The 71,623-nt window shown below is 47.0% G+C and overlaps 3 protein-coding genes, 1 long non-coding RNA gene and 1 pseudogene across 7 annotated transcripts; 1 reads left to right on the plus strand and 4 right to left on the minus strand.

Annotated features, from left to right (window-relative positions):
- Positions 1 to 20,401: 20,401 nt before the first annotated feature.
- On the minus strand, positions 20,402 to 22,087 carry LOC109787074 (uncharacterized; annotated as a pseudogene).
- A 4,483-nt stretch (positions 22,088 to 26,570) lies between these two features.
- Positions 26,571 to 27,503, minus strand: LOC109787075 (putative FBD-associated F-box protein At5g50270). The gene has a single exon (XM_020345632.1). It carries the CDS (start codon positions 27,501 to 27,503, stop codon positions 26,571 to 26,573), a length of 933 nt encoding a protein of 310 aa, XP_020201221.1.
- An 11,557-nt stretch (positions 27,504 to 39,060) lies between these two features.
- On the plus strand, positions 39,061 to 39,730 carry LOC141026486 (uncharacterized). The gene is made up of 2 exons (XR_012188688.1): positions 39,061 to 39,194; positions 39,407 to 39,730. It is a non-coding gene; the product is annotated as an uncharacterized lncRNA (long non-coding RNA).
- Positions 39,731 to 42,893: 3,163 nt separating this feature from the next.
- Positions 42,894 to 49,469, minus strand: LOC109787079 (protein S-acyltransferase 24). 3 transcript variants are annotated; one of them, XM_020345638.4, is made up of 14 exons: positions 48,948 to 49,468; positions 48,259 to 48,399; positions 47,859 to 47,971; positions 47,622 to 47,701; positions 47,359 to 47,522; positions 46,458 to 46,596; positions 46,280 to 46,379; positions 45,788 to 45,845; positions 45,584 to 45,661; positions 45,386 to 45,484; positions 44,872 to 44,950; positions 44,639 to 44,787; positions 43,682 to 43,928; positions 42,894 to 43,607 (listed from the first exon to the last, which is right to left on the minus strand). In XM_020345638.4, exons 1-14 carry the CDS (start codon positions 49,212 to 49,214, stop codon positions 43,582 to 43,584), a joined length of 1,740 nt encoding a protein of 579 aa, XP_020201227.1. In that variant the 5' UTR covers positions 49,215 to 49,468; the 3' UTR covers positions 42,894 to 43,581. The 3 variants fall into 3 exon arrangements, 2 of the variants coding, with proteins under 2 accessions (XP_020201227.1, XP_020201226.1); XR_012189880.1 differs by lacking the exon at positions 44,872 to 44,950; XM_020345637.4 differs by having other exon boundaries at positions 42,894 to 43,928; positions 48,948 to 49,469.
- Positions 49,470 to 51,306: 1,837 nt separating this feature from the next.
- Positions 51,307 to 56,309, minus strand: LOC109787080 (pyrophosphate-energized vacuolar membrane proton pump 1). 2 transcript variants are annotated; one of them, XM_020345639.4, is made up of 8 exons: positions 55,740 to 56,309; positions 53,706 to 54,280; positions 53,231 to 53,610; positions 53,054 to 53,140; positions 52,639 to 52,969; positions 52,105 to 52,515; positions 51,932 to 51,991; positions 51,307 to 51,845 (listed from the first exon to the last, which is right to left on the minus strand). In XM_020345639.4, the coding sequence occupies exons 1-8, from the start codon at positions 56,017 to 56,019 to the stop codon at positions 51,639 to 51,641; spliced, it is 2,331 nt and encodes a 776-aa protein (XP_020201228.1). In that variant the 5' UTR covers positions 56,020 to 56,309; the 3' UTR covers positions 51,307 to 51,638. The 2 variants fall into 2 exon arrangements, with proteins under 2 accessions (XP_020201228.1, XP_073361544.1); XM_073505443.1 differs by having other exon boundaries at positions 53,706 to 55,030; positions 55,079 to 56,120.
- Positions 56,310 to 71,623: the final 15,314 nt, after the last annotated feature.

The following is a 71,623-nucleotide window of genomic DNA, read 5'->3' on the forward strand; positions in this document are numbered from 1 at the left end:
TACTTGTAGAGGACACCTCAAAGTACAGGAAGAAATGGGAACCACGGTTCAGTTCGAAGCCATATATACATCAGGGTTTAATGGGGTCGTCGCCAGCAGACAAAAGACCTGAAGAGCAACCAAGGGTATCAGATAAAGTGGACAATCTCAGGGCTCAGCGCAGAGCAAGAGTAGAATGCTTCAAGTGTGGAGAAAAATATGGACCAGGTCACAAATGTCCCAGTAAAGTGCAGTTACATGTAATGGAAGAGCTATGGGTGTGACGCCCGAATAATTAAGCTACAGTGATCCCCTGCTAATGATGCCATGTCACCGCGGTTACTGTTGATAAACTCTCGATAGTTCAGAACTGAAACAAATTCAAAATTTAAATAAAAGAAAACAATAAAAGTTTTCAAATATTAAAACTAAAATGTTCGGAGTGAACCAAATATTGCATAGGTAATTATGGTGGAGAAACCACACTTTTATAAAATGTTTAAATACTCTAAAATGAATAAAACAGTAGCTAATACAATTATTTAAATGCTTTAAAAATAATAAACATCTTCAAAACTAAATTGTTATAAGTATTAAACTATTGTGGCAGTGGCATAATTTGTAAAATCTATTTAGGTGTCACTTTGGTAATTTACTAAAACAAAATAAAAGAGAAACTAGAAATAAAACAGAAAAGAAAAATAAATAAAAAGTAAAAAGAAAGCAAAAGAAAAGAAACCCCCGGGCTCCCCAAGGGCCTTGGCCCACTGGCCCAGCTGGCCAGCTAGCCAGCCCAACCCAGCCAGCCCAACTCCCCCTCCCCGGTCGTCTTCCCTGTTCCAGCGACCGCATCGCTACAGGGGCGAGACCCCGCCGGATCACCTCGCCGGCATCGCCGCGAGAGGATAAGGCCTCCACCTCCCGCGACGCCTCGGGCACCTCCACTCCCCCCTCTCTCTCTCCTCTCGGCCTCTGCGCCTCTCTCTTCCCCCCCAGGTCCGCGCCGCTCCTCCCTTCCCCACGCCCGACGCGGTCGCCGCTGTTCACCGTCGTTCACACGGCCACCGTGCCCGCCTCGCCGCCCCAAGGTGTCTCCAAGGACCGCCGTCGCCCGCTGCTGCGTCTGGTGCAGCCCGTTGGAGACCGGAGCCCCTACAACGAGCACACCGAGCTCGTCTTCAGCTTCGGACGCCGGCGACCCCCTTCTTCCCCGGCGCCGACCTGCTGCTCCTAAGCCTCTCACCGGCCTCCGTGTGCCGCGCGGTGAGCCTCTCCCCCCTCCTCCCCTGTCCTTTCTCTCTCGCGCGCCCCCTAGCAGCTTCCCCACGCGCGCCCGAACGCCGCGCCGCGGAGCTCGTCGCCGGCGGGTCTCCGGTGACCATTTGGTCATGGGCGTAGGCCCGTTAGCTCGACCGCATCGTGCCGCACCCGCCTAGCTAGTTAGTTCGGCCGCTCGCGCGCTCTAACGCCGCACCCGCCCCAGCCCGAAGCACCTCGCCGCCGGCGAGCTCGAAGCGCTCGCCCCCGCCCGTTCCAGCCACTCCGGCCACCACCGTTGGACGCGCGGCGCCGAGCCGCGTCGAACGCGCCCAGCCACAACCCCGCAGACCCCCTGTGCGCGAAACCCGCGCCCCTCCCAAGCCGCGCCGCCGCGTTTGGCTCGTCGGAGTCGCTCCGGCGCCGGCCGCCGACGTGGCTGGCCTGGGGCCACCCCCAGTGCCACTGCCAGTGGGCCCCGTGGGCCCAGTTGACTGGGTTGACCCAGTCAACTGCTGACTGGGCAGGCCCAGCCACTGACATGCGGGCCCCGCCGCAAAAATTAAAAAAAAAGGAAAAAGAAAAATGTTTTATAAATAAAAATAATTAGATTAACTAATCACTCACTGACATATGGGGCCCACCCCTCTAATTAGACTGTTAGTTTAGTTTAAATTAATATTAGACTAACAGAGGCTGACATGTGGGTCCCACTGGACCCACCTGTCTGGGTTGACTGGTCAGCCGACCTGTTGACCTGCTGACGTCAGCATTACCTCATGCTGACGTCATAATTCATTTTTGCTAAATTCAAATAATTTCAGAAATTCAAATAAACTTTGAAAATTCATATCTTTTAAACCGTAACTCGGATGAAAATGTTTTCTATATGAAAGTTGCTCAGAACGACGAGACGAATCCAAATACGCAGTCCGTTCGTCCACCACACCTCCCTAACCTATCAAACTAGCAACCTTCCCCCTCCGGTCATCTGTCTGGCATAGGTCCGGAATCGGGAAAACATTCCCGGTTGAATTTCCCCCTTCACCTATTCGTGTAGACATACGTTAGGTCACACCCGACACGTCGTATTACCACGTTATGCTTTGTGATGCTATGTTTGCTCTATATTTACTGTTTCTTCCCCCTCTTCTCTCCGGTAGACCCCGAGACCGATGCTGCCCCTGTGATCGACTACGTCGACGACAACCCCCTCCTTGCCAGAGCAACCAGGCAAGCCCCCCCCCCCTTGATCACCAGATATCGCCTACTCTACTCTCTACTACTTGCATTAGAGTAGTGTAGCATGTTACTGCTTTCGATTAATCCTATTCTGTTGCATAGCCTGTCATTGTTGCTACAGTTGTTTCCCCTACCTGCTATCCTACTGCTTAGTATAGGATGCTAGTTTTCCATCAGTGGCCCTACATTCTTGTCCGTCTGCTGTGCTATACTATCGGGCCATGATCACCTGGGCGGTGATCACGGGTATATACTACATACATTATATACATGACACATGTGATGACTAAAGTCGGGTCGGCTCGTAGGAGTACCCGCAAGTGATTCTGATGAGGGGGCTGAAAGGACAGGTGGCTCCATCCCGGTAGAGGTGGGCCTGGGTTCCTGACGGCCCCCGACTGTTACTTTGTGGCGGAGCGACAGGGCAGGTTGAGACCACCCAGGAGAGAGGTGGGCCTGGCCCTGGTCGGCGTTCGCGGATACTTAACACGCTGAACGAGATCTTGGTATTTGATCTGAGTCTGGCCATTTGGTCTATACGCACTAACCATCTACGTGGGAGTAGTTATGGGTATCCCGACGTCGTGGTATCAGCCGAAGCTCTTTTGACGTCAGCAACTGAGTGGCGCGCGCCGCATTGGGCCGTAAGCTCGCGCTTGTATTAAGGGGGCTAGGTCTGCTTCCGGCCGCGTACGCAACGTGCAGGTGTGCATAGGGCGATGGGCCCAGACCCCTGCGCGCATAGGGTTAGACCGGCGTGCTGACCTCTCTGTTGAGCCTAGGTGGGGCTGCGACGTGTTGATCTTACGAGGCCGGGCATGACCCAGAAAAGTGTGTCCGGCCAAATGGGATCGAGCGTGTTGGGTTATGTGGTGCACCCCTGCAGGGAAGTTTATCTATTCGAATAGCCGTGTCCCTCGGTAAAAGGACGACCCGGAGTTGTACCTTGACCTTATGACAACTAGAACTGGATTCTGAATAAAATACACCCTTCCAAGTGCCAGATACAACCCGGTGATCGCTCTCTAACAGGGCGACGAGGAGGGGATCGCCGTGTAGGATTATGCTATGCGATGCTACTTGGAGGACTTCAATCTACTCTCTTCTACATGCTGCAAGATGGAGATGACCAGAAGCGTAGTCTTCGACAGGACTAGCTATCCCCCTTTTATTCTGGCATTCTGCAGTTCAGTCCACTGATATGCCCCTTTACACATATACCCATGCATATGTAGTATAGCTCCTTGCTTGCGAGTACTTTGGATGAGTACTCACGGTTGCTTCTCTCCCTCTTTCCCCCTTTCCTATCTATCTGGTTGTCGCAACCAGATGTTGGAGTCCAGGAGCCAGACGCCACCGTCGACGACGACACCTACGACACTGGAGGTGCCTACTACTACGTGCAGGCCGCTGACGACGATCAGGAGTAGTTAGGAGGATCCCAGGCAGGAGGCCTGCGCCTCGTTCGATCTGTATCCCAGTTTGTGCTAGCCTTCTTAAGGCAAACTTGTTTAACTTATGTCTGTACTCAGATATTGTTGCTTCCGCTAACTCGTCTATGATCGAGCACTTGTATTCGAGCCCTCGAGGCCCCTGGCTTGTATTATGATGCTTGTATGACTTATTTATGTTTTAGAGTTGTGTTGTGATATCTTCCCGTGAGTCCCTGATCTTGATCGTACACATTTGCGTGCATGATTAGTGTACAGTCAAATCGGGGGCGTCACAATGGGATGCCCTGCGGTCACAAGATTCTGTTGTTAGTGACTCTGACAGTGAACATCAACCAACTGAACCGACTGACAAGGAGAGTGATGATTGTATGAAACTATCTGTGCAAGCAGCTACTGGAACATCTTCTAAGGAAAGTATCAAATTGCAGGGCATGGTGGGGAAACGCCAACTGCTGATCCTGGTAGATTCTGGGAGTTCCACTAATTTTATTAAAGCAGATTTGGCCAAGGAACTAAAATGTTCAACAGAAGATATTCCTGCAGCAACTGTTACTGTTGCCAATGGGGGCACTTTGCCCTACACTACCCAAGTGCCCAATTTACAGTGGTTCTGTCAGGGTCAAACGTTCAACACTCAGCTTAAGGTTTTACCACCGGGCACTTATGACATGATACTGGGCATGCAGTGGCTTGAAACTATGAGCTCCATGTGGGTGGATTGGAGGAAAAAAAATCATGAGGTTCAAATATCAAGGAACAAGAATAACACTTCGAGGTGTTAGAGATCAACTCAATGCATGTAAGGCCATCTCTGGGAAACACTTGCAAGGGCTACTGAACACTGGAGCAGTTGAGCAAGTTATTCATCTCTGCCATATGGCAGAAAGACCTATGTCAGAAACTGACATACCACCGACAGTGCAACCTCTGATCAACAGACACAAACAACTGTTCAATACCCCTACTACCCTGCCTCCTCACAGAGAATTTGACCACCAGATACCTCTCATACCTGGAACAAAACCTGTGAATGTAAAACCTTACAGATACAATCCAATGCAGAAACAAGAGATTGAACAGCAAGTAGCTACTATGCTTCAACAAGGAGTGGTTCAGCACAGCTGCAGCTCTTTTGCCTCCCCTGTTCTGTTGGTCAGAAAGAAGGATGGCACCTGGAGGTTCTGTGTGGACTATAGGATGTTAAATTCTGTCACAGTCCAGCACAAATATCCCATGCCTATAGTAGAAGAACTATTGGATGAATTAGCAGGAGCCAAATACTTTACAAAGTTTGATTTGAGATCAGGATACCACCAGATCAGAATAGTAGCAGGTGAGGAGCACAAGACAGCATTTAAAACTCACCATGGCCTATATGAGTTCAAGGTTATGCCCTTTGGGCTAACTAATGCACCTGCAACATTCCAAGCGGCCATGAACATCCTGTTTGCAGGGTTACTAAGGAAGTGTGTGTTAGTCTTTATGGATGACATACTCATTTACAGTAAAACCCCAGAGGAGCACCTCCAACATCTGGAGCAAGTCTTTACAATTCTGCAAGAAAATCAACTGTATGTGAAGCTCAGCAAGTGTTCTTTTGCCCAACAAGAACTAGAGTACTTGGGACATGTCATAAGTGGAGCTGGAGTGCAAACTGACCCAGCTAAAATTGCAGCAGTCCAGAACTGGCCTATACCAACCAATGTCAAGCAAGTGAGAGGATTTTTGGGACTCACAAGTTATTACAGGAAGTTCATAAAAAACTATGGAATTATCAGCAGAACTCTTTCCGACTTATTGAAAAAGGATGTGATATTCCAGTGGACACCTACTGCAGAAGCTGCATTTCAAAGCCTTAAAACTGCTCTAGCTCAAGCCCCTGTTCTAGCTCTACTTGATTTCAAGAAAACATTTGTGATCGAGACAGATGCTAGTAACAATGGCATTGGAGCAGTCCTCATGCAGGAAGGACACCCTATCTCCTCTTGAGCAAGGCATTGGGTCTTAAAGCTCAGGCTCTTTCCACATATGAGAAGGAGTGCTTGGCTGTCATCCTTGCAGTGGACAAGTGGAGAAGCTACTTACAGCATGCCCCCTTTATACTGTCAACCGATCACAGGAGTCTGACACACTTACAAGATCAAAAAATCACTAGTCCTATGCAGCAGAAAGCTCTATTAAAACTGCTTGGACTAATATACACCATCACATATAAAAAAGGTCAGGATAACACAGCTGCAGATGCACTGTCCAGATCACCTGCTCCTGTTGAACTGCACACCATATCATTCTGCACACCTAAATGGTTGAGTGTGGTAGCTGAAGGGTACCATCAACATCAAGAAGATAAGCAATTGTTACAGGAATTGGCCCTGACTGGCTCCAATGAGAAAGGTTATGTGCTACACCAAGGGATCATCAGATATAAAGACAGAGTATGGCTTGGTCACAATACTGAAGCTCATCAAGCTATTCTGTTGTCTCTCCACTCTAGTGGAGTGGGGGGTCATTCTGGATTTCAAGGAACATATCAGAGAATTAAGGCACTGTTTGCTTGGCCAGCTATGAAACAAGATATTCAGAAGTATGTTAAGGATTGCACTTATTGTCAACAAGCCAAAGCTGAGCATGTAAATAAACCTGGACTGCTCAGCCCTTTGCCAGTCCCTAAAGAAGCTTGGAACATGGTCACCATGGACTTCATTGGTGGTCTTCCCAAGAGCAAAAACTTTGACACTGTATTAGTTGTCATTGATAAATTCAGCAAGTATGCTCACTTCATTCCATTGTCCCATCCATTCACTGCTCTCCAAGTAGCTCAACTCTATATGGATCATGTGTATAAACTGTACGACCTTCCTCAAGTAATGGTAATGGACAGAGATCCTATCTTCACAAGCACGCCGTGGCAAGAGTTATGCAAGCTTTCTGATACGAAGATGAACATGAGTTCTGCTAGTCACCCAGAAACTGATGGACAATCTGAGAAGCTCAATCAGTGCCTGGAAACATTCCTGAGATGTATGGTGCACTCGGCCCCCAAGAAATGGGCGTACTGGCTGCCTCAAGCCGAGTACTGGTATAACACAAACTACCACTCAGCTCTGGGACATACACCATTCCAGGTGTTATATGGATATGAACCTCGACATTTGGGCATTTCCAATCTGCAGAGCTCTCTATCTTCAGATCTCTCCAGCTGGCTGGCTGAACGTACATTGATGCAAGGGTTGATTCGGGAACACCTCCTTCGAGCACAACATTGGATGAAAGCGCAAGAGGATAAGCACAGGTCTGACCGGCAGTTTGCAGCGGGAGATTGGGTTTATCTGAAACTGCAACCTTATGTCCAACAATCAGTGGTGAGACGCTCCAACCAAAAGCTCGGGTTCAAATACTTTGGACCCTACCGGATCGTGGAGAAGATTGGAACTGTGGCCTACCGACTGGATCTTCCAGCATCAAGCAAAATCCATCCTGTAGTTCATGTGTCACTGCTGAAGCCGGCCAAGCCTTCAGACCAAACTGCAGTACAGACAGAGACACTTGATACACTGCTCCTGTCAACATCTCTGACGCTGGCGCAGGTATTGCAATCTCGTTTGGTGCAGGTCGGTGGACACACGCGACAGCAACTGAAGATTACATGGAGAGGCCTTCCTGTGTCCATGGCAACCTGGGAATGGGCGTCGGATGTGGCAAGAACGACACCAGCGTGATGGTGAACAGTCCGAGGGCGTCCTGTTGCTTAAGGGGAGGGGTATGCAACGACCTGGGCCTTGCCGTGCCCTGAGTGTGTGAGTGGCCGTTGGGCCGGCCCGGTGTGGCTTGTAATAGATCCGTTATATAGCTAGCGTGTGGAGGGGGGAAAGACAACTGGCAATTGTAAACATTATTCTCTCGAATACAATCCTTCCTCTGTTCTTCTTCTTCCTCCCCACGCAATTCTCTTCTGCCTCTCGTTACCACATCCTGGCGTGACGCGAGGAGTTGCTGCGATCCCGTAGCACAATTACGTAAGCTGCAGCCAATTACGTACACGTGGACAGAGGAATTAGAGTGAGCAATCACTCGCCTTGGGTGAATCACTTGCTATTTGCTGATGATAGTTTAATTTTCATGAATGCAAAAGAAGAAAGCGCCCAAAGGTTGAATCAAGTTCTAATGATATATGGTGAGTGTTCGGGACGCCCTTCTAGGGAAACATGGTTGGAGACTCGTCACTAGCCCTCACTCGCTATGTGCACGGGTGCTCAAAGGGAAGTATTTCCCGAATACTGACTTCTGGGAGGCCTCAGCGCATCCACATGCTTCGTCCACTTGGCGTGCCATCTTGGCAGGGAGAGAGGCTCTAGGTGTTGGTATGATCAAAAGGATTGGAGATGGCACTACGGTTTCGATTTGGGGCGACCCTTGGATTCCAGGGCTGCTCTCCATGAGGCCGTCGGTGCAGATAGCGGGTGCTATTTTGGCCAGGGTCTCAGACTTGATCGATGCGGAAACCGGGAGATGGAAGATCAATGTAGTGAGAGAAAATTTTAATTCCTCCTGAAGCCGATGCAATACTCAATATTCCCTTAAGGCGTTTGGGAGGGGAGGATTTTTGGGCATGGTCAGCAGAGAAGGATGGAGTCTAAACTGTAAAATCAGCGTACCGAACTCTAATGATTCGTAACGAGCATCGTGCTCTAGAAGAAGGGTCGGCTACGGAAGCTTCGGAGACAAATAAGCAGTTATGGACAAGACTTTGGAAGTTGAACGTGGTACCAAAAGTACGTGTGTTCTGGTGGCGAGTGCTTCGAGGAATTCTTCCTGTCGAAAGTGCTCTCAAACATAGACATATTACAACTCTAGCCAGATGCAAAGTATGTCTGACAGCTGATGAGGACATGTATCATGCATTGATAAAGTGTAACCTTGCTAGGAGGTTCTGGAGAGAAGCAGGCGAGTGGCTCAATATCAAGCTCCCAGAATTGCATGAATTGACATGGTCTAGAGATATTCTCTGTGATGCTAGGTTTGATGCGGCAGACAGGGCAAAAATCATTACGGTGATGTGGGCTATCTGAACCTCGCGCAACAATATTACCCATGACAAGGCCAGTATGGAACCAGTTCAGTCACTTAAAGATGATCAGAGATGCTCTTATGGTGTTGGAGCTCCCGAGCAAGCACGCAAGTATATTGCCAGGCCATGGGTGGAGACCACCAGAGGGAGAGTTGATTAAGATCAATACCGACGCTGGTATTTCTATGCAGGAGCATAGAGGAGGGATTGGGGGTGTGGCTCGTTCATCTTCAGATTTTCTTGCTGCTTGGTGCAAACCATGCACAAGCACTACAGATCCTCTCGCTGCGGAGGCGACAACTATACGTGAAGGTGTGATTGTGGCAACACTCCGTGGCTTTGCGCGTGTGGAGATTGAGACAGATAGCTTGGAGGTAGTGAACCTCTGGAAATCGCGCCGGACTTCGCGCTCTGTTATAGCGCCGTTACTTTTAGATATAGAGGAGCTAGCTGCTACTTTAGTTTATTTTGATGTAGTTCATGTAAGGAGACATGCAAACGTTCCAGCCCACCTCTGTGCGCAACAAGCATGCACAAAGGAGGCAACGGAGTGTCCCCCCCCGGGTTTTCTGGTCACCAGCCTTATGGCTGACATGGCCGGTGCCTCTTCATATGAATAAAGCTCTTCGTTATCGCGCAAAAAAAGCCAATTACGTACAGTAAGACCAATTGACATGATGGGCCTTCCCAGGAAAAAACATTGCCATCAATGGTTCGGTCAGGTTGGGATACTGAAGCAACGGATCATCGCTAAAAGCAACTCTAGTCGGTTCCCCAAAACCAGGAGTAAAAAATCGGTTTACTCCTCTAAACTGGAACTAGCCGATCATCCCCTATAACCGTTAGGTGAGTATAGATTTTACTCCGAGAGGCCGCTGAGGAGTAAAAATACTCAACCTCTGGGCCCCCTAGTAAAATTTTCTGACACACCTACCATCGTCAACAAAGCTGCACGTTACGCCTACTCCGTCTCCTGTGCGCTGGCGACAATGGTTGGATCAGGCCGCTGCTGCTCCCCACCACCCAACTGCAGCGCTGGGCCGGCAGATGCACGCCGCCGTGACGCCTCCTCCTCCTGCAGTGGCGGCGCCGCACCCGCCTTCCTCGACCTCCCGCCGCCACTGTTGGTGCCGAAATACATCGGTGTGCGGTAGCGCAAGTGGGGGACGTGGATCGCCGAAATTTACAACCCCGACACCGGCAAGACCTACTGGTTGGGCTCCTTCCGCTCGGCGCACAGGCGGGGCATGCATAGGACATCAAGTCAGTGCACCTGTACGGTGCTGCCAGCCGCCGTAACTTTCCCTTCGGCTGCCTGCCGCCATCGGAGCTGGTGGACCCTCGGGTGGCCACCCGATGCGAGAGATGGGAGGACTGGGAGGGCCACGAGCGTCTCGAGGCGGAGCGTGCCGGAGGCGTACATGGCGGAGCTCCGCCAACGCTACCCTCAGGACACGTCTAGGCGGAGTGCCGACTGTACACGGAGTACGCGGCGAGGAAGACCGATGCCATCAACCTCTCGAACGATGAAGGAGGCGACGACCCCGACCCAATGATCGACGGTTTGAGTAGAAGAGAGTGGAAGGAGCTCGCGAAAGAGTCAGACTACGTTATAGTTCGAAATTCTGGCCTAAATTTGAAATGTAATTTAAGTAACTTTTATGTACGAACCTAATTTAGCACCGAATTTGTGTTCATGTGTCTTTTGATTTTTTTTACTCCATTAAGTCTTGGGGTTCGCATAGAAATGGCATTTGTTTAGAGGAGCACTTGTTGCTCTAAAGTTTACTCGCTCGTTTACATCTCTAATATTTAGGAGATCGGCTAGAGTTGCTCTAACATCGCACGTCAGCAAATAGTACTCATGTTAGCAATAAACCTCACCAGGGCTCGTACCGTCCTTTAGAGCATCTTCAATAGCAGCCCTATTTTTGGACACGAAACAGGGTGTTGTAAAATTGCTTGGGCATGAAAACTCGTTTTTTGGCACGAGCAAGCCTCGTCTCCAACAACCGCCCTATAACAGTGCACACCTACTCCAATAGCTTCCCTAAAATAGGACATCCACACAGTAGTTGTAGGACAATTTGCATATGTTGTTGAACCACAACTATTCGTATTTAACATATGCATTTTTTTACCACAACTATGCAATATCACTACACAGGCCCGCGCGATGGGCTATTAGCTCAGTGATAGAGCACATGAATGAAGCAACAACATAAAAATTTCAACTTCAAATTCGCATATCAAGTTCAAATGCAAATCTCAAGCATAATGCAACCAACACAAACAAAAGTGCATGACCAACATAAAGAAAGGATACATAGTCTCTCAACCCTCCTTGCCACTCGTGGTTTCTTTCTCCTCGCCATTGGCTTCATTATGATCAGCATCTTTTACTTACTCGACTTTCTTTGTGCCATTCATGTCGCCACACATACATCCCGTGCCTCCATCCATACATCCAAAGCCACCTCCCACGGCATTCATCGTAACTCCAAAGCCACCTCCCATCATGCTAATAAAACCACCCATGTAGCCACCCATGTTCCCATGCCGCCCATGCCGCCACACATTCCTCCTTTCATGCCACCACCTATCAAGCTCATCTGACTCATGGACTTTTCTGCCAACATTTGATCTTTGCACATATCAACAAATTCCTTTACCATGTAGCCACACATGCCTCCCATGATGCCCATGCAACTTATGCCTCCTCCCATGCCACCCATGCCACCACTCATTCCTCCTCCCATGCCACCACCCATCAAGCTCATTAAACTCATGGTCGATGGTATATGCCTCTTCTCATGCCTTCATATTGGGTTTCATCAAATTCTTGAGAAGCATATTCTTGAGAGACAAATTCTTCGTTTGGAACATTTGTATATCTAAAAAATGCTTCATCATCAACACTACATGCACACAATTGAACATAGAAACACATCACTACACGCTCCTTATCATTGCATTCATCAACTACAAGCACAATCAAAACAAAAAACAAAGCAATTTTTTAACCTTCCGGACATATCGTCAAGCATGTTGTGGGCACCGGTGACCGTGGCCGAGGGCGTCAACGGCTCATCCTCCACGGACACTGATGGGGAAGGAGGAGGAGGAGGCAGTGTTGGTGGTGGTGGCAGGACAGCCGCGCGCAGCCACAATAGCCACCTCCTTGGGAGCTGCCTTGGTCTTCTTCGCCGTGGCCGCGACCATCGGGTCGCTTGGCGGCCGCTTCACTCCTCCTCCTCGAGGCTTGGGGGCAGCGGTGGCATTCTTCGGCCGCTGGCTGCCATCCTTTCCGGCAGCGGCAGGCGGTCACCAAGAGGAGAGCGGGAGCGGCGTCAGGGCGTTCGCCGTCCATCGAGAGGACGGCGGGAGTGACGGCAAGCGTATTAGGGTCAGCGGCAGGGTCAGAGGAGCTGACCATGGCACGCGGCTACCAGTGGGGGATCCGAGGGTTTCCGGCTACGGGCAGGAAAGAAACGGCTACTCTCAGGCATTCGAATGTAGCCTCGTTTTTTTGCGGCAGCAACCGGAGTACTGAATATTTGCAACACATCGCGCTGTATTTTAGGTCTGCCCAATTTATTTTTGCAAAAAAATTATGGTTGGGCAGCTGTTGGAGCATGATTTTTGCCCCCTCATGCCCTAAAAATGCCCCATGCCCAAAAATGGAGCTGCTATTGGAGATGCTCTTAGGCTCAGTCGTGCACTTCATCTATTTCGCAAAAAAGAGGTTTACTTCAGCTAGCTTAGGTCATCTCCAAAGCAGACCCGCAAACTGCCCAAAACCGTCTGGACCGCTTCCAATGTGCGTGTCCGTCCGTCAAAAAGTCTGGACTTCCATTTTAGCGCAAACCGGAAGCAAACTCGGGGGGCTTTCCAGGAGTCCGGACAACAGCCACGTTGGACTTCGACACACTCGGCCCACCCAACACACCTCCCAAAACCATTTTCGGACCCCACGCTTCCATCCTTCCATCTTTTCTCCATTCCTTTTCTCTCTTGCCGATGCTGCCACTCCACCACTCAGGCAGCCCCGTGAAACCCTTCCCAGAACTCTGCGACGCCATCGCCTCCACTGCTACAACCGGGCTCCACGCCGCTTATCCTCCTCCGCCGGTGCACACCTCTCCTCCATTCGCCGCGTAAGTACCATCCGCCCCTACGGTAATCACCACATTCGACAATTATTCGGTGAAATGCCCGTGCTAAATCTTTTTGTCCCTTCTTCTTTGAAGCAATGGATTGTATATGGAGTACATATACAGGCAGTATGTTGAGTCGTCCGATGACTCGTTTGAAAGGAGGACTACACGGATGAGACGGTGATGATGTAGGTCGTCCTTCTAGACGTGAAGCGTGCGGAAGAGCATGTTCGCAATTTCAAGGGATCGATCATGGCTCATTTGAGTGTCGTCAAGTTCTGAATCGCAACAGGGCATGTGGCCATTGATGCTGATGGACGATTACTTTGCCTCCGGTGCCCTATTTGCTAACAATTTTCCCTGGCGCTTTCGGATGCGAAGAAATGTCTTTGATCATCTCTACCATGGCGTGCGGTCCTTTGATGACTACTTCATCTTGAAGAAGGATGTTGTAGGAAGGATTGGATTCTCTGGTTACCAGAAGTTCACGGCTGTATGGTGGATGCTTGCATATGGCATGCCCGCTGATTCATGGGACGAATACCAACGAATGCCTGAGAGCACATGCAAAGATGCAATCGCCAGATTTGTTAATGGTGTGGTCTCGGTGTTTGGACCTCGGTACCTGAGAGAACCAACTGCCGCAGACACCGAGAGGATCTTGGCAATGTCAGAAGCAAGTGGGTGGCCTGGTTTGCTCGGATATCTTGATTGCATGCATTGGAGATGGAAGAACTGCCAGAAGCTCTACAAGGGCAACATTAGGGGCATGTTAAGAAGCCCACCATCATTCTTGAAGCAGTTGCATTGCAGGTTTTCTAGATTTGGCATGGTTTCTTTGGCATGCCTTGGTGTCACAATGACATCAATGTGCTACAATGATCACCATTGTTTGCTAGGCTGAGTGAAGGGCAAGCTCCTCCTTGCAACTATACTGTAATTGGGCATGAAAACAACATGGGCTACTATCTGGTTGGCGGTGTCTATCCTCCGTGGACTACATTTATCAAGACCATCTCTGAGCCACTTGGTCAGAAAAGGTCTCACTCGCCCAAAGACAAGAAGTAGCTAGAAAGGATGTTGAGAGGGCATTTAGAGTTCTCTAGGCTGGTTTTGCAATTGCTTGTGGATCTGCTAAACAATAGGATCCGGAGACCTTGCGGGAGGTGGTGACAAGTTGTGTGATCATGCACAACATGATCGTGGAAGATAAAGGTGATGATGCTGCTGCAACTCTTGAATTTGAGAACATGGGTGATCCTATCAAACTTTCAGAGTAGAATCCGGCCACGTTTGCTTAGTTTATTCAAATGCATCAACAAATTTGGCATCGAGCAACTCAAGGAAGATTTGATTGAGCATCTGTGGGCGGCTAAAGGATATGCGCAAGTTGAATTGAAGTTTGGACTACTATAATTTGAATACTTTGTTAAATAATAGTATTTAAATTGGAATTACTCTGAGCTTATTAATATACAGATTTGTGATGCCATAGCTATCAAGAAGGCATTGTTTGTGGTATCAACCATCAATCGAATTTGAAAACATCAATGAAGTGAGCCTATTACATCAAGTTATGTGTTCTTATTGTGTTAATCACCTCCTGGTGCTTGTGCGTGTGTACATCCCGAGCTGATTTTCGAGGTGGAAGATTTACGTTCTTCCTATTTGACCCGAAACCGATCGATCTAGCCATGAGCAGGTTGAAGAGAGCTCTAACATGCCTTGTTTCTCAACTTTAATGATTTTTTGGTTCGAATCCAGTCCGTCCCGGCCACAAAGACTACAGTGATTCAGATTATGAAGTTTCCAAGAGGCGTCTAAGGCTAAGATAAGGTTAGGGAAAGAAGAAGACAACAAGATTATGGCAGGCAGCCAACTCATCGAGTAAAGGCTTCCACGGCGCGAGATGAAAACCCTTTGTCCTCCGTCTGCAGGGGCAATTCTGAGAAAAGTGCTACTAGGTCAGAATCTTTACAGTAATGTCTATGTTGGATCTCGGCATTAGCAAATCTAAAAATAGAGTAGATCCCGGGCTGCTAATCCCCCAGCACGCAGTTGTCCAACCTGGGTTTTTAGATAGTGGTTGATTGCCCTGGATTCGTAACTACTACCCTCGCCAATCAATTAGATCCATACTGACTTAGCTTGAAGTATGGCTTGCCGTTTCGAGGCTCGATGCTGACTGCATCAATCATCGCTCAGTGAGCTATTAATTGCCGCCAATAGCGCTTCGCTTGCATGCAAGGCGGCTAATAAAAGCGCCAGGTAGACGCGGAGATGCATTTTGAGTACTGCGGAGATGCATTTTGAGTACTGGTGGTACTAGACAAGCTCTAGGGGAATAATCTCTTTCTTATTTCTTTCCCATGACGACTAGGAAGGGGTAAACGAAACTTTTGTTCATTGACTACATTGCCTGGTTTTGATAATACGCAGGACCCGTGCAGCGGCGGCTGCTTTCGTAGTCTATGCCCCTTTATTCTTAAGTGGGGGAATCCCCATATCGTGAATCCTTTATTCTTGGCCGCTGAGCCCGACAGGGTCCTCCACTGACTTGGCCCGGGCCTAAGTGAAAGTGCAAAAGTGAAGTGGTTGGCCCTTCTGCATCATCCAGCAAGGCTCGGAACAATGCTGAATTGAATTGACTAATTTAAGTTCCGCCTCTAGTGGCATTTGATCACAGAAGCCGTTGACAGCAGCATAAATCATAACAGGTTTAATATTACAGAATTAATAAAAATAAGAGTAATTCTTGAATAAAGCAAAATTATGGAAAATTTGGTGCGTGCCATTCACAATTCTGGATATTTGATGGCTGACACTGAAACTTCACGGGAGCTTAGCACGATGGAGGTGGTACGCTGGAAGCAAGACAGGTCGACTTCGATGGAATGGCTGTTTAAGTACCAGGGGAGGTGGAAGATGATCTCGTCCGGCGCGAGCCACGCGGCGGCGCACATCAGCGACTGGATGCTGGCGGATTTCCAAGAGGGAACCCGCGGGAGAGTCGACGAGGCCGAGCGCTGCTTCGAGCGAGGGAAACAGAACGTCGTGGAAGACAATCTCGCGGAGGCGGGTCCAGAGGCCGCCGCTCCAGTGGCGGGAGAGGATGCTGGTGCGCACGGCGGTGGCGATGCATCGGAGCTGCGCGAGGATGAGGAGGAGCAGGTCGTCGGGGAAGGCGCTGATGCGGTCCCGTCCGCCGCCGCATGGGCTACCTTGCTGGTGTTGGGAGGAACAGAGGCGGCGCCCCGATCTCAACTCCATCGTCTTTTTTGTGGGAATATCTCAACTCCATCGTCGGGAACGAAGCTTTGCAAAAGAATATACCCTACGTACGTGGCTACGTGCATTCCCCTCCCATCTTTGCATAAGCTGGAGGGCCAGCCCTGAGCATGTGCATCAGCCATCAGGTGCAGCCGCACAGGGCCCCAGGTTGGTTTAGGGCCCCCCGTCCAGTAGTTGGAACTTGGTGAAGTTGTCAAAATGTATTCAAAAGTGGGCTTATTTCAAAACCATCAGGAACACATATATGCAAATGAAATAGGAAAACGTTTGTAAACGGTGCGCCAGCCGAAGCTTCGCCCGGTCGCGTCGCGCGCCTTCGATCCCTGTGGATCTCGCGCGTCTTTCTCGCACTAGTTTTTGTTTCTTCTCTGCCTTATCTTCTTCCTCCACCACCAAACAAACCTCTGCTTTTCGCCTCTTCTTTTCGCAGCGAGGCACCCACCGCCCAGTGAGCTCGCGCACTGCTGCACGCCCCCTTGCGCGATGGCCGCGCGTGACGGGGCTGAGTACCGGATGCCCCCGACCAACAAGCGCTACGACCAGCGACGAGGTACAAGGTGGCGGCGGTTCTGCACGTCAGCCACATCAGCGTCTACAAAACACGACGATGCAACAATCGCCATGGATGCACCTCCCCACACCTTCGCTCATGGGAGTGTTGCAACCCCCGGGAGCGAGATGCCAAAACGGTCACTAGATATGCTACATCTGTTGGCGAGGAATGTTACGAACAACCAACTTTTTGCTAGAACCAACTGTTGGAGTCCGTTGTTGTTTTTTGTTTGCTGGAACCGGTGTTTGGTTTTGCTAGTACTGGCGACTTCATTTGCTACTACCAGTGATGGCATTTTATTCGCTAAATCATTCATGAAGATGATGCAACCCCGATGGCATGTGACAACATTTTTTTTTTCTGCAAACGGCAACTCTTTTTGCGACCATTGGCATGGAAAAAAGTTTCAACCGGCATGAAAAAAAGCTTCAACCGTGAAAAAGAATCATCAACTGGTGTAAAAATAGCTTCAACCGCGGAAAAAAAAGCTTCATCAGTTTTGTAACAAAGCTTCAACAGGTGAAGAAGAAAGCTTCAACCATGTGTAAAAGCTTCAATGAGCGTGGATAAAAAGCTTCAACCACAAAAAAAATCTATGAGCGATGCGAAAAAAAGCTTCAACCATGAAAAAAGCTGAGGCCCCCTTTGTTTGGGCTACGGATTCTTGAAAATCAGCTTCAGCTTGGATTCTGAGAATCAGCTGCAGCTGCAGATTCTGGAAATCTGAAGCAGCCTGTTTGTTTGCCCTGAAAATCTGAAGCAGCTGCAGCCCCGAATGTACTGTTTGTTTACCCAACGCCAAGAACAGAGCAGAGATTGGGGGCGGAGCTCGAGCAGCGGAGGTGGAGGTGGGGTTGGGTTGCCGGAGTATGGGGCGGGCAGACATGGAGGCGCCGGATCCGCCCGTCCTGGAGCCAACGGGGCTGGCGTACGCGGAGATCGGGGCGGCGCGTCGCTGGCGGTGCTCGTGGGCAGCGGCGGAGACGCGGCTCCTTGGCCGGAATACGGGGAGGGACGGGGGTGGTGGCGTCATATCCGCCCGTACTAGAGCCGATGGTGCAGGCGAAGGTGGCGGCGGAGGCAGAGCTTGGTGGTCGGAAGATGGGGGCGGGCCATGAGCGGAGCCTGCGGGCGAGGCTGAGGGGCGGGGCCGCGCGCACGGAGCCTGCAGGCGAGGTACTCCTAGGCGGCGCCGCCGTCGGGCTCCGCCTGATTCTCCAGCCACAGCAGGCACGCCTCCTCCGTCGCGGTTGTCGCCGTGGTGGTCGCCATGGGAGGGAGATGAGACGAGGGGGTTTGGGCGTCGTTGACCCGGCCTGCGGGGCACAAAACGAACCATTTTGTTTTGCGGGAAGCTGCAGAATCGGCCGAATCATCAAAATCGCTGCTTCCGGATTCCCTTTGCTGGTAGTTCATTTTTGGAATCGGATTCTAGGAAGCTATACGGGAATCTGACGTGTTTGTTTGCGCTTCTGATTTTAGGGCCCTAGAATCTGAGAATCAGAAGCTGTAGCCCAAACAAAGGCCACCTCAGTGGCCATGGAAAAAAAGCTTCAAACTGTGGAAATAGTTTCAACCATCATGAAAAATGCTTCAAGCGACATGAAAAAAGCTTCAACCGGTACGGCAAGCCGACGATGGTGTGAGCAACGACACCAGGAGGTGCGACCGACAGCATGGCAGTGTTGCATCGGCGTGCTACGACAGCAGCGGCTGATAGCTACAAAATGACGAAAGCGTCGGCCATCGGCTTGCTACAACGGCGGCGGCTAATTGCTGCAAATGACGAAAGCGTCGGACGACAACGGCGTTGCTACGGGACGACGACGGGGCGAGCCAGCGGCAGGGGTGGAGGTGAGGAGGTGAGGGGGCGTGTGGGACATGCCTGTAGAGAGTGGGTCAGGCAGGGAGGAGATGCAGGGAGTTCGTGGAAGCGAGGAAGGGGACGACCGAGTCGCGAGCGAACCGTCAGATCCAACAGTCGTGTTGGTTCTGTGCGGGTCAGATCCAACGGCCTGCAGGCGACCGGCCGACCATTTGGGCCAGCGCGCCGTTGCCTAGTACTGGCCAATGAAATATATATTGGACTTCCGGTTGAAAAGATATAATAGATTCAAATGTGAAAATTAAAAGAGAAAACCACAAGAGATGTCATGATCGCCTTGCACCTGCGTGTGATTGATCTTTTGTGACTTCGTCGACGATATGAGCCCTCCCTTGCGCAATGAGATTGCATGGTACAATAGCAGAATGGATCAGAGCATTCATGGTAAAGAAGTGATCTATACTGAAGATACAAAAACCGCAATATTCCTATAATTAATTGGGATGTCTGCCTATATCCGGGATTACGTGCACTTTGGAAAATATTTGATGCTAGTGTTTGGTATGTTAATGTGTGATTATCTATTCCCCAAGTGTTTGGTTATATATACATAATATATCCCAACTAAATACCAGTAAATAAATAATATATCTGAATATGCGAGTTGGTTGACATGGCGGAAACTTGCGAGGACAATCTTACCACTGGCTTTATAAAGTGACATAAGATTCTGCTAAAATAAAATCTGCATCTTCTATTCGTCATATAGGGTGTAGTAGTTTAGAAAAGAGAGGAAACAAAAGTGCTTCTTAGTTTAAGAACATGATTTATTTCCAGTGATAACATACAGTCTGTCGTGACAATGAAACATCACAAGTAGAAAATGACTGAAATAGGTGGAGTGCATTATCATAAATAATTGAATGGAAGAGAAACCATTTAGGGTTTAACAGAATCGCCTTGTATATAGCTGCATAAGGTTGAAAGAATGATCTTGTCGATGCGCACCATGAATCCACGGATGTAAAAGGATGAAAATCATGTTGACGGGAAATTTTGGCTGTCCAGCATTAACCTTGCACATGAAACAAATTGAAACAAGCTATGGTCACTATCGTGACGAGCAAATGTGGAGCTGTCCTATGTGTTGAGAATGTTGTCACAGGCAAATAAAATAGAATAGGCTAAAACAAATTGAAACAAGCTATGGTCACTATCGTAATTCAGATGAGACAACTAACTTCAGGTAGTTTCGAAACTGTCATTTTGTTTCTGAATACGGATACAAAACAGGTTGTTGTCATTGGCAAATAAAATGGAATACATGGTGACAACAGAAAGAAATAGCAGAGCACTCATGGCAGATTACTAAAATTTTGTGCCAAACCTCAACAAAATAAAATTCAGATGAGACAACTTCAGCTAACCTAGCTTGAATACAAATGCAAAGCAAAAGGGCATGATCTCAGTAGAAAAGATTGCAAAAGTAATTTTAAGTATAAGGAAGCCCACGTAATTATTGAATTTCCATAAAATACGAGGGTGTGAGCACACAAAAGCAGGAATATAGCATGTTTAATTACAGCTAACAAGTGGGATACATGCACAATTAAATTCAATAATTGGCATGTCAACACCGCATTTTCAACAAGATCTTAGAAAAGAAATAACAATTAATTGCATCTACGTTACATCTGGGAGCATGCTAATAATGCATACCTGCCAAAAATATACTCACCAGAGTTGTGATCAACATTACATTCCACGGAAGAATATGCCTCAAAGATGTTGTATATCTTTGCACATCCGTCATTACTTGTTGATGCCTCCTGCGACATCTTCACAGTCATTTTTTTAAGCATTGGTGCACATTTGAATATCAATTTCAAGAAATCAATCTCATGAGAGTATCCTTCAAGCCCATTCATCTCCACTTCCTCGAGAGCAAACAAGGAGATAGTTTGAGATCTCCAGTTTGAAGGCTCACAAGGACAATTAAACAGGCACTCTTCGACTTCGTTCACCTAAAATCAAAAATAGTATGCGAATTATTTCACAGTGTATTACAGTATTAGGGTATATAATCAGAGCAGAGAATTACGGTTGATCTATGCAGGGTGACCATAAGCCTCTGCGTATAACCACAAATTCGAATCATCCCAAGGAGATGAAAGGCGAGCCCTCCGAAAACATGTCCATTTGTTATGAGATATAGTTCCAAAACAGAAAACTTGGCAATCATATGCTTCTCTATCTCCCGTGCAAAGGAGTTCTCTTCGGCACGTAAAACAGGCGAGCTCTGGTAAAACAATTTGACAGGATTTAATTAGTTTGTGTAAGGTTTGCAGTAAATTGAGCAGGAGAAGAGACTCACGGCGTTGGCACAAATCTCCAGTGAAGGGAGTTCTCCTTGTCTCTCTGCCGTCAGCAGTGTAACATGCTGGAGTCGCCAAAGACCAAACGCAATGTCATAGTCGTTGCATTACCAGCAATGCCAATAGACCTCCTCCACCATTGGTGCCAAGACAGAGATGCGAACACCTGAGGAGATAAATGACATGTTCAATTGCTTAAGCACCGGCGCGACGATGTTGACACGGCGGGTCAGTTGGTTCGTGCGGTCCACGGCGAGCTCCTGCAGCAACGCCGATCTGGCCCTCAGGTGGCCGCTGTCGCACAACGCTGCTGATGCAAAGCGTGCGCAAGTGCCTGCAGCAGGATAGCAAGGGGGCGAGATCTGGGGCCCTGCCCGACAGAGAGCGCGTCTCGACGCCCGCCGGCACGCGGAGGAAGAGGAGACGGGAGAATAGCACGATGGAAGCTAGACAGGTCGACTTCGATGGAAGGGCTGTTTGAGAAGAAGAGGTCGAAGACGATCTCCTCGGGAGCGAGCCGCGCGGCGGCGCGCAGCAGCGACTTGACGCCGGCGGAGTCGGGGACGTGGTTTGGCATACGCTGGTGGGGGACGTGGATTTCCAGGAAGGAAACCGCGGGAGAGTCGATGCGGCCGAGCGCCGCTTCGAGCGAGGGGAATGGAACGCCGCGGAAGACGATCTCCCGGAGGCGGGTCCAGAGGCCGCCGCTCCAGCGGCGGGAGAGGACGCTGGTGCGCACGGCGGTGGCGATGCATCGGAGGCGGGCGAGGATCAGGAGGAGCAGGTCATCGTGGAGGGCGCTGATGCGGTCCTCTCCGCCGCCATCTCCTGCGCTACCTTGCTGCTGTTGGGAGGAACGGAGGCGGCGCCCCGATCTCAACTCCATCGTCTTTTTTGTGGGATATCTCAACTCCATCGTCGGGAACGAAGCTTTGCAAAACAAAACCCTACCTACGTGGCTACGTGCATTCCCCTCCCAGCTAATTCCCTATGTACGTGACTCAGTGAGTCACGAGAGACGTTCCCAAAAAATATTATCAATAAAACATGTCAAAAATAGATTGTCTAAGACGTTTTTTTAACACGGTACAGTCAAATACGTTCACATACACTAACTCCTATAAACACATGCACCCACACCTTCCCTTATGAACAACTCCGAGAGACTGACCAGCATAATATTTTGAGATTGACAAAGTCACCAAAGACCACTCTTAGTCTACGAAAACGTCTCCTCTTACTGAACGCACATCACCGAAAAGACTCAAAGAGTGGTTTCCTAAAACCCTAGTCCTCATGTCCTTAGGGCAAATCCAACCGGCTCACCCAAATGGATGTGAAATTTGTCTGTTACGCCAATTCTAGTTTTGTCCGCCAGCTCACAGATGCGTCCAACGTGGACAAGCGCATTTCAGAACTTGGACGAAATTTCAAATTAACAGAAATAAAATAGCCAACAAAAGTCCAGTCTTACATTAATTAAAACTAAAAACATTAACTGGAAACATTGAAATAAACTACTTCCTTTGTAAACTAATATAAGAGCGTTTAGAATACTAAAGTAGTGATCTAAACACTCTTATATTAGTTTACAGAGGGAGTAGGTTGCTAGGGTTCGTCCTCCTCCTCTTTGGTTAGGACGAACGAACGCTGGTGCAGCCTATGGAAACTCCTACTGCCATGCTGCCAATGTCGCCGCATGCGCCACCTCCTACTTCTCGCCCTCCTCCTCAGACGCGCCCGACCACACAGGCGTGCACATCGCCCACCTCATCGAGTAGCGCTCATCCACAACCACGACTGCCCAAGAAGTGGCCACTGCTCCAGCTCATGCTGGCTCGGGCGCGGGCGACCGCGCGGCAACCTGCTCGCAGGCCAAGTCAGCCAGCGCCCCAGACAGGCGAGGCCACCTGGAGTGCTCCTCAACCTCGGACTACTCGATTGCCCTCCTTGTGACCTCCTCAAGGGCCGTCATGTAGCCCTCCTCGGCCTCCCCATCCTCCTTCTCCACCATCGATCCTGGTGGTTAAGCGGCGAGTGCATGCAGTGCACGGGGCGCACCCACGAAGCATGACCGGGAGCGCTGGTCATGCTCGTCGGTGAACCACATGTCCCAGCGCGGCGAGCCCACCACATACTGCGGGTCACCGCCCAAGCTAGCCTGGAGTTGAGCACGATGGCAACGGATCTCCAGCAGCCACGTGCGGTCTGAGGACAGCACCGCCGGCACCGAAACCCTATTGGTGATCAAATGCCACCCGTGTGGCAAGTTGACGCCCGACCACAACACATGGATGCCATACTCCCAGTAGTGCTAGCACCCATGCACTGGAATGTACATCTGGTTGGGCACCGGCGTCGTAGTAGCCTGGGGCGTCGAGTTGAAGTTCGCCACGCGGTGGCACCCCAAGGACTAGTCGGCCTTGTGGTCATGCTTGTCGTGCTTGCACTTCCAGGACATGGTGGGCGGGGGCTAGGGATGGATGTCGGGGGCAAGGGGAAGAAGAGGACTGGTCAGAGGAAGGAAGTGGTCTACGCCCCCCCCCCCCAGGCCAAACATGTGGTATTAAAAAGGACGCGCGGGGAGGAGGTTGGGTGGCTGACGTGCGGGCCCTCGCGCATGCATGGTATTAAATAGGACCAACGGGTGGTGGTTGGATGACCGATGCGTGGGCCCGAGCCGGATACTGAGCGGACGAGTGGTGCGTCCGTCTCATGTCTGTCTGGATGGAAATCCGGTCTGCGTCCACACAAACACAAGATGGACAGAAAATCTGTTTGCATCTACGCATTGGGCGGTGGTTTTTACCCTCGCTGACCCAAACGAACACAACCGGACAAAATCGGTCGGCCGGTTGGAGTTGCCCTTACGGATGCCGTCACAAAGCCCGATTTGCACTCGCCGGCCTAAATGCCTCTCGATGTCCTCCTCCCTCGGCGGTGCCGGCGACTATCACGGTAGCAGCATGGCTTACCTCCACGACGGCTTCCCAACGGTGGCATGTGGATTTGCCGGCTGCGCACTTGTGGCTTCGATGGTCGGCGGGTATAAGACCGTCGTAGTGCACAGCCAGGGCATGACTATTATTTACAACTTTTTTTTTCTGAACATGTGCTTACCAAGTGACCACTCAGCAGTATAATGACCACGGATGCATCACAAAAGACAGCAGCATCAAAAAAGACAATGGCTTCTGATGTTTAATGTTTATTGGCATGATACAGTAGATCAGGAAAAAGGCACAAAGGTGCGTGATTTGGACCATTTCAAACGATTAAATACCCTATTTGTTGTTTCACATCGAAGTGAACATCTCAAATCTGTACTCAAGATCACATAATGCTATGCTTCAACAGTTAATAGATGTCTCCATACAACAAAAATGATGCTATAGTTTTGGTACATTAAAATGTGTGATTATATATATACATATACTTACCCAACACAAATATCAGAAAATTAAATGTGCAGTTAAATGCGCGAGTTTGTTCAAGACAATCATGGCCGGAACTTGAGAGGACCATCTTACCAATGGCTTTAGGACTGACACAAGATGCACCTTCTCTTCATCATATAGGGTGAACTAGTTAGAAAAAGAGAGGAAACAAAGGATAATGCTCCGCTCAAGGCAATGTGCTACTACATCACAGAGCTCATTTGGCTCATCTAACCAGATATACAAGCACAAAGAGCTGTAAGGTGAAGAACATTCACCGCTGTCTAATTTACTTCCGGTGAAAACATGTCAGGCATCATCAAAATAAAACAACACAAATAGCAATTGATACCATAGACTTAACATAGTAACTAGTTTAGGGTAACTGACTGACATCATAGAGTGCATTAACTTCAATAATTAAAGGCATAGAGCCATTTGAGATTTAGCTAAGAGCACCCCCCCCCCCCCCCCCCCTATATATAGCTACATTACACTAGCAAAAGAGCACTTCAGAGGATCGGTTGAAGCAAGCAAGAAAGTCATCAGTCCTCAGACAAGGTAATGGAGTTGGTCAGCATGGGAAAGTGTGATCTTGTCAATTCACACCATGAATCCACGGACGTAAGGATGAGAATCATGTCGAGGGGCAATTTTAGTGGCCGTGCATTGACCCTGCAGAGGAAACAAACAACCTTCGATCACTATCGCAACGAGCAAATGTTCAGCTGTTATGTGTTAAGAATGTTGTCACTGGCAAATAAAACACTACATGCTGAGAGTAAAAAGATACCCGACTGCAAATAAAATCAGATGAGACAATTAACTTCAGGTAGTCTAGAACCTTTTTTTTTTTGCTACTATGCAAAACAGATTGTTATCGTTGGCAGATAAAACATAATTCGTGCTGATAGCGGAAAGAAACAACAAAGTAAATAGTTTATGCCAAACCACAGGGCCAATAGATTCAGATGAGACATCTTCAGCTAACTTACAAACTTGAATACTTATACAATACAGAAGGGCATGATCTCAATAGAAAACATTGAAAATTTTAAAAGAGCAATTTATTAGGAAAGGAAACACGTGTAAAATATTGAATTGCACACAAGTTATTCAGAAATATAGCATACTTAATAGCTAATAAATGGGATGTGTGCACAACTAAACGCTATAATTAGCATGCCATCGCCACAGTTTCGAACAATCTTAGACAAGGTTAGCAATTATATTTTCGTGTCATCTAGGAGTATGCTGATACTGCATGCCAAACAGTATACTCACGAGAGTTATGATAAACATTGCATTCCACAGAAGAATATGCATTGAAGATGTTGTACATCTTTGCGCTTGCTGAGGCCTTCCGTGACAACTTCACTGACATCTTTTTAAGCAGTGGCGCGCATTTGAATATAAGTATGTGAATTACTACACATTGTATCATTAGGGTATATAAGTAAAGCAAAGAATTACCTGTGATCTATTTAGGATAACCTTCAGCCTCTGCATAGACCTACAAATCCGAATCACCCCTAAGAGATGAAACATGAGTGCTCCGAAAACATGTCCATTTGCTATGAGATGTAGCTCCAAAATAGAAAACTCGGCAATCATATGCTTCTCTATCTCTTGCGCAAAGGTGTCCCCTTCACTGTGTAAAGCATGCGAGCTCTGAAAAACAATTCAACGGGATGTATATATATCATTCACAGATTTAATTTGGTGGAAGCTTTGCAGTAATATAAATTGAGCTGTGCCCTCAGCAGTACCTCTGGATTTATTGTTGTGCGACTTGGGTGTGTGTGTTCTGAACTAGTCCTTGTATGTGCTCTTGGCGGTTTGCTTTATTTATAAAGCAGGGCGAAAGCCTTTTTCGGTAATATAAATTGAGCTGTAGAAGGGACGCAGATTTAGTCAGGTCTAAGCTTTGCACTAAATTGAGCCGAAGAAGGGACGCACGGCGTGGGCACAAATCTCCAAGCAAGGGAGCTGTCCTTGTCTCTCTGCCATCTGTAATGTCACCTGCTCTAGTCGCCAAATACCAAACACAATAGATGCCCTATCATAGGTGGCGTACCAGCAGTTCCACCGGAGCTTCTCCACCATCGGTGCGAAGACAGAAATGGCGACATCCGAGGCGATAAAGGACATGGTCAATTGCTTAAGCACGGGGGCGACGATGTTGACACGGCTTGTCCGCTTGTTCGAGCGGTCCACGACAAGCTCCTGCAGTAATGCCGAGCTGACGCTCAGGTCGCTCGTGTCATGCACAATTCTTCTGAGATGGAGTGTGTGCAAGCGCGGGCAGCAGGAGAGCAAGGGGTCGAGATCCGGGATCCTGCCCGACAGGGACAGCGTCTCGAGCGCGGGGAAGTCGACGCCGGCCGACACACGGAGGAAGAGGAGACATGAGTCCAGCTCGATGGAGGTGGTGCGGTGGAAGCAAGACAGGTCGACGTCGACGCAAGGGCTGTACAAGTTCCCGGGGAGGGCGAAGACGAACTCCTCCGGCGCGAGCCGCGCGGCGGCGCGCAGCAGCGAGTCGACGCCGGCGGTGTCGGGGAAAGGGTTGGGCATGCACTCGTAGGGGACGTGGATTTCCAGGATCGAAACCGCGGGTGAGTCGACGCGGCTGAGCGCCACTTCGAGCGAGGGGAAGGGGACATCGCGGAAGACGATCTCATAGAGGCGGGCCCAAAGGTGGCGCCACCGGCTGGAGAGGACGGCGGTGCGCGCGGCGGCGCTGGCGCAGGGGAGGCAGGCGAGGACGAGGAGGAGCAGGTCGTCTGGGAGGGCGCTGATGCGGTCCGGTCCGCCGCCATCGCCTGGGCTTCCTAGCTGCCGACGCCCCGATCTCAACTCCATCGGAAGCTCTACAAAACAAAACAAAAACCCTACACGTTGGTTCCCCTCCCAGGGTGGCTCAGTCAAGCAGTCAGCAGAAAGCAGCAGGTGCCGTCCGGTCGATGGCGAGCAGCCGAGCACTGCTGGTCGATGCGTGCTCCGGGGCGGCGGGGGCAGGCGAGGTGAGGGGAGCGGGTCAACCGGTGATGGGGATTGGGATCGACATCGACCAGAGAGAAGGGGCGCACGAAGAAGACAGCGGTTGCGGGCTTGCGGCACTCTCGAGTCTCGAACCAGAAGAGACGTACGCGAGATTAGATGGGCTGAGCTTGTATGGGCTGCACTTCACTGTTTCTTTCTCTTTTATGTTTCTTTTCTTTGTTCCTTTTTCATTTTCTATTTATTTTATTTCCTTTTCATTTTTTTCTATTTCTTTACCTTTTTTTGTATCATGTGAAAGTTCATTGTGTATTACAAAATGGTCGTCGTATATAAAGAAAATGTTCACGATATATTACCAAAATGTTTACCGTGCAGTATAAAAATGTTCATCATATATTAAGAAATTGTTCAATGAATACTACAAAATGTTCACTGTGTATTTGAAATTTGTTCAGCGTATTTTACATAAATGTTCAATCTGTATTGGAAAATTGTTCAATGCATATTACGAAAATGTTCAATGAACATTCGAAAATTGTTAAACACATATATTCATTTCTTTTTGAAATGTTCAAAAAAACCGAGCAAAAAAAACCAGGGCCGATACAGTGTTGTCTCTATACATTTTACCTTTTTCTTTCTCAGACTGTAAATGTAAATGGGATGGCCCAATTGTATCACTCCCCTGTACGAAGAGTACTCTTTTGGGACCCCAAGGGTCACTTTGGTAGGCTGAGAGTGCGCCATTTAACGCGATGTCATCTGCCACCACGTGTTGTGCTCTGGACGTTCCCTTCATATTCTATTTTTTATTTTATTTTATACGTGTTTTAAATGATTTTTGATTTCTTTTTGCCTTTTCGGTTTCCCCCCGGGTGTTCTTAGGTTTCAAACAAACAAAACTGAAAAAGGCGGAAAAACGCATTTTTTTTCTTTTACGAGAGACACGGATTTACTTCTCGTGGAGGAGGCACGGATTTGCTTCCGCGAGACGTGCCTCTCGAAAAAGGAAAAAATATTTTCTTTTCTTATCCTTCCGCTTGAGGCACAGATTTGCCTCCCGTGCAGACATAGATTTGCTTCTGTGAGAGGCACAATCGTGACTCTCCGAAAAGGCTTCCGCGAGAGGAATAGATTTACTACTCGTGGAGGCACAGATTTGCTTCCGCGAGAGGCATAGTTGTACTTCTCATAAAACAAAAAAAATATGTTTTTCTCCTTCCGCGAGAGGCACAGATTTAATTCTCATTGAGGCAAGGATTTGCTTCCGCGAGAGGCACGATGGTGCTTCTCAGAAAAGGAAAAAAACACATTTTTTTCGTTCCGCGAGATGCACAGATTTAATTCATATGTAGGCATGAATTTGCTTCCGCGCGAGGCATAGTCGTGCCTCTCACGAAAAAGGAAAAAAACACATTTCCATTTATTTTTCTTCTGCGGGAGGCAGAAATTTCCTTCTCGTGGAGGCACAGATTTTCTTCTCAGAAAGGAAAATAAAATATGCTCGCGGTTTGTTTTTTTTTTGAAAAAATCATCAAAACCTACCAACATGGGGTCTAGTTTTGAAAATCTCGATGCGAGAAATTCAAGGATGAAAACGGTTCAAGATTTGAACGCACAAGAGACGAAATATTTTATATAAAATGAATCTATGAAAAAAAAGGGAAACTCTCAAGGTTGCAACAAATGCCACACATGCAATGCGTCACTTGTCACAACCTTGAAGGTGGGAGTGACCTTTGCAAAGAGTACCCATTAATTAGTGATTTCGTGCACACCCAATAGGTCCACCGCGGCAATTCCTTTTTGACCCTCATGAGCGTCAAAACGAGGTGGCTTCGCTAGGCTCGCCTCCTGACGCCCCAGTTTGGGCCGGCCCATGGTCGCACTGCTGTTTCTTCTCTCTTGTGTTTCCTTTTTTTCTTCTTTTTTGTTTCTGTTTCTTTTTCTTTCTTTTTTCGTATATTATAGAAAGTCCATTGCATGTTTTATATACAAAGTTGTTCATTGTATATTTAAGGAAAAGATGACCTATATTAAAAAATATTCAGCATATTTTAATAAATGTTCATTGTGTATTTTGAAATTTTTCAGCATATATCACAGAAATGTCCAATGTGTATTGAAATATTTGTTCAATGTATATCACAAAAGTGCTCGGTGTGTATTTAAATATCTGTTCAGCGTGTACCACAAAAAATATTTTAGTGTGTATTTAAAAATTGTTGAGCATATACTACTAAAATTCTCAATGTATATTCAGATTTTTTTCTGGTTTCAATAATTGTTCATGTTTTAAAAGTTTGTTTGGATTTTGAAATTTGTTCATGATTTTTTAAGTTATTCAAAAGCTTTAAGGAAAATTGTTCACATTTTTCTCAGAGAAATGTTAAAAAAATGGAATCTCGAAAATGTTGAAAATTTTGAAAAAAGATCGTATACATGTGGCTAACACCGTTGCTATCTAACGTGAGGTCATGGGTTTGACTCCGTCTCGTGCGGTTTATTTCCCAGACATTTTTCATCGGATGCCTGAGAATGGCCCGGCCCGTCTTGCGCGATGCTTCAGCGAAAGCTCGCCTATTGGATGCACACGGGCGTCCAATAGAATCTCACAACCAGCCATGGCCATGGCCAACTTGGTACGAGCTTCTCACCGCAAGGGTGAGGGAGCGCGGCGGTAGCTCCGATTATCCTCCTATAGAAGATATGCCCTAGAAGCAATAATAAATGTTATTATTTATCTTCATGTTCGTAATTAGGTTTATATTCCGTGCTATAACTGCTATGGTTCTGGAGTCTACAATAACACGAGGCTAGGAGGAAGACTTATATGCACATGTGGAATAATAAACGGATAGATGAATTCCTAGTCTCGCCTCTAAGACTAGATCAAGTGTTGCATGATGGTTCTGTTTTTCTGATCGAGTCTTGTTCCAGTAACCCCATACTTGATTCGTACTACCACATGTCCCTACCATAGGCAGGGTATCGTTCAGTAAGTTTTTTGTGCATGGTAATACATGTCTCATTCATATCATAAAGAACAAAGTACAAGTCACGTATGGACCGACATGACAAAAGTGAAAAGATAGTAGAACATCTCTGAGCTTGACACCAGCGCTCGTCGCCTACCTCCGGCACCACCACAGCAGCCACCGAAGAAAAAAAATGACGGATCACCTCCTCACCCGAGCTCGACGCGGCTCCATCGCTGATATACAGCTTTGCGGACCTCCAAGGTGCCTCACCAAAAGTGAAGCCATTGTCGTTAAACGAATCAGACCGGGGCAACACCCCGGACACGCCATCGAACTCCAGATCTGGCACCCCACCACGACTAAGACACCGAAGGAGGAAACCATACCTGTCATCCACGAACCACGAACCCAGCACATGTTTCGTCTTCCAGATGTCATCGATGCAGACCACAATCTGCATCCGCTCCTAGACTACCTCCCAAGCTCCACGCCGACGCTGGAGCAAACGTCGTCCCAACGACGGAGCCCGAGGACACAGGTCCACCACGAGGATGCCGTCGTCGCCACGCCATCCTTGCTTGAACAGACTGGTTTCCAAATCCATCTCCAACCATAGGACCAATGGCCTCGTCAGGGAAGGATACGGATAATCTTTATTCAGCGTCGTCATCGTCGCCGCCGAAGCCAAGACGATGAACAACCTAAAAACCTAGACTAAAAGGGAGTAAAAACGATCCACGCGCGTGGATCCGGCGACCCCCCTCACCACCGACGACCGTCGCCAGCAGAGGGGAGCCGCCGGAGGACGGCGCTGAAAGATGGCCTCTCCTGGCGGCGGCTAGGGTTCCAGCCGCCAAGGAGGAGAGAATAATGATCTGATAACCCCTTTCCTGCACACACCGTACAGAGAGGCCATAGGGAATGATACTATTGGCCCTAGTAGTCATGTCACTTGGTCCGGGGGCATGAATGCCGGTCTGGGACCGAAGCTGAGTATTCATGCTATTGGAGGTCGTTGAGTGAGGCCTTCCCACTTAAAGTTTTACTTTATCATAGTTTTGGGTGATTCCTGGCTTGATGGATTAAAGCTGGTATGTGTAGGTCAGGTGTGTTTTTAACCCAAAGACCGTAATCGTAATTAGTCAACATCACGGGGTTGACTAAAGAAATCATTTACTTGTGGGTAAAGAGTACAACCTCTGCATAGTATAAGACCTATTCGAATAGTCGTGTCCGCGGTTAAGGACTACAGTTTGGGTTGGTCAAGTGTATGTCTCAGTGTGAGTCTCCAGAGGAAATAATTAAATTGATCATGGTTCATTTGGCAGGATAATTATTGACACCACTGGTGCTATTATGAATATTATCGTTGACATCAATATTATTGTGGACTAACATTTTCCTCTTATGTGCAACCTTGAGTATCTCTTGGGATGGCTAGACTACATGAGATACTCAGGGTTTTTTTTCTGAGTATCACTTGGGATGGCTAGACTACCCGGATACTCAGCTTTATTTTCACGACCTCTTGACGCATCGCTTTTAGACACCCGCTTGGCATTTCTTTTCAGGACCTCTCGAGGCGTTGTTTTTAGACACACGTTTGGCATTTCTTTTCAAGACCTCTCGAGGCGTCATTTATGGACACCCGCTTGGCATTTTTCTTGGAATCCCTCGGGCGGTCCAACGCCCGATGTTCCATTTCATTTCCTAGATTTACTACTAACATGATTTATTTATTCTTCCGCACCGTATTAATATTTATCATGCTATGATTTTCGGTCAGCACATGCATATAATTTAATTCATCATGAGCATATGCATCTGGTATATCTTTGTTCATCATGTTTGTGAGTACATTCAAACGTACTCACTGGCTTGTCCCTGACTATTGTCTTGGCCAGGTCACGTTTCAGAGAATAGCACTACGAAGCCCCGCAACCTAGGATTCGAAGATAGCAGCCACGCGAGATAGGAGTTATCCAGATCAGTTGTTCCTGTGGGAATGGAGTCCCATCAACGCTGGAGATCCACGAATCGCTTCTGTTGTCCGCCACTAGAAATCATTGTTGTACTCAATGGACCTTTATGGTCTTGTACTCAAATTCTTGTAAATGCTTGGAATTCTGTACCGAGGGAGTGTGCACCAGCAACAGTAATCCTGAGGCTGGTGATGACACAAGGTTCATTTGCTGGGATTTTATGTCCTGAAAAACCGGCCCTGACAAAGACTTAGGGTGTTACTCCCAGAGATTATTAGCCCTACTCAGAGTGCCTTTGACCCTGGTAGACTCATTACGGATAATGTGCTAATAGCTTATGAGAGTTTACATGCAATAAAACAAAAAAAAGGTGGGTAAAGATGGTTGGTGTGCGGTGAAACTTGATATATATAAAGCCTATGACAGAGTTGAGTGGGTTTTCCTAGTAGCAATGTTGTTGAAACTGGAATTTCATGAGGACTGGGTTAAGATGATAATGTGATGTGTCTCTTCTATTGAATATAAGGTGAGATATAATTCAGTGGATACGAAATCTTTCAAACCCTCCAGAGGTCTTCGATAGGGCGACCCACTCTCCCCATATCTGTTTCTCCTATGTACGGAGGGTTTGATGGCCCTACTTTCTCATGCGAACAGAGTGGGGACTTAATGGGGGTCAAGATCTGTAGAGATGCACCAGCGGTAATGAATCCACTCTTTGCTGATGATTCATTAATTTTGATGAAAGCTAATATTCAGAATGCAATGTGCTTGATTTATATTATGCTCCTTCTGGGCAGCTTGTTAGTGTGGACAAATCAAGAATCTTTTTTAGTCCTAGCACCAAGGTAAATATGAAGGCTCAGGTTTGCTCTTGTCTAAATATCATGACAGAGGCCTTGAATGACAGGTATTTTGGACTACCTGCTACTCTTGGACCAGAGAAAAGTGATAGATCAGTTAATTATGAAGCTTACGGGGTGGAAGGAGAAGTGTCTCTCTTCGGGACGGAAAGAAATTTTTATTAAGTCTGTTGCTCAAGCAATACCAACTTATACGATGTCGGCCTTTCACACCACGTACTAATTTGTTGCAGATTAAAAGTACAAGCATTCACACCACGTCCTCTATAAAAGGCTCGTCATTTCTTTGCTTCTCCTTCACACCCCACAATTCTGCCAATAAGACGACAAATTCCAGTATCGTCTGTATCGATATCGACACATCATCTTGCCAAATATGAGGTCGGCTACCCTGACGCTGCTCCTGCCAGCAGATATTTGGGTGTTAGTAGTGTGGATGTCTTTTTTTTTTCTGACACAGGTGATGATAGATTAACTGGAGAAGGATTCATAATTTTGTAATGGTGACAACTGCCCATGATCTGCTGGCGTTCTCGCTTACCAACTCTTGCATATGTTTTATGTATGTGACGATGTGTAACCTCTGTTTATACTTGAGAAATCTGGTGTTGTTCTTGCTTCAAAAATCTCATTTCCTGCTTGTGCATTATGGTTTCTGCAAGTGTATTGGAAATGTGTGTATGTGTTCAGCTCTGTTTCTTGCTTAAAATCTCATCTCAGTTCCTGCTTCCAAGTGTCCGTTGAAATACCCTTGCAGTAGAGCCCAGCGGCCAAGCAGTGCTTCCTCGGACCGTCGGATGGCGGCGGCGACAGCGGTTTGATCCAGAGCCAGCGAGGCGAGTTCCACCACCTCCGCTTCGACGACCCAGTTTGAGGCGGAATCAATCGGAGCTCATCGGCTACTAAGCTCGGCCCTCGCGGTGTGCTCCTTGCATTCTTCGTGTTAGAAGGGAGAGAGAGGATTGATGAAATAGTTGTTGTATTGCTTAAGCCTCGTGGGAATATATATAGGAATACAATGATCAGCTTAAAGTATAAGACAAGGCAGAGTAATATCCTAAGCTATCCTATATTTCCTAATAATCAAGGACCTCGATAAGGACCGAACGGTCGGCCTGGGCAGGCCCCAGACCGAACGAAACGTTCGATCTGGGAGCGCACTCTACCGAACAGAATCGTTCGGTGCAGAAACGCTACAGCCCGAACCCCTCCTTCACCAGCCACTTGCAGGTAATAGAAAGCGGGCCAAAAAACTGGGCCCAGCATAGGCACACAAAGACCCAAGTATTAAAAAGCTAGCAATTGCACACTAGGAAAACAAAAGCACAAAAATTCCCATGGCAACATTTACACGATTCTTCCATGGCAAAAATACTTGTATTCACATGGCAAATTTTAGTTTAATTTGCCATTGCAGAATTTACTCTATTTTTGCCCTTGCAAAATTTACAAGGCAAAAGTACTTTTATTCGCATGGCAAGTTTTGGTTTAATTTGCCATGGCAAAATTTTATCTATTTTTGCCACGGCAAAATTTACTCTATTTTTGCCATGGCAAAAATACTTTTATTCACATGGCAGTTTTAGTTTAATTTACCATGGCAAAATTTACTCTATTTTTGCCATGGCAAAAATACTTTTATTCACATGGCAAGTTTTAGTTTAATTTGTCATGGCAAAATTTACTCTATTTTTTACATGGTAAAAATACTTTATTCGCATGGCAAGTTTTAGTTTAATTTGCCATGGCAAAAAATAATTTTATTCACATGGCAACTTTTAGTTTAATTTGCCATGACAAAAATTGCTCTATTTTTGCCATATTACATTACATGAAAAAAAAATACTTTTATTCACATGGCAAATTTTAGTTTAATTTGCCATGGAAAAAATAACTATGTTTTTTCCATGGCAAAAAAGATACTTTTATTCACATGGCAAATTTTAGTTTAATTTGACATGGCACAGTTTACTCTATTTTTCCATGGCAAAATTTACACTATTTTTTCCATGGTGAAACTATTTAGTAAACGCAGATGGTATCTATAAAAGAATGCGAATGCATGCAAGTATATGGAGCGCAGCCTACTTGTTTGGTTGAAGAAGCTGCTGCCATGCATAGAAGCACAAGAAACATGAGCTGATTGGAAAGCTACTGACATACGCTCTTTCCATGTTGTAGAACAAGGTTGTTTTCCAAATTCTGATTGCCGAAACAATGCAAAAAACACAAAAATCAAACAAGCTGCCATGTTCTAGCTAACACAAATTCCAGAAATTTGCCATGTCAATGAAGGTGAATTTGGCATGGCAAAAAAAAAATTCCATCAGAAAAATAAAAAGTATAAATTGCCATGGCAATAAAAGTTAAAATTTGCCATGGTGATTTATGTAAATTTGCCATGTCAAGAAAGTTAAATCTGCCATGGCAAAAATAGAAACGGAAATTTTACCATGCCAATATACTAAAAAATTGCCATTCTACAAACTAAAAGTAGCCTTGTTCTTAAAAAAGGTAAACTGTTGATGATCAATTTTGTTGTGTACAGATACATGGCAAGTTTAGACAAAGTTTGTAATCTAAAAGTGATGGCAAATGTACATATCATGGTGGTATGAATTTTTTGGGGCACTAGTCACAAAGGCAACTTTATGGAATTCATAGCATGGCAAGTTTCATATCTGATCACATGGCAAAAATCGTAAAAATCATTTTTTTTCTCACCATGATATCATGGACCAGCAGCAAAAAAACGACACTAAATGGAAGCAGAAGGAGAACATTGTGAAGCATCATGGTCCCATTTCATTCTACAGTTTCAAAAATGAGGAGGCATTCGTTTGCTTAGAGGTACAATTTCTCGAACCTATTCCAGCAATTCCCCTGGACGGCACACCAACACCAATGAAATTGCTGTCGTCGCCCAATCCCTCCCCAAGCCACCTCTCCCCCTCTGTCCAGAGCAACTACATCGCACACCCTCTGAATTCAGACAAAAATTCAGAAGAAAACAGGACTTACCGGAGGCCGAGTTCCGCGCCTGCGCCGCCCACGGGGATGGCGCCGCCGAAGGGCAGGACGCCAGGACACGTAGCTCCGCACCTCCGCTGCCTACGGCGCTAGAGTCCGCCGCCACGGCGCAGCCAGGAGACGCTCGTGCCGCCACATCGTCGATCACCACCACCCGCGACATCCCTTACCGTAGGTCATCATCAGCACCCACAGCTCCTCCGTCACACCTCCTCACCGCCGCCACCACCTCGAGCTCCCCGCGCTCGCGCTCGAGCTCCCGCCGGGATACATGCCGCGGGCATCGGTCGTAGCATAGCCCAGCGGCCTCCTCCGCCTCCTCCCCCATCCCCGAAGTCCAGCCTCGCTGGTCGCCTCCGTCGAAGCCACGACGCGCGAGCTCGGCTCCACTTGTCCTCCTCGAACGGCCGTCGTGGACGCACTCCTCCTCAAGCGGTGGAGAAGGAGGGAGCCACGTACGGCGGCGAAAGAGGTTGGGCGCCGATAGCCGCGACCAGAGAAGGGGAGCTGATGGAGACATCAGAGGGACGAGCGGCGCTGCCGGTGGAGCGCGGGGGGTGAACACGCCGCCGGGGGAGAAGAATCCCGCGCGGGGAGGTGGGCGGGCGGTCGGCGTTGGAAGTGAGTGGGGATAGACAGGATAAAGGAGCTGGGATCGTTCGCGATGGGGTGCGAAAACGCCGAACGCCCTGGCAATCTCACGTCGCACACCAGGACGCATTAAGATCTGTGTAGCAAATCGGACGATAATCAACGCGTTCGGCGGGAATCCTTAAAAATCAGACGTTCGGGAGTTATTGATCCCGATAATCAATATACTCGACACTTCCCATCCGAGTCCCAGGCAGCTCGCGTACGGCAAGTTGGTGGTGGGATCGGTGCCTCCTCTCCCTCCCCCTCTCAGGCTTCGAGAGTTGTCTTTTTTGCGAGAAACTTCTAATCTATTCGTCTTTAATTATGAAGAACAACAGAGGTAATAGGGCATGTTCCCTGCCTCCTCCTCATCTTCAGCCCCTCTCAAGATCCAGCAGCAGTAGCTCGAGCGCTCCTCGCTTTCTAGGCTAGTCGTAGGCCGACCCGGGCACATCGGTGGTTAACAGCGACTGCATGCGGCGGGCGATGGAGTGGAGGGGAGTTTGGCAGTCGCTTTCCGTGTGCATGCATGTTGCCTTGTTTTCTCTTGTAGCGGCATGCGATCGATCGACGCACGCGAACCGTCAGTCTATTTCCAGTTGGATGTTCTTAGTACTAGTGGCGGATGCAAAGCAACCTCTGCTGCAACCCGAATTAATCTGTGATGGAGAGATACCAATCGACCGGCCAGACCAACCAACCAATGCCGATGCCGATGCTGATGCTGCGTGCAAGGAACACCCAAGCTGTTGTGTTATCGTTCATAGTGGAAACCCGATCGATCCCTTTCGATGGATCGTATATATGGAGAGAAAAAAGGAACAGTGACACAGTGCACTCCACTGCGCTTGCCAGATGGATCCACTCATGCGTGTCGCTCGCAGATCATGTCAGCGTACGTTCTCAGCTGGTGGTAATTCTGCTGCCAAAAATGTTCTCTTCTCCTGCCTTCCAAGCCAGACCCCATAAGGCCGGCCTTGTTCGGTTAATCCCCACCACAAGGGGATTGGAGAGGATTGGAAGGGTTTGATGTGGATTTTGACTTGCTGGGGATTTAATCCGCTCCAAACCCTTTGGAACTCTGTGGAACCGAACAAGGCCTAAAGGGAAAAGATTTAGCAAACTATAAGCTTCACGAACGTAATTCATATACTGTTTGTGACAGTAATTCCACCTTTTAGTTATATATATAATTAAGTTTCATATACTGTTTGTGACAGTAATTCCCCCATTTAGCAAACTATAAGCTTCACGAACGTCTCTAGCTAGCTCGGTGCATGCATGGTCCGGTGGCCCTAGCTTTGGTCGACAGCTAGCGACGGCGCCGGAGGAGGATCGGAGTGGGCGGTAGAAAACTCGGCCGGTCTCTCTCGGACAGTCACATCTTGCATTCTATTCACAGCTACTCCCTAATTTGGAACGGAGGGAATAGCATGTAGCAACAGCAAGTGGAGCAGTACGTTGATGGATCAGCGCCAGCGAAACAAGCACCGAGGCGTTTCCGTTTCTTGGCCTCTCGGCACATGGTGCGGCCGGGAAGGCGCCGCTAGCTGCTGCATACTACTTACGATACTAGCTAGCAGCTAGCACTATGAATTCTGACGGCCCCAGACAGAGATCGAAGCCCAGGCAGTGTAAGATGCCAATAAAAGTGCTGCGTACCACAAAGACCGTAACTTGACGACGGCCGTGCGTGCACATGCCCGCGTCTCCCGGCCCCTCAAGCACCCAAACAGCTAAACCGGCAAATAAAGACGCAATGAAAGAGGATGCTTTTCCAACGCAACGGTTAGTACGTACTAGACCACTGCATGCATGAATGGTGATCCATCAGAAGCAAATTAAAAGTGAGTACATCCCGGCCCGTCCTCTATAAAAGGGCCACAGCGCATACATACAATGGCCGTCGCCTCTCAGCCGTCGTGCTTCGCGTCTCACTCTCGATCACACACGGGCTCACACTCACAATTCTTTCTGCCAAGATGACGAGGACGGCTACCCTGTCGACGCTGCTCCTCCTGCCTCTCGCATTCCTCCTCCTCCTCCCACTGCCGGTACCAGGTACGTACGTCGTTTCATTCACAAAATAAGTAGTATCTGGATAACTAACTGGATCATGCATGCAGCTACAGATTAATAAGTAAAACTGTGGTGGTATTCTTCTTCTTCTTCTTCTTCTTCTTCTTCTTCTTCTTCTTCTATGCTAAAAGTTAATTAAACTGGGATGCATTCATGATGTCGATCTGTTTATTCCCTTCTTCTTATTGCTGCAGCTCCGCGGGGCACTATCTGCACTAGCGAGGGATGTTTATTCTGGGTAGCCTACGCCCAGATAGGGTGCCCTACTGGTGCGGTCTGCGACTGGAACGGCGTGTGCAGCAGGCATGACTGCAACTTCACCTTGTGCAAGAATTATGGGAACCACCCTGCAGCTGCAACCACCTTACTTCCCTAAGAAAAGATTATAGCATGTCGATCTAGCTAGCTAGTAGAATAACCATTATACGTACCTGAAACAATATATAAAAACACGTACAGCTATGCAACTATATTACTTGTTTCGTCGCCAAATAATAATCGTCTGGTCTGCGTTCTCATGCGTGCCATCATCGTCTTCGTCCTTCTCTACGCGCACGGATTCATTTGAGTTGGAGCACCACCGAGCCGTCGATTTCGCCCGTCTTCTCCGACTACGGCCGCCGTTCATCAGCACCGATACGATTCATCGCCGATAAAGCATCCCCGAGCCCACTGACCTGCCTCGTGTGCTGTGAGCTCCACGCCATTCCTCCCCTTGTACTCCTCCTTGCGCACGTCCTCTAGCCGCGTCGGTCACCAGCCCGAGCTCCGGCCGTCGCCATGGCCGTACGTCGAGCTCCTCAGCTTCAACAAGCGCTGCACCAACGTGTTCCTGGTCTGGTGAACCGTTGATGCCTCCCAGCCGCTCCGTTTGCTCCAACTCGCGCCCTAATTAACGCCGACGCCCGCAACCATCGAACCCCGGTCGCCACTTGGCATGTCGCCACCGCCACAGGGCATCCCCGACAGCCCCGAGGCCACCAAGAAGCGCCGCACCTCCGGCTCCCCAGGGCACCCACCCGCGCGTTCTCCCATCTCCTGTGGAGAAATTCCGGCGAGGTCCCGCTCTGCCGCCGCTGCGTTCGGTCGTCGCCGGCGCGCGCCGTCAGTTTAAACCGGGCCCTGGGTGTCACTGCCAGTGGGCCCGAACGGATTAACTACTGATTAGTGCTAACCCTAATTGCTGCTAACAGACACTTACATGTGGGTCCCAGTGCTAATAAAACAAGGTTAATAAATATATTAACTCTGTGTCACCAATAGGTGGTCCCCACCTGCTAGTTTGACTGGTTAAAGATTGACCCAGTCAATGCTGCTGGCTTGCTGACTAGGCAGCCCTGGCCCAATGTCAGCCTCAGTGGCTAGCCCAATGTTAGGTGACAAAAGAATTTTCTGTGCATGATTCGAATTAAAAATAAATACTCCCTCCGTTCCTAAATATAAGTGTTTTTAGACATTTTAAATGGACTACAACATACGGATGTATGTAGACATATTTTAGAGTATAGATACACTTATTTTGCTCTGTATGTAGTCACTTGTTAAAATCTCTAAAAAGACTTATATTTTATACATAATAAATCATTTAAACTTTGAAAAATCATATAAACTAAACCATAGCTTAGATGAAAATAATTTATATATAAAAATGATTAGAAAAATATGACAAACCAAAATATGCCATCCATATATCTGCCACACCCCTCTAACATAATGAACATGGAACATTTGCACCTGGATCAACACAAATTGATGTTGGATATTAATATACTACTCCCTCCGTCTCATAATATAGAAGCGTTTTTTACACCGACAAAGGAAGTATTTTACAATTTTCAGTAAATAATAAATTAATTTTTTTTTATTGTTTTCTCCCCTTTTACGATCTAATTATACTCACTATTTATATACTACCATTGTTTCTAAATGTAAAACGTTTCGGAAGTTTAAATTAAATTGTCAAAATGTCTTATATTAGGAACTGATGGTGTGATAAATTGTATGATTTTTTTTTTACTTTAGGTCAATGAATGCACATTTGATCGATATAAATGTATACTCCTACTTGCTGTAACTTGCATAAAAAGGAACAAATAGGATAGTAGATCGACTGAGAGTCACACTGAGTGTAGCGTTGTGGTATGGCTACAGAGAGGACAACCATGTATCGAGGAACTTCTGTCTCCTAAATTAACTCTATGATTATGAAATAAGACTCTTGTATCCTTGCAAAAAGGAAACTTGCACACAAAAATTGTATTCCAAAGTTTCAAGCAACTGAAAATGGTAAACAATACCTTTAGGATTGGCCGTTCATCTTCCACCTCGAGAGCATTCCCCACAAATCTGTAAGTTTTCATTTCCTTCCTATATATTTTCTCTTCCTACTTGATGTCTCACCTCTCCACCTGTACTCCCCATTTCTATCGCACTTTACAGTCCCCCCTACCCCGTAGCACATTACCTTGCTTGTTGCCGTCGCGGAGGAGATGCATATCTCGTTCTCGATCCAACGATGGCGGCAACCGGTTCGCAGAGAAAGAAGTCCCACTAATCTCTTCATGCTCGTTCCAAGTTCGAAGTACCTTTTGGCGAAAGAAAAATCCGCTTCCTGACACCGGGGAATAGGGATGGTTGGACATGACATGATGGGACTGTTGAAATATATTGTTTGCATCTCTCTACAAGTTCGGACTTTTAAAGCAACTGGCTGAAGCATGAATTCAAATATGATATCCGAACCAAGAGGTCTTGAATTCAAGAGCCTACCAATGCAGTATTAAAAAATAATTTTGTGGCCTACATCGATCCTACGTCTAAGGACCAAAATAGCGTAGATGTGACAGGGAGTGAAATATATTGCCCGCCTCACTGAAGCTTGAATTCAATAGGGACAATAGCCCAATGAAGCTAGTTCCTATCGTCAAGAGAATGTAGAGCTTAGTAATGGCAGTACAGAGGCGAGGAAAGCGATAACACAATTGTTTTTTTTTTCAGGGTAAAGCAAAGCTTTATAACTTAACGATGCTCGGGTAAATCACCCGATACACAAACAGCCACTTGGGCCGGTACAATAGAGTTTCACTCAAAACATTCATTCGATAAACAAAGATGACCTAACTTGGCTAGTTCATGCGCAACAGATTTTGCAGTATGGCAGGACAAACTCGGGGAAGGTAGAAATCCAGCTTTTCCCTAGCCGGTGGTCTTTCCCTAGCTTATCGGACGGAGGGAACCGATGGTTGTTTCCTAACAATACGCGATCCTCAAGGCGATATTTCAACTATCATTTTCACTGGAAAATGTTGTTTCAAATAGAACCAATTTCACAATGCAAGAGTTACATTTCACAAACGAATTTAAAACAGTTTTAAATCCGGCTTGGTGTTATCAACATCGACATTTTTTTTCTTCTCTAACAATGATAAAATCTAAAACAACCTACATTGCGGCACCAAATGTTCGGCGAGCTCTTTATGTTGGACGATCTCTTAGCTTTAGCAGGCAATGCGGCTATTACATAACTCACGTTTCCGTGCACACCAGAAAATGAAAATAGTCGCGTAACATATATCTGAATGCAAGCAAAGGATGATAAGACAAAAGAAAAGGGAAAAAACAAATGTACAGCCCATGAATAGCACTTCAAAAGAAAAAGGAAAAAATGCAGAAGTGGAAATATTTTGTTACAGCAAGTTACCTTCCTTCACCACCACTCCAGAATACAGTTTGTACAAACACCAGTGCATCAGAAAATACCAAATTGGTGTCATAATGCAACACCCACAAAACTCTTGCCGTCCCGTATAACAATATCCTACGCAAAATGAATGAGAAATGGAAAAGAAGAAAGCAGCTTAAGCCACAGTGAAGCTACTAATCAATTTACAATTTCCCTCACATTTACAAATTACAGCTACATTTTCCCAAGTGTGTATATGGTGCCGAACAGCTCAATTGTACTCTCGCCGATCCTGATGGGTACGGGAATGTTGAAGACTGTCACGCCACTGCACGCCTGCATATGCAAAGAATTTGCTATCCTGTTCTACATAGTAACATTTTCGAAATGCAGACTGGCGGATATCCGTGAGCCCATTGTTACAACCCATCTCCTGTATAATATGAACACCTAGCGCCCAAAGATATGAGCATGTCCGAATTCTCCATGGCTAGCCCTCGACGATATTAGCACAAACATGTCCACAGTAGGCTAAATGGACGATGGAGCCTGAGCAGTGAGCGTGTACGATCTACTGCGACAACTCACAATCTCCAAGCGACGAATCATAGTGGAAGAAGATTCCGGATATACTGCCGGGAAGCACTGTTTCGTCCAAGGCCGAGTCCTAGGCCGAATGGTGTCCTCTCATTCTTCTTGCTGTGGTCGCAACACTGAGAGGAACCACCTTGAGTGTGAGAGTTTGAGTTGGCATGTGAATCAGCACAGGCATGGTCATCGCAATTACCATGATGGGAATGGCCCTCGCCATTCTGTGAGACTGCACTTGTCATCTGTATCATTCCTATTTCTTCGTCAGTGCGTGATGCATGCTCGAGCCGCTCAACGTCCTCATTGTACCCGTTTACCAAGAAGTCTGAGCAGTTCTTGCGCACCCCATGGTCGAACGGGTTTCTGAATCTGCCAGCTGGACCTCTTAGATAAGTGTATCTCATGGAATTGGCCATCTCGTTGGTTGTGATGTTCCTTGCTATCTACAAGGGAGAGAAATAAGACATGAAGAAGAATACATGGTACAGATCAATATGTCCCTCCTGTAGTCCAGGGAGGCTATAACTACTGGATGGAAAACATGGTCCCACACATAAACCTCACAGATAGCTTCATAAATCAAATAAGCAGACAATGATGTTTCGCACCACGTGGCACATGTGGTAAGCAATCCAAACAATTCAAAGAAAAAAAAGACAATGATCTTTCGCATCTAGCCTTGGTTTTAGCTCTGTTCAGTAATTGCATTCTTGACTTTGCTATTGAATTCCAAACATGATACAGTTTTATTGACAAATGTCTAACTATATTGCCTGACCAATAATGTTGTGTTCATACTTGATAGGTCATATACTCATGAATGAGCTGACAACGACATGCCAATCTGGCATATCCAGCAATTTCCATAGACAAATGATCCAGCAAGGCACAAATATCTGGGAAAACTCTAGTAAAGGCGTTACCGCAGTAGCATACTTTCCGTAAAAAAAGATCCAGCAAGGCACAAATAATGTTATGTTTAGCATGTTTTATACAAGTTCATGCCTAGTTTAGTTAGCAACCAAAAAATGTTGAAGATTGTGCTACAAGGCACAAGCATATTGGTGGCTTCATGATTTTAGAATCAAATAACAGATAACTTGGTTTTCTTACGTAAAAGCATCAAGATTTATAACATTAAAACTTTAAATACCTGGTATGCTTGAACTCCAGTTAGACATGCAACACCAAAGAAAATGAAAAGGTCCATCATGAAAAAAGAAACAGCTCCAGTATGGTAAACAACAGAATAGCCAAGCCAATCGCCAAAGGATGCTGGAGAAGCTGGGTCACTTACAGTCCCTGCCAACAAAAACAGTAATGAATCATACAGAACATTTCCAGTCCATGTTGCAAGGAAAAGCCACGGAAGACTTAAGACTATACTTATGATGGCAGCAGAACCAGTAATGATCATTGCAATTACTTCTAGAGTGATGAACATGAAGAATTCCCATTTGTTCTTCTGCAGTTACATTCCACTATAGATTAGACTGAAGAACAAGCAGATATGAAGAGAATAACAAAATTCAAACAAAAAGTAAGGAAAGAATCAGCAAGTGATAAGCACAGGCTCTTCATAGCGTTACTTTCTTAAAAGTAAGGTGGTATCATAACCTTCTGTCTACATAATATTCATCAAGCAACATAAACTGTCCAATACATCTTCAGAATAGGTGATAAGTTTTTTTTTCTTTTTCGAGAAAACGCAAGAGACCTTTGCGTTTCATTGCATTGAAAAGAGAGAGTTTGTTGTTACAATCCTCCTAGGAGGTAGGTTACGGAGCACAAGAAAGAAACTAATGCACATCCCAGGTCAAACGCAGAATGGCAAGAGGTGATAAGTTGATAGCTACATTTGATCACATGTAGGCACATATGACATGACTGAAAAGCCTACCTTGCCGACGCAATTAGATACCCAGGGGCAGTGATGGTCAAACTGCTCAACACAGCGATCACATGTAGAACAATGTTTCGAACGAACAGGTCTGACAATCTGTAGAACGACACGTTCAGAAATCAGAGACCTAAGAATATAATTCTAGGACAGAGACAACTAATTCATCACTGTATAATGTAGTAATGTACCACTTACTTTGCAGGTTATACAAAGCTGTGACCAGTTACCAGTCAGAAGTGCAGGATTGTCTAACTCCATCTTCAACAAGGGTTCCTAAAGCAAAATGGGATTGCAACATTTTGGAATATGCTTAAACCTTAAATTTGGTAACGCGTCTAGAATAGCAAATGATCATAAAGGTGCTTGCAGCAAACCAAATTACTAATCTTTCAAACTTACATCATCCCTTTGATTATGTGAGTCTCTTGTATTCGCACTGATGTAGCCAGGGTCTTTCCTGCAGAAAGTAAAAGCAAATTTTAGATCATAGTGGTGTTGCTTAATGATAATTAGGTCGCTTGTCTCTAACTGGGTGGTAATAGGGAAGTAGCACTGTATTTTAGTAGAGAAAATTTGAAACACATATATACGTTGCAATGGCAAAAGAATAATGTTTAAATAATTTGCCATGTACGTAACACATACAAGAGTAATCTAAACAGGATGTCATATATGAGTGCAAATATGCAAGCAGACACATAATGAACTCTGCCACTGTCTGAAAGTATTGTCAAGAAAAGTGGTAACTGACAAGAATCAACATGCTTGGTGGATTCAACTTTTTCATAACTACTCCCTCCATTCCAAAATACTTGCCGTGGTTTTAGCTCAGAACCAAAACCACGACAAGTATTTTGGAACGGAGGGAGTACTAACCAAATGCTTCAGTACCTGCTACATTTATAGAACATGACCAAGCCAGCAGTTGCAACGAAAACTCCGGACCATGCAAATAGCCCAAATGCTGGTGTCATACTCATGTTATATTGTCCTGGTAAAAAGGAAATATAGTAAGCACCGCAGTACGGAAGAACAGGGCGAGTGAAAAGACATTAGAAACGCTACTTACCTGCTATAACAGAATGTATATATGTAGCAAGCAATACAACAGCAATACACCAAAGAAGAGGAGCAAGCCCTACTTTTGATAGCTTTGCAAATGTCGGATTCCCATTACATCCACTGTCATGTACCCTTCTAGCATTGTCCTGTAAGAAATCAAGCAAATCAAGTCTTCAGATTCTTCTTGGAAACAAGAAAATAGATTTCCCCAGTTCAAATATCAGCAATACAAGCCCTTTCAACTCAAGATCAACATGATCGCCTTTTTGCAGATAATATACATTGAGGGATAACTGAAACAGTTAATCTACAAGGCATCATAAATAATTGAAGTGAAGAAGTCTTAATCTATGAGTGCAATCAGCCAACCACATGTAAATACTAAACAGTTAATCATTTCAATTCCTAAGTTCAAATGGAATCTGCAAAATATCTGTGAGACAGTAAGAGGAGAGGTCACAAAGAAGAAAATATATTTTCCTCCTTGGTTGCATCTATGTATGTACAAGTACCAGTTTCTGGTATTTTCCAGCCAAACCAGTATCTGCTTTTTGTTGTAAATATAGCCAGTTAGACATGTCACTTGACTGTACTTTTATCAAGTCTACACATAAAATTACCAGGTCCAGAAAGCATGTGCATCATTCAACAAATTCACTAACAATACCTAATCATGAAACTCAGCCTTCATTAACGATTTTAAACAATTAGAAAGCAGGCATGCAAAATCTATAGTGATGCAAATTAATATTGCTTATAGTTTTTGTCTTTATGCAAATCAAAATAATTACTAGACAGAATCCCTGTTAGTAGATGATAGTAATTGTGCATTGAGCCACCGAGGTGCTGGAAATAGCAGCTCAAGTAGACTATAGAACAGAAATGACATGGTCCGTGTTGTTACTCACAAGAAAAAATGCAACTTGTCGATGATTCTTATCAGCAGCAAGCTGCGCTGGAGTTAAACCAGTTTTGTCTTTCACCATCAAGTCATCCTTTTTCCCAGCCTGAACTAGCACAGTGCATGCCTCTAGATTACCCCGGATAGCAGCCCAATGTAAAGGAGTACAACCTACGGCAGCATTTGTCATAAAGAAATAAAAGTCAAGCTCCATGGCTAAGCTGCTGTGTTCTATTTACAGGCAGAGCAGTGAATAAATTTAGCACATGCCTTCCTTATCCTGCCGCGCCCTATGAGCATCCAAATACAAAAGAAGACGTATCGAATCTGCGAACCCCTTGTAAGCAGCCCTACAAGGTAAATAAGCAACACATAAGAAAACAGAAATGTAAATGTAAAAGCGGGTCCTAAAGTTCTGTTCAGACATATGTTACATAATGCACCAGCAGAAATAATTGGTAGGCTAATGAGTTACTCAAGACTCAAGAGCATAAGGTACGAACAAACCAGTGCAATGGGCTTCTTCCATCGTTGTCAGGGACATCTGGATCGGCATTCCATTTTGCAACAATGTGATAAATAAATGCTGTCTGGCCATACTGCGCTGCAACATGTGTGGCCTGCAAACAGCAGTATATTGATTTAAAGAGTCGTAACAAATTCAATGCCACATGTGAATGCCGTTGATTCTTGCCTTTCTTTTCATGTAGAAAAAATCTTATAGCCAAAGGATTTTTTTGTCTATTACAAATCTCTTATCGTGTAACTTGCAGACAAACAAGATGAGAATAGTTGATCAATATCCAACAATTAGCTGTCTATCAGTTGTGAATGAACGTTGGAGACCCAAAAGGAAACACAAAGGCAAAACAAGGGCCAAAGACACGGAAGAAGCCAGTATGCAGACCTGATAGCCATATAAATCAGCAGCATCCACCTTAGCTCCCTCTTTCAGAAGTAGTTCAGCAACTTGTATGTGACCACGTACGGAACTCCAGTGAAGTGCTGTCTGCCCGGTGTGATCCACAGCATTTACATCTCCACCATGCTGTCCAAAGACCACAAAATCATCACCCAGCCAATATAGAAAATTATTCAGGCAACTACAAGTACTGCATGGAAAGCCCATCCACGCACTCAAGTAAATAACAGACATACTACTGATTGCCATGGGGTACGCTACATTGTATGAGCAGACTATCCCGACCGAGCCCACCATACGCTCATTCGCTTATACTTGAAACTGTGGAGGAATTAAACGGGAACAAATGGCGAATGCGACAATGAACAAGCTGCTGTGCGCAAACGAATCCACAAGGTACAAATTCATGCAGTTAACCAACTCAAATACACGGCCTCGAGAAAATTCCCCTCATTGTAAATCATGGCTGTCCAAACCTACCCAGCCACGGCACTAGGGCATTCAATCATCCCCTCAACCGAGTGTGGTTAGTTAGCACAGCAAATGAGCAGCTGAAGGAACTCCCGCCGCCACATTCCAAGATTATGTATGCTTCGTGCTACAATCCTACCAAGGCGCATGTCCAATTCCAAGCGTGGTGCCGCGAAACTAAAGCTGAGAGGGGGCGTTAGTACCTCGAGGATGTACTGCGCGGCGGCGACGCGGTTGTTGAGGACGGCCCACTGGAGCGCGTAGTAGCCGGAGGCGTCGGTCCCGCCGACGGGGCGGCCCTCCGCCTCCACCAGCCGCTGCAGCTTCTCCAGATCGCCGTACGCCGCCGCCGTGTACACGTCGTCCTTGAGCGCCTCCTCCTCCGCCACCTCCGCCACTGACGGCGCCTCCGCCGCGGCGGGCGCAGCGGCGGCGGTGGTGTCCTCGAGCACCTCGATCTCCGACGCCATGGGCGGGGATCGGGGGTTTTGGGGAATTGCGGGGCCGGTGGGACGGGAGGAGGAGCTCGGCCCGGGCTGCTGCGGTGGTTGGTGAGAGCGTGCGTGCGTGCGTTTGACTGGGCGTTGGCGGCGAGGCGACGGCCTCCGGCGACGCGGGCGGGCTGGTCTCCGCTCTGGTGGTGGGCCGGAGGCGGAGAACGCGAGAGGGAGCGGGGGAGGGGGGAGACCCGGACCGGAGAAGGGGGACGAATGTGGGGATTTTTTTGCGTGCCGGGACCTCTGTTTTTTCCATATTTTCTAATCGGGCTACTAACCTCGATCAATTTGAAAATCGATGAATTCACTCAAATCAACTTGCAGCTACAAAAATGCTATAGTGCATGTCTGGTTTTAAATCAACTTACAACGTCAGATAATGATTGTTGGAGCTAAATTCAAACACGGGTGGACACAAAAAAGGCGTCGTCGAAGTGGGTTGGGTCGCGTCGGCTTTGCTGTCTGAGTTTTTTATTTTCTTATACCTCTCGAACCATGTATGTAAAAAAAATTAAAAAAAAAGATCATCCGAGTCTAGATGGCGAATACCCAAAGATGATCTATGTGGACGGTTGCGGCCAACCCACCCCCTATCCCTTTGTCGTAAATTTAACCAACATGGGCGACTGCGGCAGGAGCATGACAGATACTTTGAATTCGTATTTGAAAGAAGTTTTCAAAGGTATAATTTTTCAGTAAAATGATTTATGTATTACTGGTCTAATTTATGGTCAAAGTTGAATCTCAAAAAGCGCAGACGCACTACATTATGGAATGAAGGGTGTACCTAAATATTTTATCCCCACTAACTCAATTATCTTGGCATGCAACTATGCCAACTCATTATGCCATCATGCATGTCCCGTAAAATTTAATTCTCTGCAGTCAACGGCTATGCATCTGAAAAAACCCACCTTAACATGCATCGTGCATGTTGTATTAAATATATTTTTTCTACAAATATATTAAAGTATTGAAGTTTCATATCGTCAAATCGCATAGAAATTACTGCATCCAATTCCTGCTGCAACGGGCGGGTGTCATCTCTAATTTCCTAGAGCAGTGCTCCTGCTCAAAAGTACATAAAAATTACACTCAACCCCTAATCATTGCTGCCAGTTGTTGGCTGTATAGTTTTCAATGTTGAATCCGCGCCTCATTTTTCTTGTTTGATAGGCACCCCACCTTTTTTTCTTGATTGTCTTGCTTGTGCAGTGTTATGACAAGACCAATACACTAATTATGTTAATTCAAGATTTAAGACGTTGCTTTCATACTTACTTGGTGTTCATTCAAAAAAAAAGAACTAACTACTCCCTCTGTTCCATAATATAAGAGCGTTTTTAACACTACGCTACGCTAGTGTTAAAACCAAAACGCTCTTATATTATGGGACGGAGGGAGTAGTTGATGCCATTACGATCAGTTAAGACCAAAAGGACCCTTAATAACAAGATATATTCTGATGCCTGTCCTTTTGTTATACTCCAGTCACTGGTGACTCTGACGCAAGACATTGTAACATTCCAAACTGCACAAGTAACATTTCTGAAGGGATGCGGCGTTTACGCACCCATGCTCAACTGCACCAGTCGATGAACAGTAAAATCAGAGAAAATAAGAAAAAAATCAGAAATCTTTACACGAGAGAACCTTCTAGTCGGGTGCAAAATTTCAAGGTGTTTGAACATTTGAAGAGCTCGTGGCAAAAAATAACAAATTTGGCTGCTCAAACAAACTTTCAAAAACTGCACTGTGTAGACCGGATTTTGTGTTTTTTTGTCACCAGCTTCTCAAATGTCCAAACACCTTGAAATTCCTAGAAGATTCTCTAAACATTGATGTGTACAAATTTCAGATTTTTATTTTTATTTTTTAGCTATTATTCTAAATTTACTGTTCATATGGGTGAAGATGAGCTCCGCACGGAATTAAATTTTCGTTTCTTAACCGGCTACTTTCATGCTTTCTTCAAAGGGAGAAATTCAACACAAAAACACTCTCGAGAAAGAAATTCAACGCGAAAACATAATCCTCACAAAGGCATTGCATCCATCCGATCACCTACGGAATGAGTAGCTCCCATTGGAAATTCAAGACATGAAATCTGCAATGTGCATACAAGATTCATCGTCGTCGTCATCATCATCTACAAGCAAAATATAACTCCCAAGACACTCTAGTCCAAACCTGTCGAATGGCCGTTCATTTCGCTACCCTCTGCTACCACTACTACAGCTACCAGAATGAAAACTAGACAAGTTCCAACATGATTGCGCAAGACCAGCAACAACGAAATGTAAAACACAAGAGGGCCATCATCTGAAGGAGCTCCATAACATGTAGATGAAGTAGCACGCTCCCCACCGGCAAAACTAGATAGTCGATCTTCATGCTCTAAAGATACTTGAAGAGGATGCCTCCATAGGTGGCGAAGAAGGGGGCGAACACGAGGGACTCGACCGCCATGAGCTTGATGAGGATGTTGAGCGAGGGGCCCGAGGTGTCCTTGAGAGGGTCCCCGATGGTGTCGCCGATCACAGCAGCCTTGTGGCAGTCTGAGCCTTTAGGGCCCAGGCTCTTTGCGTGCTCAGATGCACCGGCCTAAAACCAAGGAAACACACGGTTAATCTTTTTGGCAAAAGTGAGGAGAAGAAAACATCCTGACTGATGGGTCAAAGGATCTTTACCTCAATGTACTTCTTCGCGTTGTCCCAGGCACCACCGGTGTTCGATGCTGAAATGGCAATCTGTGTAAAAACAACACAGTTTTGAGTGGAACATCACATGGCTATGAATGCAGCAAGAGAGTACGAAAACATAATGCTAAATATATTCCCACAAAACAGAATGTTCCACCAACCTGAACACCAGAAACCAGAGCACCGGCAAGGACACCAGAGAGGGTCTCAACACCGAAGAAGGTCCCGACTATAAGAGGTGTGAGCATGACAAGAGCACCCGGGGGGATCATCTCCTTGATGGACGCATCAGTGGAGATCTTCACGCATGTCGCATAGTCAGGCTTGGCGGTGCCCTCCATGAGCCCAGGGATGGTGTTGAACTGCCTCCGCACTTCCTCCACCATCTTGAGAGCCGCACTTCCAACGCTCTTCATCGTCATTGCGGAGAACCAGTACGGGAGCATAGCACCAACAAGGAGTCCAATGAAAACGTTTGGTGTCAGAACATCAACAGTTGTGATCCCGGCGCGGCTCACAAAGGCACCGAAGAGAGCAAGGGACACCAAGGCAGCCGAGCCAATTGCAAAACCCTACAAGTAAAATATTAGGGTAAACAGAATTTAGTAGTCTGACATGAAATTTGTTGAAAGAAATTATGACTGAAGAAATATTCTATAAGTTACAGTGGCAGCAAACAAGTCAAGATTGTATACCTTTCCAATGGCAGCAGTTGTGTTTCCTGCAGCATCCAGAGCATCAGTTCTTTCACGAATTCTATGGCTCATGCCAGCCATTTCAGCAATGCCTCCAGCATTGTCACTGATAGGGCCATAGGCATCAATGGCAAGACCTGTCGCAATTGTGCTAAGCATTCCAAGAGCAGCCACAGCAACACCATACATCGCAGCAAGACTGAAGCTGAGGAAAATACTGAAGGCAATGGCGAAGATAGGGATAATAACTGATTTGTATCCCAGAGCAAGACCAAAGATGACATTGGTTGCAGCTCCAGTTCTGCAGGAATCAGCAACATCCTGCACAGGACTGAAAGAGTCGAATTGTCAGCAACTTGAAACTCAGGATGCTGATTACAGCCACAATTAAATATATGACCAAAATTGCAAGTACCTGTATGCATTGCTTGTGTAGTACTCTGTAATGAATCCAATGACTAGGCCAGCCCAGAGACCAACCGCCACACACAAAAATAGTTGCCTGTAAAATATAAGATGAAGTGAGATCATGAATTTAATGAGCAAGGTCTGAACAAACTTATATAAATTCGAATTGAAAAGATGGCAATACCAGCTATGCACCGTCTTCTGGGCACCAAAGTTGAATATTGTGAAGGTATACGGGAGGCCTAACCAGCTGACCAGTGCAATGCCAACGGTCATCACAGCAGTGGAGATTATAAGCTGTTTTTTAAGGGCAGGCTCTATTTGATCTACCTCCTTCACCTCAAAGAAATCGGTTGCAAAAAGAGTTGTTATCAAACAGGCTATTATGCCCACTGAGCTAATTAGGAGTGGGTACATCATGGGAGTGAATTCACGGTTGATTCCGAAGGAAGAGATTGAGGCAACAACAAGAGCAGCACAAGATGACTCGGCGTAGGAACCAAAGAGATCTGAACCCATTCCAGCAATATCTCCAACATTGTCACCAACATTGTCTGCAATGACCTGCATGAAGGAAGGAATGATCATTCTCACGCGTAGATAGAAAATACCTATCAAAATATTAATACTCTGTTCGACAATAGAGGATAGACACTTACAGCCGGGTTCCTCGGGTCATCTTCAGGGATGTTCCTTTCTACTTTCCCAACAAGATCAGCACCAACATCAGCAGCTTTGGTGTAAATCCCACCGCCTACACGGCCGAAAAGAGCCATGGAAGAACCGCCAAGACCATAACCGGTGATAGCCTCGAAAAGGCCCTCCCAGTCATCACCATAATAAAGCCCAAACAAGTTGATTGCAACGTAAAGAACAAAAAGGCCACTCGCAGCAAGAAGGAAGCCCATCACAGCACCAGAGCGGAAAGCAACGATAAACGCCTTCCCAACACCCTTCCTTGCCTCCAGAGTTGTCCTGGCATTCGCGTAAGTCGCGATCTTCATTCCAAGGAAACCAGACACAAGAGAGGTGACTGCACCCAGCACAAAGGCTATTGTGCTGAAGGCGGCATTAGCAAGAGCAGGCTTGCATGTCTTGCCCACGCTGTAATGGCAAGGCTGGCTCTTTGTGCTGAACCCCTCGATGGAGCCAAGGAAGACGAAGATCAGGACCGCGAAAACGGTCATGAATCCTCCGGCATACTTGTATTCAGTGAAAAGGAAGGAGGTTGCCCCTGTTTACAAGAGAGCAAGAGTGTTCAGACCACAAATGCATATACATCAAAGGTATATACACATTTTCAGGAGGGAGTTTATCAATAATAAAACATCGAGGCAAATACAAAATATCAAAGGTGGGAGTAATGACAATGTACTGTGGCGCACATCAGCTCAACGGTGTTGTAACTTGCAAGCCATACATCAATCTTTAATTTTACCAGCAAGGATGCTGACCTTTTATCAACAAAAAAAATGCTGACCTGACCCAACACATATTCTTAGATTATATTTAACCCTGGCAATCCCTCATTTTTATTTAACCCTGGCAAGATCTTAAAACAAACTTATATATCATTAATGATTAAGAGTATAACCTGCTGACAACAACCCAGGAGCCTTGTGCAAAAACAGACCACTAAAATCAGCAGCACCTAACATTCATTCCTCCCCAACTGCCTTGCATGAAACACTGATCAACAGGACACAAACATCCGGCCCATCCATGTGCGCTCCTAGGATTCCTTCCGAGTTAATAAGCATGAATATGCATGTGCGGGAGCTAATTACAGCCTGCTGCAACAATGCAGGTACACAGAAAATTTGTCCCCGTGTCTTCAGATGGCAGCTGGGAGGACCACGGTTGCAATAACTTGTCCTCTTCTCCATGCAGTCAGCTTACCCTATCTATCCCTGCAGGCCAGCGTGGTCGCTGCTGGGCTTTGGAGTCATGGGGACCTCACTTCTCAAGCAAGAACAAATCACTTCTAGTTTTTTTTTCTAAGTTGAACCAAGAAAAAACACTTCTGATTTACTGTCAAGTGTCAACCATCCCCACAGATCTGCATCCCCACCCGTTCCCACAAGAAATATCTCCAGGGAGAAAAATCTTGTCGGGAGCGACGCGTGGTTAATTAATTTAACCACGATTAGCGCACGCTGAAGCAAGGATTATTCTAACGTGTGCTGCGCAAAGCGGGGACATCGATATTATAATGTCTGCTAGCAGATCCACCTAAGGCGTAAGACTAGTAGTACTATAACACTTGATGCAAGTACATAATCAAGCACAGGATAAATTCAGAAACAAACAGTAAGACTCGGTAAAACAGTACAGAATTACGAATCCATGCATCAAAATATGAAGAAATTACCGCTGCACAACACACCAAAATATGAAATTACTGCTACACGACACATCAAAATATGAAATTACTGCTACGCGCCGCGGCGGATTCAAACAGTAAAAGTTTCTGACAGGTTTCACGCCGCAAGCGAACAGAAAGCAGTCAAACCGGCAGGGAAACTACTCCTAGCGCCCGGTTCCTGCGCGCTCGGAAGGCCAGAGCCCGCGCCGAAATGGCCGAGATCTACCCACCCACCCACCGTCTGATCGATCCACGCCCGCCGCCGACCGGCTACTACCAGCTACGGCCGGCGAGCCGAACCATCTGTGTGTGTGTGGGCATGTCTCACCTTCGGAGATGGCGGTCTGGATCTCGGCGCACTTGAGGACGACGTTGTGGTCGTTGAGGCCCTCCTCCTCCTCGATGAGGTACTCGCTGGCGCCGTCCTTGGCCCCCGCGCCGGCTCCTCCTCCGGCCGCCGACCCGCCCTCGCCGCGCGGCTCGGGGGCGACCTTGACCTTGGACACCAGCACCCACTGCAGCACCGCGAACGCGATGCCGACCGCCGCCGCCACCGGCACCACCAGCTGCGTGGCCAGCTCCGGCAGGATCGCCGCCGCCACCACCATCTCCGCCTACGCCGGACGCGCCCAAGACCGGTTCTTTTCCGTTCCGCTCACCCACCTTCAGCGGAGGATTAGGTAGTACGAGAGCGAGGGAGAACGGAGAGGAGCGCAGGCGAGGGGAGCGGCGGTTTTTATAGCCGGGGAGGAGAGGAGAGGAGAGGGAGGCCGGGACTGGGGAGAGGAAGAGGATGGAGTTGGAGTGTAGGCGGTGACGTGGAGGCCGGAGTGGCAGTTCCGTGATTTGCGGGGTCTTTGGGCTATCCTTCTGTTCGGTTTCACCTTCCTCCCTGGTCAAGAGGGTGAGAAGAGATCACCTCCGAGTCTATCCTCTCCTGGTCAGGAGGGAGTGTGAGCATTGTTCTGGATAATGTGGCAGTAGTAAAAAAAAATTACATGGATATTGTGCGGTTTTGCGGTACCGTTAGCGGTCGAAAATCAAGTTGTTGCTCCGAAGATTAAGGGCGGTGGTTGTGCGCTGCAAGTTCACCAAAGGGTCAAAGTCTTGGATTGGCATCTCGAGCGCCTCGCAATGAGCTGGAATTTTCTTGCTTGGCGGACGGCGCGTTGCTGGCAAGGGGAAGGTGGGGTGACTTTGTCGGCCTTCGGACCTTGCGACTCCCGAGGGTGGGTGGGCGGCGGATGGCGTGTATGCGCTATACTTGGCGGTTGGGAAGGCGATAATGAATGCCAGTTGTGAGGCCGTGGTAACGTCGGATAGTTGTTGACAGTTGTTGGCACGATGCACGTAGAAGATGCGTGGACTTCGTCGGTCTTCGGACCTCACGACTCCCAAGAGTGGGAGAGCGGCGGATGGGGTGTATGTGTTATACTTGGCGGTTCTGGAAGCAATAATGAATGCCAGCTGCGAGACCGTAGTAACGTCGGGCTTTTCTTTGTCGTGACACTTAGGATAGTTGTTGACGGTTGTTGGCATGATGCACATAAAAGATGTTTTGACTTTCGTGGAAGAAACCAAGAGCAAACACAGCCATATTAGTGGATGCGGTGTTGTTAGCGGTTAAAAACCATGATACTGGTCTGGTTCTTACCAGTGATTATGCGCCCTTCACTAAAGGGTCAAAAGTCTTGGCTTAACGCCTCGAGTGTCTCACAATGAGATGGATTTTTTTCATGGTGGACGGCGCATTGTTGGCAACGGGAAGATGCGGTGACCGCGTCAGTCTCCATCCCTCACGGCTCCCGAGAGTAGGATGAGGTAGCTGGTGTGTGCATGCTATACTTGACGGTTGTGGAATCAATAATGAATGCGAGCCACAAGACCGTAGTGTCATTGGAATTTTCTTTGTCGTGACCTTTAGGATAGTTGTTGAGAGTTGTTGGCATGACGTACAAGAGAAGATATTCTGACTTTTGTGGAAGGAACTAAGAGCAAACAAACACCAACACATTTTAGTTGATCCGATGTTGTTAGCAGTTAAAAACCACGAGATTGGTCGGGTGCTTAGTATCGGTGATTATGCGTCGTTCATTAAAGAGTCAAAGTCTTGGCTTGACGTCTCAAAGTGTCTCACAATGAGCTGGAATTTTCTTCCATGGTGGACGGTGTGTTGTTGGCAATGGGAAGATTCAGTCTTCGAACCTCGTGGCTCCCGGGAGTGGGATGAGGTAGATGCATGTATGCATTATACTCGATGGTTGTGGAATCGGTAATGAATGCCAACCGCGAGACTCTACATCGAGCTTTTCTTTGTTGCGACCCTTAGGATAGTCGTTGACAATTGTTGGCATGACATACAAGAGAAGATGTTTGACTTTCGGGGAAGGAACTAAGAGAAAACACCAACACATTTAGTTGATTTGCTATTGTTATCGGGTTAAAAACCATGACACTGGTCTGGTGGTTAGTACCGGTGATTATGTGTCGTTTACTAAAGGGTCAAAGTCTTGGCTTGACGTCTCGAGTGTCACAATGAGTTAGAATTTTTTTTTTCATGGTGGACGACGCGTTGTTGGCAATGATAAGATGTGGTGACTCCATTGGTCTTCGGACCTCATGACTCCCGAGAGTGGGAGAGCGGGCGGATGGCGTGTATGCGTTATACTTGGCGGTTGTGAAAGCAATAATGAATGCCAGCTGCAAGACATAGTAACATGAGGCGTTTCTTTGTCGTGACACTTAGGATAGTTGTTGACAGTTGTTGACATGACGTACAAGAGAAGATGTTTTAACTTTCGTGGAAGGAACTAAGAGCAAACGCCAACACACTTAGTTGATATGATGTTGTTAGCACTTAAAAACCACAAGATTGATCTGGTGCTTAGTACCGGTGAACAGTGATTCAGTGCGCTCACTAAAGGGTCAAAGTCTTGGTTTGACGTCTCAAGTGTCAAGCAATGGGCTGGAATTTTCTTCCATGGTGGACACCATGTTGTTGGCAACAAGAAGATGTGGTGAATTCTTTGGTCTTCGAACCTCACGACTCCCGAGAGTGAGATGGGCTAGATGGCATGTGCATGCTATACTCGACGGTTGTTGAATCAATGATGAACGCCAGCTGCGAGACTGTAGTGACATCGGACTTTTCTTTGTCATGACCCTTAGGATAGTTGTTGACCGTCGTGGCATGATGTACACGAGAAGACGTTTTCACTTTTGTGGAAGGAACTGGAAGCAAATACCAACCATATTAGTTGATCTGATGTTGTTAGCAGTTAAAACCCATGAGACTGGTCTGGTGCTTAGTCCCTTTATTATGCGCCGTTCACCATAGGGTCAAAGTCTTGGCTTGACATCTCGAGTGTCTCACAACGAGCTAGAATTTTCTTCCACGGTGGATGGTGCATTGTTGGCAACGGGGAGATATGGTGACTTCGCAAGCCTTCAGACCTCACAACTCCCAAGAGTGTGATGGGGTAGATGGCATGTACATGTTATACTCGGCGGCTGCGGAATCAATAATGCATGCTAGCTGCAAGATCATAGTGACTTTGGGCTTTTATTTTTCGTCACAGTTAGATAGTTGTCGACAGTTGTTGACATGACGTACACAGAAGATGACTTGACTTTTGTGTAAAGAGTCAAGAGCAAACACGATCATATTAGGTGATACACGAGAAAATAGCATTATACAGAATGGTAATATGTAACGTGAGTTTAAATAAGACAATCACATCTCCCACTATAATGCCATGGCATTGCATATATTGTGATTAATCTTTTTACTTTGCAACGAGCTGGACTTTTCTTTCATGGCGGACAGTGTGTTGTTGGCAATGGGAAACTTTGGTGACTTCGACAGTCTTTAAAACATACGATTTTCGTGTGGGAGGGGAATGGTGTGTACATGTTATACTCAATGGTTGTGAAAACAATAATAGATGCCAACTGCAAGACTGTAGTGGCGTTGGCTTTTCTTTGTCATGACACTTAGGATGATATATCTCCCTTGTTGGGGATCGTAGCAGAAATTAAAATTTTCTACGCATCACCAAGATCAATCTATGGAGTTTACTAGCAACGAGAGGGGAGGAGTGCATCTACATACCCTTGTAGATCGCGAGCAGAAGCGTTCAAGAGAACGGGGTTGATGGAGTCGTACTCGTCGTGATCCAAATCACCGATGATCCAAGCGCCGAACGGACGGCACCTCCGCGTTCAACACACGTACGGAGCGGTGACGTCTCCCACGCCTTGATCCAGCAAGGAGGAGGGAGAGATTGAGGAAGAAGGCTCCAACAGCAGCACGACGGCGTGGTGGTGGTGGAGTGACAGTTCTCCGGCAGGGCTTCGCCAAGCACACGCGGAGGAGGAGAGGCGTTGGGGAGGGGAGGGGCTGCGCCTTGGACGTGGTGCTGCAGCCCTCCCCTCACCCCTCTATTTATAGGGAGAAGGGGGAAGGGGGCCGGCCCCTCTAGATGGGATCTAGAGGGGGGAGGTGGCTTGCCCCCCCAAGCAAGGGGGGGCGCCCCCCTTTAGGGTTCCCCCCAAACCCTAGGCGCATGGGCCCTAGGGGGGGGCGTTGGCGCCCAGCCCACTAAGGGCTGGTTCCCTTCCACCTACAGCCCATAAGGCCCTCCGGGGCAGGTGGACCCTCCCGGTGGACCCCCGGAACCCCTCCGGTGGTCCCGGTACAATACCGGTATACCCCCGAATATTTCCGGTGACCGTATGGTGACTTCCCATATATAAATCTTTACCTCCGGACCATTCCGGAACTCCTCGTGATGTCCGGGATCTCATCCCGGACTCCGAACAACATTCGTTAATCACATACAAACCTTCCTTATAACCCTAGCGTCATCGAACCTTAAGTGTGTAGACCCTACGGGTTCGGGAATCATGCAGACATGACCGAGACACCTCTCTAGCCAATAACCAACAGCGGGATCTGGATACCCATGTTGGCTCCCACATGTTCCACGATGATCTCATCGGATGAACCACGATTCCGAGGATTCAAGCAATCCCGTATACAATTCCCTTTGTCAATCGGTACGTTACTTGCCCGAGATTCGATCGTCGGTATCCCAATACCTTGTTCAATCTCGTTACCGGCAAGTCACTTTACTCGTTCCGTAATGCATGATCCCGTGACTAACTAGTTAGTCACATTGAGCTCATTATGATGATGCAATACCGAGTGGGCCCAGAGATACCTCTCCGTCATACAGAGTGACAAATCCCAGTCTCGATCCGAGCCAACCCAACAGATACTTTCGGAGATACCTGTAGTGCACCTTTATAGCCACCCAGTTACGTTGTGACGTTTGGTACACCCAAAGCATTCCTACAGTATCCGGGAGTTGCATTCCTACATTAGAAAAGCTTCAGCAAACGAACTACACGATCTAGTGCTATGCTTAGGATTGGGTCTTGTCCATCACATCATTCTCCTAATGATGTGATCCCGTTATCAATGACATCCAATGTCCATGGTCAGGAAACCGTAACCATCTATTGATCAACGAGCTAGTCAACTAGAGGCTCACTAGGGACATGTTATGGTCTATGTGTTCACACATGTATTATGATTTCCGGATAACATAATTATAGCATGAACAATAGACAATTATCATGAACAAGGAAATATAATAATAACCATTTTATTATTGCCTCTAGGGTATATTTCCAACAGTCTCCCACTTGCACTAGAGTCAATAATCTAGTTACATTGTGATGGATCGTACACCCATAGAGTTCTGGTGTTGATCATGTTTTGCCCGTGGAAGAGGTTTAGTCAACGGATCTGCGACATTCAAATCCGTATGTACTTTACAAATATCTATGTCTCCATTTTGAACATTTTCACGAATGGAGTTGAAGCGACGCTTGATGTGCCTGGTCTTCTTGTGAAACCTGGGCTCCTTGGCAAGGGCAATAGCTCCAGTGTTGTCACAGAAGAGAGTCATCGGCCCCGATGCATTGGGAATAACTCCTAGGTCGGCAATGAACTCCTTCATCCAGATTGCTTCATGTGCTGCCTCCGAGGCTGCCATGTACTCCACTTCACATGTAGATCCCGCCACGACGCTTTGCTTACAACTGCACCAGCTGACTGCCCCACCATTCAAAATATACACGTATCCGGTTTGTGACTTAGAGTCATCCAGATCTGTGTCAAAGCTAGCATCGACGTAACCCTTTACGACGAGCTCTTCGTCACCTCCATAAACGAGAAACATATCCTTAGTCCTTTTCAGGTACTTCAGGATGTTCTTGACCGCTGTCCAGTGTTCCATGCCGGGATTACTTTGGTACCTTCCTACCAAACTTACGGCAAGGTTTACATCAGGTCTGGTACACAGCATGGCATACATAATAGACCCTATGGCCGAGGCATAGGGGACGACACTCATCTTTTCTCTGTCTTCTGTCGTGGTCGGGCATTGAGCCGTGCTCAATCTCACACCTTGCAATACAGGCAAGAACCCCTTCTTGGACTGATCCATATTGAACTTCTTCAATATCTTGTCAAGGTATGTGCTTTGTGAAAGACCTATGAGGCGTCTCGATCTATCTCTATAGATCTTGATGCCTAATATGTAAGCAGCTTCTCCAAGGTCCTTCATTGAAAAACACTTATTCAAGTAGGCCTTTATACTTTCCAAGAATTCTATATCATTTCCCATCAATAGTATGTCATCCACATATAATATGAGAAATGCTACAGAGCTCCCACTCACTTTCTTGTAAACACAGGCTTCTCCATAAGTCTGTGTAAACCCAAACGCTTTGATCATCTCATCAAAGCGAATGTTCCAACTGTGAGATGCCTGCACCAGCCCATGTTGGAGAACGTAGCAGAAATTCAAAATTTTCTACGCATCACCAAGATCAATCTATGGAATAACTAGCAACGAGAGAGAGGGGAGTGCATCTTCATACCCTTGAAGATCGCGATGCGGAAGCGTTACAAGAACGCGGTTGATGGAGTCGTACTCGCGGCGATTCAAATCGCGGAAGATCCGATCTAGCACCGAACGGACGGCGCCTCCGCGTTCAACACACGTACAACCCGGGGACGTCTCCTCCTTCTTGATCCAGTAAGGGGAGAGGAGAAGTTGAGGGAGAACTCCAGCAGCACGACAGCATGGTGGCAATGGAGCTCGTGGTTCTCCGGCAGAGCTTCGCTAAGCACTACGGAGGAGAAGGAGGAGTTGGAGGAGGAGAGGGCTGCGCCTTGGGAAAGGTATGGCTGCCCTCCCACCCCTCCACTATATATAGGGGCAAGGGAGAGGGGGGCCGTGTTGGGGATCGTAGCAGAATTTTAAAATTTCCTACGCATCACCAAGATCCATCTATGGAGTATACTAGCAACGAGGGGAAAGGAGTGCATCTACATACCCTTGTAGATCGCGAGCGGAAGCGTTCAAGTGAACGGGGTTGATGGAGTCGTACTCGCCGTGATCCAAATCACCGATGACCGAGTGCCGAACGGACGGCACCTCCGTGTTCAACACACGTACGGAGCAGCGACGTCTCCTCCTTCTTGATCCAGCAAGGGGGAAGGAGAGGTTGATGGAGATCCAGCAGCACGACGGCGTGGTGGTGGAAGTAGCGGGGATCCCGGCAGGGCTTCGCCAAGCGCAAGCGGGAGAGAGAAGTGTCACGGGAGGGAGAGGGAGGCGCCAGGGGCTAGGGTACAGCAGCCCTCCCTCCCCCCCTTTATATAGGCCCCCTGGGGGGGGGGGGCGCCGGCCCTGGGATCCCATCTATGGGGGGGCGGCGGCCAAGGGGGGGGGGACTCCCCCCCCCCCAAGTCAAGTGGGGCGCCCCCACCCCCAGGGTTTCCAACCCTAGGCGCAGGGGGAGGCCCATGGGGGGCGCCCCAGCCCACTAGGGGCTGGTTCCCCTCCCACTTCAGCCCATGGGGCCCTCCGGGACAGGTGGTCCCACCCGGTGGACCCCCGGGACCCTTCCGGTGGTCCCGGTACAATATCGATAACCCCCGAAACTTTCCCGGTGGCCGAAACTGGACTTCCTATATATAATTCTTCACCTCCGGACCATTCCGGAACTCCTCGTGTCGTCCGGGATCTCATCCGGGACTCCGAACAACTTTTGGGTTTCCGCATACTAATATCTCTACAACCCTAGCGTCACCGAACCTTAAGTGTGTAGACCCTACGGGTTCGGGAGACATGCAGACATGACCGAGACGCCTCTCCGGTCAATAACCAACAGCGGGATCTGGATACCCATGTTGGCTCCCACATGTTCCACGATGATCTCATCGGATGAACCACGATGTCGAGGATTCAATCAATCCCGTATACAATTCCCTTTGTCAATCGGTACGTTACTTGCCCGAGATTCGATCGTCGGTATCCCAATACCTTGTTCAATCTCGTTACCGGCAAGTCACTTTACTCATACCGTAATGCATGATCCCGTGACTAACTCCTTAGTCACATTGAGCTCATTATGATGATGCATTACCGAGTGGGCCCAGAGATACCTCTCCGTCATACGGAGTGACAAATCCCAGTCTCGATCCGTGCCAACCCAACAGACACTTTCGGAGATACCCGTAGTGCACCTTTATAGTCACCCAGTTACGTTGTGACGTTTGGCACACCCAAAGCACTCCTACGGCATCCGGGAGTTGCACGATCTCATGGTCTAAGGAAATGATACTTGACATTGAAAAAGCTCTAGCAAACGAACTACACGATCTTTGTGCTATGCTTAGGATTGGGTCTTGTCCATCACATCATTCTCCTAATGATGTGATCCCGTTATCAATGACATCCAATGTCCATAGTCAGGAAACCATGACTATCTGTTGATCAACGAGCTAGTCAAATAGAGGCTTACTAGGGACACGTTGTGGTCTATGTATTCACACATGTATTACGATTTCCGGATAACACAATTATAGCATGAACAATAGACAATTATCATGAACAAAGAAATATAATAATAACCATTTATTATTGCCTCTAGGGCATATTTCCAACAGTGTCCCACTTGCACTAGAGTCAATAATCTAGTTACATTGTGATGAATCGAGCACCCATAGAGTTCTGGTGTTGATCATGTTTTGCTCTAGGGAGAGGTTTAGTCAACGGATCTGCTACATTCAGGTCCGTATGTACTTTACAAATATCTATGTCTCCATTTTGAACACTTTCACGAATGGAGTTGAAGCGACGCTTGATATGCCTGGTCTTCCTGTGAAACCTGGGCTCCTTGGCAAGGGCAATAGCTCCAGTGTTGTCACAGAAGAGAGTCATCGGGCCCGACGCATTGGGAATCACCCCTAGGTCGGTAATGAACTCCTTCATCCAGATTGCTTCTTGCGCTGCCTCTGAGGCTGCCATGTACTCCGCTTCACATGTAGATCCCGCCACGACGCTTTGCTTGCAACTGCACCAGCTTACTGCCCCTCCATTCAAAATATACACGTATCCGGTTTGTGACTTAGAGTCATCCAGATCTGTGTCGAAGCTAGCATCGACGTAACCCTTTATGACGAGCTCTTCGTCACCTCCATAAACGAGAAACATATCCTTAGTCCTCTTCAGGTACTTTAGGATATTCTTGACCGCTGTCCAGTGTTCCATGCCGGGATTACTTTGGTACCTTCCTACCAAACTTACGGCAAGGTTTACATCAGGTCTGGTACACAGCATGGCATACATAATAGACCCTATGGCCGAGGCATAGGGGATGACACTCATCTTTTCTCTATCTTCTGCCGTGGTCGGGCATTGAGCCGTGCTCAATTGCACACCTTGCAATACAGGCAAGAACCCCTTCTTGGACAGATCCATATTGAACTTCTTCAATATCTTGTCAAGGTACGTACTCTGTGAAAGACCAATGAGGCATCTTGATCTATCTCTATAGATCTTGATGCCTAATATATAAGCAACTTCTCCAAGGTCCTTCATTGAAAAACACATATTCAAATAGGCCTTTATACTCTCCAAGAATTCTATATCATTTCCCATCAATAGTATGTCATCCACATATAATAAGAGAAATGCTACAGAGCTCCCACTCACTTTCTTGTAAACACAGGCTTCTCCATAAGTCTGTGTAAACCCAAACGCTTTGATCATCTCATCAAATCGAATGTTCCAACTACGAGATGCTTGCACCAGCCCATAGATGGAGCGCTGGAGCTTGCATACCTTGTTAGCATTCTTAGGATCGACAAAACCTTCCGGCTGCATCATATACAATTCTTCCTTAAGAAAACCGTTAAGGAATGCCGTTTTGACGTCCATTTGCCATATCTCATAATCATAGAATGCGGCAATTGCTAACATGATTCGGACGGACTTCAGCTTCGCCACGGGTGAGAAAGTCTCATCGTGGTCAACCCCTTGAACTTTTCGATAACCCTTAGCGACAAGTCGAGCCTTATAGATGGTCACATTACCATCCGCGTCTGTCTTCTTCTTAAAGATCCATTTATTTTCTATGGCTCGCCGATCATCGGGCAAGTCAGTCAAAGTCCATACTTCGTTTTCATACATGGATCCTATCTCGGATTTCATGGCTTCTAGCCATTTGTCGGAATCCGGGCCCACCATCGCTTCTTCATAGTTCGAAGGTTCACCGTTGTCCAACAACATGATTTCCAGGATAGGGTTGCCGTACCACTCTGGTGCGGAACGTGTCCTTGTGGACCTACGAAGTTCAGTAGTAACTTGATCTGAAGCTTCATGATCATCATCATTAACTTCCTCCCCAGTCGGTGTAGGCACCACAGGAACATCTTCCCGCGCTGCGCTACTTTTCGGTTCGGAAGGGGTGACTATCACCTCATCAAGTTCCACTTTCCTCCCACTTAATTCTTTCGAGAGAAACTCTTTCTCCAGAAAGGACCCGTTCTTGGCAACAAAGATCTTGCCTTCGGATCTGAGGTAGAAGGTATACCCAATGGTTTCCTTAGGGTATCCTATGAAGACACATTTTTCCGACTTGGGTTCGAGCTTTTGAAGTTGAAGTTTCTTGACATAAGCATCGCATCCCCAAACTTTTAGAAACGACAGCTTAGGTTTCTTCCCAAACCATAATTCATACGATGTGGTCTCAACGGATTTCGACGGAGCCCTATTTAAAGTGAATGCGGCAGTCTCTAAAGCATAGCCCCAAAATTAGAGCGGTAGATCGGTAAGAGACATCATAGATCGCACCATATCCAATAGAGTGCGATTACGACGTTCGGACACACCGTTTCGCTGAGGTGTTCCAGGCGGCGTGAGTTGTGAAACGATTCCACATTTCCTTAAGTGCGTACCAAATTCGTGACTTAAATATTCTCCACCACGATCTGATCGTAAGAACTTTATTTTCCTGTCACGTTGATTCTCAACCTCACTCTGAAATTCCTTGAATTTTTCAAAGGTTTCAGACTTGTGTTTCATTAGGTAGACATACCCATATCTACTTAAGTCATCAGTGAGAGTGAGAACATAACGATATCCTCCGCGAGCCTCAACACTCATTGGACCGCACACATCGGTATGTATGATTTCCAATAAATTGGTTGCTCGCTCCATTGTTCCGGAGAACGGAGTCTTGGTCATCTTACCCATGAGGCATGGTTCGCACGTGTCAAATGATTCATAATCAAGAGACTCCAAAAGTCCATCTGCATGGAGCTTCTTCATGCGTTTGACACCAATGTGACCAAGGCGGCAGTGCCACAAGTATGTGGGACTATCGTTATCAACTTTACATCTTTTGGTATTCACACTATGAATATGTGTAACATCACGTTCGAGATTCATCAAGAATAAACCATTGACCAGCGGGGCATGACCATAAAACATATCTCTCATATAAATAGAACAACCATTATTCTCGGATTTAAATGAGTAGCCATCTCGAATTAAACGAGATCCAGATACAATGTTCATGCTCAAAGCTGGCACTAAATAACAATTATTGAGGTTTAAAACTAATCCCGTAGGTAAATGCAGAGGTAGCGTGCTGATGGCGATCACATCGACCTTGGAACCATTCCCGACGCGCATCGTCACCTCGTCCTTTGCCAGTCTCCGCTTATTCCGCAGTTCCTGTTTTGAGTTACAAATATGAGCAACCGCACCGGTATCAAATACCCAGGAGCTACTACGAGTACTGGTAAGGTACACATCAATTACATGTATATCACATATACCTTTGGTGTTTCCGGCCTTCTTGTCCGCTAAGTATTTGGGGCAGTTCCGCTTCCAGTGACAACTTCCCTTGCAATAAAAACACTCAGTCTCAGGCTTGGGTCCATTCTTCGACTTCTTCCCGGCAACTGGCTTACCGGGCGCGGCAACTCCCTTGCCGTCCTTCTTGAAGTTCTTCTTACCCTTGCCTTTCTTGAACTTAGTGGTTTTATTCACCATCAACACTTGATGTTCCTTTCTGATCTCCACCTCCGCTGATTTCAGCATTGAATATACCTCAGGAATGGTCTTTTCCATCCCCTGCATATTGAAGTTCATCACAAAGCTCTTGTAGCTCGGTGGAAGCGACTGAAGGATTCTGTCAATGACCGCGTCATCCGGGAGATTAACTCCCAGCCGAGACAAGCGGTTGTGTAACCTAGACATTCTGAGTATGTGCTCACTAACAGAACTATTTTCCTCCATTTTACAGCTGAAGAACTTGTCGGAGACTTCATATCTCTCGACCCGGGCATGAGCTTGGAAAACCATTTTCAGCTCTTCGAACATCTCATATGCTCCATGCTTCTCAAAACGCTCTTGGAGCCCTGGTTCTAAGCTGTAAAGCATGCCGCACTGAACGAGGGAGTAATCATCAGCACGTGATTGCCAAGCGTTCATAACATCTTGGTTCTCTGGGATGGGTGCTTCACCTAGCGGTGCTTCTAGGATATAATCTTTCTTGGCAGCTATGAGGATGATCCTCAGGTTCCGGACCCAGTCCGTATAGTTGCTACCATCATCTTTCAGCTTGGTTTTCTCTAGGAACGCGTTGAAGTTGAGGACAACGTGGGCCATCTGATCTACAAGACATATTGTAAATATTTTAGACTAAGTTCATGATAATTAAGTTCATCTAATCAAATTATTCAATGAACTCCCACTCAGATAGACATCCCTTTAGTCATCTAAGTGAAACATGATCCGAGTTAACTAGGCCGTGTCCGATCATCACGTGAGACGGACTAGTCAAGATCGGTGAACATCTCCATGTTGATCGTATCTTCTATACGACTCATGCTCGACCTTTCGGTCTTCCGTGTTCCGAGGCCATGTCTGTACATGCTAGGCTCATCAAGTCAACCTAAGTGTATTGCGTGTGTTCCAAGGCCATGTCTGTACATGCTAGGCTCGTCAACACCCGTTGTATGCAAACATTAGAATCTATCACACCCGATCATCACGTGGTGCTTCGAAACAACGAACCTTCGCAACGGTGCACAGTTAGGGGGAACACTTTCTGGAAATTATTATAAGGGATCATCTTACTTACTACCGTCATTCTAAGCAAATAAGATGCAAAACATGATAAACATCACATGCAATCAAATAGTGACATGATATGGCCATTATCATTTTGCTCCTTTGATCTCCATCTTCGGGGCGCCATGATCATCTTCGTCACCGGCATGACACCATGATCTCCATCATTGTGTCTTCATGAAGTTGTCACGCCAACGATTACTTCTACTTCTATGGCTAACGCGTTTAGCAATAAAGTAAAGTAATTTACATGGCGTTATTCAATGACACGCAGGTCATACAAAATAAAGACAACTCCTATGGCTCCTGCCGGTTGTCATACTCATCGACATGCAAGTCGTGATTCCTATTACAAGAATATGGTCAATCTCATACATCACATATATCATTCATCACATCTTCTGGCCATATCACATCACAAGGCACATGCTGCAAAAACAAGTTAGACGTCCTCTAATTGTTGTTGCAAGTTTTTACATGGCTTGTATAGGTTTCTAGCAAGAACGTTTCTTACCTACGTAAAACCACAATGTGATATGCCAATTTATATTTACCCTTCATAAGGACCCTTTTCATCGAATCCGTTCCGACTAAAGTGGGAGAGACAGACACCCGCTAGCCACCTTATGCAACTAGTGCCTGTCAGTCGGTGGAACCTGTCTCACGTAAGCGTACGTGTAAGGTCGGTCCGGACCGCTTCATCCCACAATACCGCCGAAACAAGATAAGACTAGTAGTGGCAAGAAAAATTGACAACATCTACGCCCACAACTGCTTTGTGTTCTACTCGTGCATAGTAACTACGCATAGGCCTGGCTCATGATGCCACTGTTGGGGATCGTAGCAGAATTTTAAAATTTCCTACGCATCACCAAGATCCATCTATGGAGTATACTAGCAACGAGGGGAAAGGAGTGCATCTACATACCCTTGTAGATCGCGAGCGGAAGCGTTCAAGGGAACGGGGTTGATGGAGTCGTACTCGTCGTGATCCAAATCACCGATGACCGAGTGCCGAACGGACGGCACCTCCGCGTTCAACACACGTACGGAGCAGCGACGTCTCCTCCTTCTTGATCCAGCAAGGGGTAAGGAGAGGTTGATGGAGATCCAGCAGCACGACGGCGTGGTGGTGGAAGTAGCGGGGATCCCGGCAGGGCTTCGCCAAGCGCAAGCGGAAGAGAGAAGTGTCACGGGAGGGGGAGGGAGGCGCCAGGGGCTAGGGTACAGCAGCCCTCCCTCCCCCCTTTATATAGGCCCCCTGGGGGGGCGGCCCTGGGATCCCATCTATGGGGGGGGGCGGCGGCCAAGGGGGGGGGACTTCCCCCCCAAGTCAAGTGGGGCGCCCCCCACCCCCAGGGTTTCCAACCCTAGGCGCAGGGGGAGGCCCATGGGGGGTGCCCCAGCCCACTAGGGGCTGGTTCCCCTCCCACTTCAGCCCATGGGGCCCTCTGGGACAGGTGGCCCCACCCGGTGGACCCCCGGGACCCTTCCGGTGGTCCCGGTACAATACCGATAACCCCTGAAACTTTCCCGGTGGCCGAAACTGGACTTCCTATATATAATTCTTCACCTCCGGACCATTCCGGAACTCCTCGTGACATGCGGGATCTCATCCGGGACTCCGAACAACTTTCGGGTTTCCGCATACTAATATCTCTACAACCCTAGCGTCACCGAACCTTAAGTGTGTAGACCCTACGGGTTCGGGAGACATGCAGACATGACCGAGACGCCTCTCCGGTCAATAACCAACAGCGGGATCTGGATACCCATGTTGGCTCCCACATGTTCCACGATGATCTCATGGTCTAAGGAAACGATACTTGACATTAGAAAAGCTCTTAGCAAACGAACTACACGATCTTGTGCTATGCTTAGGATTGGGTCTTGTCCATCACATCATTCTCCTAATGATGTGATCCCGTTATCAATGACATCCAATATCCATAGTCAGGAAACTATATGAAGGAAATATGCCCTAGAGGCAATAATAAAGTATTATATATTTCCTTATATCATGATAAATGTTTATTATTCATGCTAGAATTGTATTAACCGGAAACATAATACATGTGTGAATACATAGACAAACAGAGTGTCACTAGTATGCCTCTACTTGACTAGCTCGTTAATCAAAGATGGTTATGTTTCCTAGCCATAGACATGAGTTGTCATTTGATTAACGGGATCACCTCATTGGGAGAATGACGTGATTGACTTGACCCATTCCGTTAGCTTAGCACCCGATCGTTTAGTATGTTGCTATTGCTTTCTTCATGACTTATACATGTTCCTATGACTATGAGATTATGCAACTCCCGTTTACTGGAGGAACACTTTGTGTGCTACCAAACGTCACAACGTAAATGGGTGATTATAAAGGTGCTCTACAGGTGTCTCCAAAGGTACTTGTTGGGTTGGCGTATTTCGAGATTAGGATTTGTCACTCCGATTGTCGGAGAGGTATCTCTGGGCCCACTCGATAATGCACATCACTATAAGCCTTGCAAGCATTGTGACTAATGAGTTAGTTGCGGGATGATGTATTACGGAACGAGTAAAGAGACTTGCCGGTAACGAGATTGAACTAGGTATCGAGATACCGACGATCGAATCTCGGGCAAGTAACATACCGATGACAAAGGGAACAACGTATGTTGTTATGCGGTCTGACCGATAAAGATCTTCGTAGAATATGTGGGAA

This window comes from Aegilops tauschii, chromosome 7, assembly GCF_002575655.3.
Source record: "Aegilops tauschii subsp. strangulata cultivar AL8/78 chromosome 7, Aet v6.0, whole genome shotgun sequence".
Lineage (NCBI taxonomy): Eukaryota > Viridiplantae > Streptophyta > Magnoliopsida > Poales > Poaceae > Aegilops > Aegilops tauschii.

What these genes read in the sequence shown, in the direction of transcription:
- LOC109787075 (XM_020345632.1), bottom strand. Translation starts at nt 27,503, where the DNA reads ATGGAGTTGAGATCGGGGCGTCGGCAGCTAGGAAGCCCAGGCGATGGC.
- LOC109787079 (XM_020345637.4), bottom strand. Translation starts at nt 49,214, where the DNA reads ATGGCGTCGGAGATCGAGGTGCTCGAGGACACCACCGCCGCCGCTGCG. An exon ending in TATCTAATTGCGTCGGCAAG is followed by an intron (nt 44,951 to 45,385) that starts GTAGGCTTTTCA and finishes ATGTAACTGCAG; the next exon opens with AAGAACAAATGGGAATTCTT. An exon ending in CTGGAGTTCAAGCATACCAG is followed by an intron (nt 43,929 to 44,638) that starts GTATTTAAAGTT and finishes TCTCCCTTGTAG; the next exon opens with ATAGCAAGGAACATCACAAC.
- LOC109787080 (XM_020345639.4), bottom strand. Translation starts at nt 56,019, where the DNA reads ATGGTGGTGGCGGCGGCGATCCTGCCGGAGCTGGCCACGCAGCTGGTG. An exon ending in TACACAAGCAATGCATACAG is followed by an intron (nt 52,970 to 53,053) that starts GTACTTGCAATT and finishes CGACTCTTTCAG; the next exon opens with TCCTGTGCAGGATGTTGCTG. An exon ending in ACGCGAAGAAGTACATTGAG is followed by an intron (nt 51,846 to 51,931) that starts GTAAAGATCCTT and finishes CCTTGGTTTTAG; the next exon opens with GCCGGTGCATCTGAGCACGC.